Raw genomic sequence first — 70,438 nt, 5'->3', positions numbered from 1 at the left:
AGGCCCTCCCCTCAAATGATGCACACACATAATATGGATCCTTCCCAGCTCAGAACTAGAGGGAGAGATGTCGGCGGCAGTGCTTTGCCTTTATAGGACGGCTGGATAGGAGTTGTCCATCAGGTCCCTAACTTTACCATTACTGCTTTAAGTGGCTATAAAAAAAACATGAAATCATGCTGTAATTATGAAAAAATATGATATATCTTCATTTTGGAAGTGCACAATGACACACATAACATAGAAATGTCACACCAAACAAACTCTGGAAGGTGTCATCTGTTATGAAGTCAAAGCAAAACTATTGCAATTCACAAGTATTGTAATCATCAAGCTTTTCATAACTGAATACCATGCCTTATTATTCTAGTAATTTAGATTAGAAGTATGTGTGGATATATGTATGTATGTATACAACAGTTTGTCATATGCCTTTGGGACACTTGGGCTCAACGTTGAAAAAGAATATGTATGCAGACGGAGCCTCCATCCACTGTCTGTGTTTTCATCCATTCTTTTGTCTGTTCAAGTAAAGCTTATGAATACAGACAAAACTGTTTAACGTATGACACAAACAAACCCATTTACATATGAAAAGGGAGCATAAACTAGCCTTAAAGCGATATTCCACCATTTGGGGAAATACACTTATTTTCCACCTCCCCTCGAGTTAAACAATTGAGTTTTACCTTTTCCCAGTTCATCCAGCCATTCTCTGAGTCTGACAGTAGCACGTTTAGCTTCAGCTCATCGCTCTAATCTGATTCAATGAGCTGGAGCTAAAAGTGTTACTGTCAGACTCGGAGAACGGCTGGATGAACTGGGGAAAGGTAAAACTCAATTGTTTAACTCAAGGAGAGGTGGAAAATGAGTGTATTTCCCCAAATGGTGGAATATCCCTTTAAGACTCTTAACAAACTGAACCTGTGGAAAGAAAAACACTTCTGAGTTAAATTAAAGAGATCCTGGCACACAAATGCACGGACACCAACACATAAGAAGAACAACCGCAATCTCCAACCACCATCACCCAAGACTCCCCCCCTGCCCCAGTGCTGAGCCCTGGGTAGGGGAGCCAGACGGGCCACTCACCTGTCTGTAGAGGGACTCTTTGCTGGCCAGCTCGTTCTCCAGCTTATCTTTGATGTCGTGGAGGGACGTCGCCTCCCTCTGGGCACTGAGGTACCTGCAGGCCAGAGAGGAAGTGGACACAAGACACATGAATGCAAAGGACTTCAGCAGCTGAGGCCTCGGGTGGGGGTTTGACGGAGGTGACATCTGTACTGTAGCTGATAGGAAGGCTTAGAAGGACAGAACACCTGAGGCCTACCTGCGTTCTAAGGTAGTTATCCTCTCCTCCATGTCCTCTCTCTGGCAAAGGGCCTGGTGGGGGTGAGAGAGAGAGAGAAAGAGAGTAAAGGAGAGGGAAGACAAAAAAGAAAGCGTGCAGAGAGGAAAACAGAGAGAAAGAGAGGACCCTGAGGCGATTTCAAGCAGTCACTTTAACTGCATGCAAATAGTAGCTGTGTTCAAGTAATGGAATGCAACACAACTAATTCTGATAAATATGAGGCCGCCCCTGGCCCCAACTACATACGGAAACATACTGATCTTGGGTCTTGGAACATTGTCACCCTCTGAGACAGTCTGCCTTCGAGGAATGTTAATAACTCACTGAGAGGTTATCATTTACCTCAGTCAAGTGGAGTCAAGCTCTCTATGTGAGGTCAGAGAGGTGCATGGTAGAATCACACAGTCTCACCTCCGGATGAAGTGAAGAAAACAAGTCAGATTTATAATGGGGTGAGAGTAGATGTGGGTGGTTTCCTGTCTCTCTAATTTGCCAGACCGAACTATTGTAACATGGAACTGCCAGAGGCCTGATTCAATAGAGGCACAATTTCAATAAATTCCGGAGACATCTGACAAAGTTTGGCTGCTAGACAATATGCCAGAGGACAGCGTGGTTAGATTTTTCCGTTTAATTCTGGCATGTAGAGAAGAACGAGGGTACAGGTGCTGACAGAACTAATAGCAGTCTGTTCAAAAGCTCAGGTGTGGAGCGAAAGCCCACCTCTTTCACATCCCTTTGGAGCTTCTGATTGGCTTCTTCTGACTTGGTCACCTCCCGTCTGGCAGCAGCAAGTTGTTCCTCCACCTCCCCCACCTGTGAGAAGCCAGAGAGAGACGGGGCGTGAACTTGCTTCACATAAATTAAAGACACAATGTTATGGCTCACACACCAACACACACACACACACGTGCACACACACACACACACACACACACACACACACACACACACACACACACACACACACACACACACGGCCATTTAAGCCATGCACACATCTCAAGTTGTGTGTCACATGTTTCATGTCACACTAGTTCCCTCTATGCCCCTAATTTAGGAACTATAACAGCTAAAATGACAGCTATGGGGTGTTAGTCTTCTTTCCATTGGGTTTCTTTTTCCCTCTACGTGTTCACTGAACAGGCAGGTCTGACTAAGTCATGCTGCACCATTCAAGACACACACACACACACACACAAACAAACATAGACATACACAGAATTACACACACAGCAGACGAAGTGTGACACACACACGTCACACAGGTCTAAAATATAATGGTGAAGAAGCTTGTAAAATACAAGGAATGTAGCCAACTTCCCCTAGCCATTAACACTTAGGATGTGCAAGGGGTGTTTATGTTAATTACCACATATGTACGTTTCCTGTAAGTGTCCTGTAAGTTTCCGTCAGTATCCTCCACCCACTCTCTCTCCAATGAAACCACTTACATCACACTGGTTGCAGTGTTCACTCTGACCACAAGAGGGCAAACTTCACACAAATTACCTCTGCAGGAAAAAGAGCCTTTTCCATCGCTCTCATCTTAGTGTAATTCCCCAGTAACTCTCCCATCCTCTCTCCCCCCCCCCTCTCTCTCTCTCACTCACTTTGTGTGCACTCTCTTTCTGGATTGTTTCCTTCTTCCTCTCTGTTTGCCCTCATTTCATTTAACTCTTACAGCACATCCTCACTTTCTCCTCTCCTCTCCTCTCCCCTCATCTTTTTGTTTTTGTTTTGTCTCTTTGCATCTCTGTACCTGTCTGCACATGAGTGCCAGTCTCTCTTTCAGCTGGGCCAGCTCTGCCCTCTGCCGCTCAATCTCTCCCTCCCTCTGTCTGTCGATCTCACCGTCGTCCAAAATAGAGGGTCCATTGGGCAGCCGCTGGGTTGGGGAGGGAGAGAAAAGAAACGGATCAAATGATGAGTCAGCGAGAGCTCTTAATTTAAAGAACAAAACACACACACACGCACATACGCACACACACACGTACACACACAAATACACACAAGCACACATACACTAGCATGCACGCACTCTCTCTCTCTCTCTCTCCCCCACACACACACACACATACACACACACACACAAACACACACACACACTCACACAATGAGACAGACAAACAGGCAGACAGTTATATTCAATTGTACATTATATTATATGCACTAATACACTTCGCATATTCAGTTAAATAGGTGTAGTACAGTTATAACAGAAACAAACACTGTATTACACGCATGTGCTTGCTTTACATAACCAACATCCGTGAATAACTGTCCATGGCCTTTGCCAAGCCTTTCTCCTGTAGTAAACAAAACCAGTTTTTAAAATGTGAAGATGCTTTGACCTCAATATTTGCCTTGGGATAAACAGCAACAATGCCATGGTGGTACATTAAATGAGGAACATATTCAGCCTGACATTTATTCTCTACTTTCACTTTCAGGTTCTTCTAATGCTGATTATTATGTAATCGTGAAGTGGAGGCAACATCTTTTCCCAGCATGCTGCATTTGACCTGGTGGCCTGCTGAACCACACTGCACTGCCATAGAAGAGGGGACCTGTGTGTCACCACTAACATGGACCGCGTCTCTGCACAGCCAGAGAAACCCAACTGCAACTTTTTTTTGTCTAAAATTACCAAACTACCTTGCTATCAGGCTTTTTTTAAAACATCAACAAAAGCACAACTGACACTGATAAACGCTTGCTGCCAAGCTAACATTTCAGGGGCATTTGGTGATTTCATCTCTCCTTCCTGGAAGCATAAAACGATGAAAATGTCCTTTTCACCACATGTCTCTGAAATAGCAATATCGAACAGAGGTCTGTGGTGGGACAAAAGAGAACGTCTCACCTCTTTCCCATTATCCATGCCCTGCTGTCGTCTTTTAATCTGTTCTCTTAGAGAAATCACCTGAGGAAGAGACAGAAAGAGAATGCAATCAAAAAATAAATACAGACCACAGCAGATAATTTCGTGTTTTTTTTTTGTGGTAAAACATTTCGTGGTTATCGAGATGGGACTGTTGTGCTTTTTTGGTGTGCTGTGGTGTGTGGGTTGGCGTCCAGTGAGCCGCTTGTGCTCACCTCTTGCGTGGAAGACTCGAGTTCCTCCTCCAGCACCGACACCCTCTCCAGAGCCACACGTAGCCTCTCTCGCACCTGCACACGAGGGTGGGGGGAGGGGGAGGGTGGGCGAGCGAGCAAGACCACAGCACACAATCCAGGAGAGAGAGAGAGAGAGAGAGAGAGAGAGAGAGAGAGAGAGAGAGCAGATAAAAATAATTGTGGAGGGGAGATCAAGAATAGAACAAGTAATTGTCCTACAAGAAGATATCAAATATACCATTAAAATGTGATAGTCATAAACTGGGAAAGAATGACGATAATGTGAGATACAGAAATATGGCCACCATGACAAAGCCATGTGGTAAACTTTGTATCGCGATTTTAATTTCAAGAAACGCACAGACAGCCTGGACACAACTGGATGCTGTGGTCAATAACAGACCCAATACAATGTACAGTAGCATGTCTTAAGGAGGACAGCGGTAGGAAGTCTCTATGGCCGCTAGGGTGAGGTGGACACTAACAGATTGTCATTAGTTTGTGAGACAGGGTCTGCGGCGGACCGACCTTCTCATCCAGGGCTTTGTGGTGCTCGAACAGAGACTTGAGGGCCTTGAGGACCTCCACCTCGCTGGACACTCCGGCCGGGGACTGGGCCTGCCTCTTCACCACTGTCATCCTGAGAGAGCGCTCGTGACGGGACACCAGACACTCCAGATGCTCCAGCAGAAGCTGAGAGAGAAACAGTGACAGAGATAGATAGATAGATAGATAGAGATAGATAGATAGAGAGAGAGAGAGAGAGAGAGAGAGAGAGAGAGAGAGAGAGAGAGAGAGAGGACAGAGGGAGGAAAACAGAAGCAGAGAAAGAAAAACGGAAAAAAAGAAACCAAGAGCGAGGAATTAAAAATGAGTTGACAAGGAGGAAACATTCTCCGAGTGATTACTGAACCAGGCCTTGGATAACAAATTAGCGTCTACCAAACAGGAGGCTGGAAAGACATCAAATGTATATGTGAGCAGCTTGACAGTGGCAGATGGAAATACATAAGGTCTGAATACTGAGTATGGTGCTGCTGACCGGACAGCAGCACTAGTCTCTGGATTCAGAGAGCCAGGTGTGATTCTTTACCGTCACCGCAACACAACTGTCGGCCCGAGTTCCATTCCTGAACCCACCAGTCCGTGTCGCTTTGGATAAAAACGTTTGCTAAATACTTTAACTTCAACTCTTTCGCTATTACCGGTATTCCATCATTTCAATTTTAGTCAGATATGGTGTATGTTTCTGGAGCCAGAGGCTTCAAGTGGAACACTGTTCCAATTTTCAATGGGAAAATGTGATATTGTGTAGCTTCTAACCTAACTGGAAGCATTTCAAACACTGACCTAGCCTACATGAACTTGTTTAGCTACACAAAATAATGGTCAGTTGAATCTATCTTGAATGTTGATCTTAACTTCACTTCAAGGAAATCTATTATACAGTATGTGCAAGGCCAAAATTGCAGTTAATAAGAGAGACTGTTGTGTTAGAATTTGTGTAGAAATTGTGTAGCCATTCTGTTTTTTCTATCAAGATAGTAATATTTTACTAAATGTATACACTACAAAAAAGCGGCATAGACATTCTCACAAGAGAAACACATACACACATACCCACATACAGTATGCACACATCGACGCAGACACACACACACAACACACGCACACACACGCACACACGCACACACACACACACACACACACACACACACACACACACACACACACACACACACACACACACACACACACACACACAATCCACAATCCCTCACTCGAGTGTTGTTCCTCTCAGCTTTGAGCTCTGCTATCTCCTCTTCTCTTTCCAGAAGTTGCTCACGACAGCCATTCAGCTCTTTGGTCAGCACCGCAAACTCCTGTGGACAGACACCGTGTGCATGTGTTACTCACAAACAGCAAGACAGCACAACTAGTCCAAACAGAAAAAGACACAGTCCTGAAACATCCCTACACACATTACTGGATAACACAGCAGATAAATTATAAATACATGCAGGATGCTGAAATGTCACATTAACACATTTAAATGCTTACTGAAAAAAAATCATATGTAAAAAGTTAAATGACATAACCATAGACACCATTCAAAATGTATACATTTGAATTGTGAATACTGGCAACCTGTCTGATATGTGTATACTGGTAACAAGTGTTAGAGAAAAGTGTAATTTTGCTCTTCTATGCACCTGAATATGCATAAAATAGATAGACACAGAAACATAGAGAAAACACACACACACACACACACACAAATACACAATGTGCGCTAACACACATTATTATGCAGACAGAACAGAACCAACTCTAACCCCTTGTTCAACATCCCACGCATTGCCTTTGAGAACTCCTAACTCATACTGTGCACTGTCTACTCATGGAACTCAGGAAACCAACAGCAGCGTTGCCTGATAAAAGCCTGCTAACAGGCTTATTGGCAGCTTTTGGTAATATTGTTTCCAAATGGCAATGCTGTGCTCTGAAGGTTGTTCTAACATTTTTACGGACTGTTCTGCTCCGGATTGCACATGGCATCATCGGCTTGTGGAAATGGCAGGTGTGATTGTCTTTCTGTCACAAAGCCATATATACCATGAAGACAATTTCCAAGATTATATCATCATTAAAGTCGTTTCTTATAAAAAACATTCCTCAAAAGGTGAAAATTGTTGCATGTTGATCACTGACGTATAAGGCCATCATCTAGATCTTTTCTGCAGATATAAGTCCAACAGCCAGCTTAAATAGTCTGAGAGAAGTTTGAACTCTGTCAGACTGGGTCAAACCCACACCAGTGAGCCCATATACATCCAATTTTGAACAAACAGACACATGCTGAACACAAACACTAACAATACCGTGATTTTCTCAATGCAGCAAGACCAGCAGACATTTCCGAGACCAGTTCTCCCATCCTATGCTGAGTTCAGCCAAAACATTTTATCTCATCCTGAACTTTGTGATGTGTCGAGGCTCAAGGGGTGATTAAGGTTAGAGCCCAAACAGGTGTCAATGTCTTTGATGAGCATGTTATGTGACCTACACTGTTCACTTGTGCGTCTTCTTTGCCTCAAAAGTTGCAATCATTTGTGATTACTGCCAAGGGGCCAACCAGAGGTTCATTAAGGATGCTGTGACTTAGGATATCTGTGAGGTTTGGACCCACCAAATGACACTAAGGTCATTTGCCTCTGGGTGTCCAGAGCAAAAACGGGTCACCTGAGTCATCTTGACCTGAACAAGTTCTGGTGTGGAAAGGTGAAAGGCGCTAATGTTGAGGTGTCAGCCGGAATGACTATGAATATGATGATTGCAGGCAGCACCATTTACATCAAATCATAATAGTGGTGCTAATATGACAATGGAATTGGTATATGGTATTCAACCTTCTTGTTGTGTGATAGGCTATAATGACAACTAGTAGCACTAATGATTGGAATAATAGCAATTAATAGGGGAGGGGGCAAGAAGGTAAACAGTCTGAAACATCACTGACATAAAGTAGCCATCTTTAAAATCATGATAATTTGATGAAACTGAAGAAGGTAGAAAATCTGTGATGTATAGAATATGGTAAACATAAATTGATGCCTACTGCGGATTTCACTGGTACAAAACTGAAAAATAAAACTGATACTATGTTGGTGCCGGCAATAACATTTCACGTGTAGGTAATAGGATACAAGTCCCCCTGTAGCTACTGAAGCAAGGTGCCAATGATGGCAAGGTTGTGAGTTCTATACCTACACATAGCTGGGTAAATGGTGAACTGAACTGTCAGTCACTTTGGATAAAAGTGTCTGACAAATTGTCAAATGTAAATAAAAAAGTGGAGACCTACTTAACAAGGCCTGCTATACCCCAGAAATATGCCTACATATGTGTGACTACTGGGCCACTACCCGATGAGGAAGGGCTAGTCCCCTGATGGCCCCCACTTGCTCCCCAGAGTGAGGTCCTGTTGTGGGGGCCTGTACTCCACTGGGGCTGGGTTGTGTTGTGTTGTGTAAGTTAACATATGGCCTCTATGCGACTGCCTCTGAGTGCCACTCACCAACACCATTTTGGCTCCGCCGCTGTTGGGCATAAGGAGTCCACCCATGCGTGAACTTGCGTGACAGGCTTACACACACACACACACACACACACACACACACACACACACACACACACAGCCATTTAAGCCATGCACACATCTCAAGTTGTGTGTCACATGTTTCATGTCACACTAGTTCCCTCTATGCCCCTAATTTAGGAACTATAACAGCTAAAATGACAGCTATGGGGTGTTAGTCTTCTTTCCATTGGGTTTCTTTTTCCCTCTACGTGTTCACTGAACAGGCAGGTCTGACTAAGTCATGCTGCACCATTCAAGACCGCTCATTAACTTTAGCTTTTAAAAGCTTTTCTAGGGTAAAAATAGATGGTTATTCTCTCAGACACTCGATACGTCCTCGCACCATTCACAACGCAGCGGCCGAGTGTTTGGAGGTGCAGAATCAGAGAAGCATTGAGCGCAATGGCAACAGCGACTGACAGGCATTTCAAACATGAGAGCGGTAGCCATGGCAACACAAACACTTCACCAATTGCGAAAAATCACAGCTAGACAAATCCAACCCCCTTCCCACCCACCCCAGCCAATAAATCGACTCCTACCTTTGCCTGTCCTCTTTGTCTACCAATAGCATTTTCCCTCCTTTGCCAGCCCTTATATCAACCAATTGCAACGCTCTAGGGGTAAAAATGACAATGGCAGACAAATCTACCTCTTGTTAAAACTAATCAGAAGAGAAGAGAGTGGAGGGATTGGAGGTGGAGAAGCTGAGGTATCTGAGGAGAGGGTGAGGATGAGGGGGATGGGAGGAATGCAGAGATAAACAGGCAGAGGGAAAGAGCAGAAGAAAAAGGGAAAGATGGACAGATGGTGACTCAGTGAGCCCATAGGACTTTGGCATTCTGGGAATGTCTCTTGCTGAGAATGGGCTAGGATTCCTTTTTTGGCACTACTGTCCCGCAATTCAGTGTGTTTGTCCTGTTTTAAGGTCCCACCCCCCTCAAACTGGCCTGCCTGGGCTTTGCGCCCCAATCCTTTTCTAAGAGCACGCTTATAGGTACCATACTCAAGGTCCCTTAGTGGAAGAGAATTTCTCTCTGTCTCTCTCTCTCGCTCTCTCTCTCTCTCTCTCTCTCGGTTATCTCTCAGTTTCCATCAGTTCATCTCCCTCTTTCTAAGTGTCCTCTCATCACATTCTCTCTCTGCTTTCAGCTTGTCCTCCATCTTCCTCTATACCATCTCATCTCACTCTCTCTCTCCTTCACTCTCTCTCTCCCTCTCTCTCTCTCCATCAATGGATGAGATAATCCACAACACCTAAGAATAGATTCCAGAAGCCAACTAATTAACATGCAGAAATATGCAAATAGACCCGATTCGTTAGTGTCTGTTTTTACAGCAGTGATTTCACTTCTTCTCCCCCTTTTCCTGTCTCTGTCTACGCTTCCCTCTCTCTCTCCTCTGCCCTTCCTCTATCCCTCTCTCTCATCAGCTCAAGATGCACTGGATGAACTCTGATGATATTTAATGTAATACACCTCTCTTCCGTTCCACTCTCTCTCCCTCTCTCTCTTCCTGTGTGTGTGTGTGTAGGTGTGTGTGTGTGTGTGTGTGTGTGTGTGTGTGTGTGTGTGTGTGTGTGTGTGTGTGTGTGTGTGTGTGTGTGTGAATGTGTGTGTACACATTTATGGGTCATCTACCTCAGTCCGATAACATTACTCTGAAATATCACTCCACCAATGTTTTCCTCAAATCATGGCCATATTACAATCATTTCCAGCCTTGCAATAGTGAGTAGGTGGATAGGAGTACACCAAAATGAATCTTATGACTTCTTATTGAGTTGCCAATAAGACCGCCTGTGTGGGATTCAAAAGCAGGACCTTTGTTCTAAATACTCAGTGCACACATACTACTTACACATACACATATTTAAACCAGCTACCACAAGAACATTCAAACACACAGGAATAGCCCAGACAAGCTCATTGAAGATATATAGGCCTATCAAAGTGGAAACTGACATGTGTTGAAACTGGCAACATCTACCCAAGACCATGATTAGAAATACATATCCAAGTCCATATTTCCAGGTAATTATCCCAACCCAGCAATGTGGTTTCCACTTTACAAGAACTGTGTAGTGAAGAACATAAAAGTAAGGATTCAAAATGGTTCAGAATAACCCTTGCTGGTTAGGATATTAGAATACTTTTTAATATAAGTTTTGTCCTCCACCCATAGCTCTGTTCACATTCTTCCGTAACAACCATCACAGCATCCTTGAACTTTTCTTGATAACTCCCTCCCCTCCATCGAGGCCATCCAGAGCAAGCGATGCTTGCGTAAGGAGCGCAGCATCAAAGACTGTTCTCACCCCAACCACAGACTGTTCACCCCACTCCCCTCCGGGAGGCGTTACAGGTCTCTCCACACCCGAACCAGCAGGTTCAGAAGAAGCTTCTTTCCTGCGGCTGTCACCCTACTAAACTCTAGCTCTGCATCCCGGTGACATCCAACGAACATAAGCCCCCATCACCCCCCTGCCCCGCTCCGCTCCAGCCTGATGCCTCCTTGTCTGTGCCTGTTGAGGTGTCCACGACCATGGCAGCCTTGAGAGGGACAACAAGAAGGCGGAGCCCCCCCCCCCCCCCCCACAACTACACTACCCTATCCCATCCATAGTGTCCATTTATTTACATACTGTAATTACACTTATACATAGACACATTTTATTGCTCTTCATCCTGCACATACACTTATTCTTAACTCATTGAATGCCAAGCTGTTTTCGGAAGCTTTGTCCTAGAGTGCCAGCAATCTAGACCATTGTTGATGATTTTTGTACAGCCACAGCATATTCCGTGTTATAGCTATGAACACATACAATGGCTCGTTTAAAAGGTGAGACTTTAAGCTCTCAGTGCGTGCAAACCGTGTATTGCTACACGCCTCTGTTCCTGAGAAATCCCAAGCTAAACAGTGGCTAGTTTTCATCAAAATCGCTGTTTTTTTCTAGAAATGGAGATAAAACGTCTTTCATGAAATATGAAGTGTTGCCTGTAAACTTTCCGGGAAGTGATCAGCGAGACCTGGCGAGACTGCCACCTAGTGATAGACCCACGAAAATGGCCTGGTTTTGAGCTGACGTGCAAGCGTCACTGATTCGACCCAAAGCGGCAACCGAGTTATGATAAAATGTCCAGATAAAATGTCCAGATGCGTTTTCAAGAGTTTTCGATCGTCATATATTTCATTTCCATTCATCACCGAGTTCCCAAAATCACATATAAGGTGTGTTAGAGTGTCTAGTTTCGTAAAAAAAAAAAAAAGCTAAAAACGTAATATTACGTTTTTGGCACTCAACGCATGGGAAGGAAAAACGTAATATTACGTTTTTGGCACTCAATGAGTTAATGCTATTATAATGTTACTGTTTCTGCACTACAATGGTACTGTTACCACACTGCACATAGCTGTACATACTGTACATATCTGTGTATATGGTTCATTCTAAATATCCATATTTATTCAGTTTTTCTGTAATATATTCTGTTGATACACTGCATATAAATATTGTTTTTACTACTACTATATTGGTACTGCCACTACATTGCACATATCTGTACATGTTGTTCATACATTGTTCATATTACATAGTCATATTTATTTTGCTCTTATAAGGTTATTGTTAATACACTGCACATACTTATATTTAATTTATACTACTCTAAACCACCTTCTGAAAACAACTGTATACTACTGTCTACACTGCACTATATATTTTGTCCTGTCTATGCACCACCTACTTTGTATATAACATTGCACTTTTTCTGCTTTTTTGCACTTCTGGTTAGATACAAACTGCATTTCGTTGTACTCTGCACAATGACAATAAAGTTTAATCTAATCTAATCCAATCCAATCTAACTCATATACATGTACTACCACTTCACAAATCAACCATCAGCCAACCACTGGGAGTTACACAAGCTATACTTTGAAAAGTACTGTACCCCTATTTTCAAAGCTGAATATCTATATTCTCTCTCTCTCTCTGCCCGTCACTTAAAATCCTTGACATGAACCTCAGGTGGTGGTTAACAAAGGCATACGAAGTAGCTTAATACACTATGACCAGATGGTAGAAATTACAATAGCTCATAAATTCCTGTACCCTATCATTCAAGCTGGACCACACTGGAACCAGCTGGACAAGACAAAATCATGTGAAAATCCAACTGTCACCATAAATTATCCATATGCCAATCATCAAATCAAAAGAAGCAATTTGCAGTTGATACAGACTGCACAACTGAAGTAAGCATACAAGACGACATGGCAACGCACATACATAGTAGTAGTCCAACACACTATTCATGAGTGCTCAACTACACACTCTGGCATAGACATTACCAGCGTTTGCAGCTGAACTGTTTAATGGAGTGTATCTCAAACGCCATCAATAAGCATACAGCATTCACACAATCCGGTCAACATATTTAAACAGAGACAAAACACACAATCTCACCCCCCACAAACACATATGCACACACACACACACACACACACACACACACACACACACACACACACACACACACACACACACACACACACACACACACACGGATAAGTTGGCAGGAATGGGGAATCCTTACTGTACCTGTGGCAAAGCGATGGAGAGTTGGCGTTGCAGCGAGTCCTTCTCGTGGCCCAGTTCGCGCAGCCTCAGCTGGGCCGTGCCCAGGCTGTCCTGGGTCTCCCGCAGGTTCTCCAGCAGTCGCTCGCGCTCTGCCAGCATGTTGACCATCAGCGACTCCAGGTTGCCCGTGCTGCCACCCTCGTCGCTGCGCCCATCTCGGCCTCCGTAGCCGCCCCCCATGCCACCCATGCCGCCACCCATCCCACCGCCTCCACCGGCGGGCGAGGACGGACCACCCCCTCCAGCCCTCCCATCCTCCGAGATGGTGGGCATCACCTCGCACATCATCTTGAGGCCGTGGAGAGTGGGCTAGCCGTGGACGGGAAAGACTTGAGCGTGAGTGCGGGTATGTGTAGTGTGGGTGCTCTCACGTATGTGTGTGTGTGTGTGTGTGTGTGTGTGTGTGTGTGTGTGTGTGTGTGTGTGTGTGTGTGTGTGTGTGTGTGTGTGTGTGTGTGTGTGTGTGTGTGTGTGTGTGTGTGTGTGTGTGTGGTGTTTGTGCGTGTGGGGTGAGGGTAGGAAAGCGTGACTGTGCTGGGCAAAAGGCTTACCAGACTCTCTGTTTGTGTTTATGTTTGTGTGTGTGTGTGTGTCTGTGCTTGTTTAAAGTGTGTATATTTATGTGTGTGGGTTGGGCCTGTTTGCGTGGGCGAGCTTTCTCTGAAGAGCGCACTGCCTGATGACCGTTCCCAGCTTTGCCCAGTCTTTCCGTCTCTGCCTGTGACCCGTCTCTCAGACGTGCCTTTATGGTCCACGCTGGTCTCCCTTCCTGGGGTCCTGGGAGAGCGCAGATCTTGACCTCCTGTGCTGTTCCTTTACGGAGAACCTCCAAATGCAGATTGTAGGCTCGCTGGTACTACTTTCTAGTCTGTGACTGTGGCTCCTCAGATTTGTCTACCTTCTGCTTGAGCCCAAAGCAGGTCCGCCTGTGCATGTAAGTGCTTCTCTTTACTGGTTTGTCTTGGATCGTCGAGAGTGCATTTTCTGTGTGCCACAAACGTCTTATGGTCACCTGGTTCAGAATTTGCCGTGCACTAGTTGAACTTGAAAAACGAATGAAAAAAAAGAGAGGCAGAAAAGACTGAGGTTTGTGCGGCCAGGATGTTTGGGTGGTTGTAGGTGGTTGGGGGGAGAAGCTATAGGTGGCGCGGTAGGAACAGTTGGGTGGGGTTGAAGGGAGAAGGGTGTGTCAAAGGGTTCGAAAGGGGGAGGGACACAAGGGAGGGCGGGCATTAACGAGGCCCTTGGACCATCTCAGATTGAGCCTCCGAAGGTTTTATGACAGAACTGTTGAGCAGAGACAGAAAAAGGAGGAAGAGATGAAAGAGAAAGAGTTACAAACACCAGAGCATAGCAGTGATCATTGTAAGAGTATCTGTTCTGTTGGATTAAAGAGACCACTTTAGTATTTTAATTACATGTCCTGAACTCATCAACAGAAATGACAGGGAACCATTCTTGCATTTGTATCTATTGAGATTTAAAAAACTTAGTGGTCTAATTTGTCTCATCATAATCCATCACAGGTTCATATCATCAACATTACATGCAACTGAGAGCTTACATGCAACTGCAAACCTCACAAACTCTGCAGGTATTGAATGTGAACTCATCTAAGATTGATAGCTCTATACTAAGAAGTTCTGTAAGGTACTAATATAAGGTAAGGTAGGTACTAACATCGATTGGCAAAAGAATATCAGGTACTAACATCTATTGGCAAAAGAACAAGCTATTTGATGGCCAGATATTGGACAAAAGGGGATATTTCATTCAGCAAAAAATATTGCATAAACCTACCACAACACTTGACAAAACCATAGAGCAGACAAGAATGTGTTCCATCTCAATGTGTGACATACCACTATAAAAGATCCTCGGTTTGTAAAGGTTTTGTTACTAAGTGAATAACTAGTGCTATTAAATCAAGGTATGCATATTATCTTAAGCAAAAACAATCACAGACAGCACATAAACACCACAGGTTGATGTGGTATCTCTAGTGTACACCATATGATTACACATCCATGACATTTCTGTCCTGTTCCGATCAGCAACTTCATTCTCATCGGACCATTAAAATCCAGAGCAAAGCACACCTCACAGACACCTGACACTGCACAAAAGGCATGCCACGCCACAACAGAGAGGATCAGAAACCCAAACAATGGTTCCATCCCAGTGCGTCGCCATGGCCTCTTTTTCCTGCCATCCTTTATGCCTCTTCCTCTGGTGCCATTGAGATGAGAATGAACAACAGTGGCCGGCTAGCACACTTCTGCTACTGGCCAGAGAGCTGCACTTTGCTGTCACTGCTGCCTGCACTTTGTTTTTAGGTCAGTGGTGACAGACCAGTGGAGGTAAAGTGGACCCACTATATAAATGATGGTAACTAAAATTGTGAATTCAGGTGGTGTATTTTTTAACCAACTCATATTAGAATGGCTTCTGGATAAGGATCACAAGAGTCTAATGCATAAATATGGCATTATCCAAAAGGTGGGCCATCACACCTGCCAGTGATACCAAAAGGCATAGGCTACCATGACCACTTTATACAAGCGCAATAAATAGCCTACAGACGGCGGAATATGTTAATGCCTGGATAATATCCAGAAAGACTTTACGCATTTTGACTAAGACAGATGTCAAAGTTATTGACAGACCAGGTGTGGCGTTATGTCAAGGCATTAATCAGACACGAATTCTTGAATAGCCTAAACGACAAGGCAAAATAGTATGAACGCTGCAATAGAATCTTAGCCACTGTTAGGTGCGCCGCTGATCAATTACCAAAGGGAGTGTGGAGAAAGGGAGAGAGAGAGAGAGTCCACCCTTACAATGGATTTGGACAGTAAACGCTTCGTTAGAATCGATAGCACGGAGACAGAGGTAGGCAGCTGTTTTCCGAGCAGGCCAAAAATCGTCTATTATACCTACTGACTTGAATATTAAGGATACTGTGGAAAGCGCGCCCATTGTATAGCCGAATATGCCCACCAACACGATTGTATGAAGAAATGCCATTCGCACCGAGTCAACACCCCACTCCAATCTTTTTTTCCCCCTCTGTGACACATATACGCACACACCTATCTCGAATTCTGTTCCGACACAATTACCATCTAACACTGAGGGGAAATCTGCCCCTAGCAAAGGCACCACACTGACATTTCTCCCTGATGCTTCGGAATAATGCCATATTTGTCGCTAGATGGACATAACAATATGATGCGTGTACATCGAGACTATTAGTCATAATGCTAATAATGGATGCGCATGATACACGGAAATGAGAGCTATGGAGGGTTACGCTCATCCAGCCATCACATTCTGTACGCCGAGACCTCATCGAGTAGCAGACACACTGGGCAGACCAACGCCGACTAGAACCTAACCATGTATGTAGAAAAAACCACCAGCAGCTATAACCTGCAGCCTAGACATTTAAAAGAGGAGAGCATCGGATGCAGCTGTCGACGTGTTTAATCATCTTAGGGGGGGTGGAAATCGAGGATAGCCTACCATTGAGAAAGATGCGTCTGCATATTGAATGCAAAAGGGAAAATCGGTCCGAAAACAGTAAATAATGAAAGGATGCGATAGATTGGGCTAAGTAAAAAGGGTCCTTTTGTTAATCGCATAAATAGGAAATTAAATGCCTGTATGTTGACGTAGGCTATCCCTTCCCGTTTGCTATCACCCCCACCCCTTCACCCCCACCCCCATGATATACGTCCCGGTGTTTCTGCAAATATACATGCACAGACATACAGTCGAAAATTACCGTTCGTTATCCAAGTAGGCGGACCTAACAATTAATGCACGACACAAAAAAACAGGTTTACTCTAAATTTTCTTTCATCCTTCCACCTCGCCCCCTCCCTCTGCCCCATCCATCCATCCATCCCCCTCTTCACATACACAGCTGGGCTATCATATACACACTTACACACCCAGTGATTTCACAATAATTCGTGCAATTGATAAACGTCTATAACGGGCTATTGTCTTCTCACCATTGTCATCGTCGAATGAAGCAACACGACATCATATCCCTGCTGACCCCATCGGCGGAGTACCTGATTTTCGGTGCTGGAACAGCCGCTGAATCCGGGTTGTCAGCCTCCCCCTTCCCCTCTCCCTCACACATGTAAACGACGGCACTGAGCGAGAGCAACGTTACACATCACCATAGACAACCCCCGTCTCTCTCTCCTCTCTCTTTCTCTCTCCCTCCCTCTCTCTTTCTCTGCCTCCCTCTTTCGGATGAAAAGGTGTTGGGTCTTAAAGAAACATTCTCAGCTCTCGCGCGCACGCGGCCGCGCACACATGCTTGCACTCTTGCATTGACTAGGCTAAATTATGCCTGCACACACACATACCCACAATCTTCAGTATAAAGACACAGTGATAGCTGCGAATACGGGGTTGCCAAATGCATATCACTACTGCATATCTTAAAATTGCTAAATTCAATCCGCAAGATCATTGCGCAGACATTACCCCGTCTCTAAGAACGCATGGTGGTTTAGATAGTGTGTCTCATTTTAACGAACAGGCCTATCAGACTACACACTGTATAGGACCATAAACTGCTGTATCCTGGATTGTCACTGTCTATGCAACTGTTATGTAGGCTTCAAGTGAATACAAACGTCCATCTGATCAGTTCACACACATCCCCCAAAATTACGAGGTCATATTTGATAAACAGCATTGTGGTAATACATAAGTAATGTCAATCAATGTCAGGAAATGGACAGGTGTAATCTAGTGTGCTTCTCTAAAATAGCGGCCTAAATCATGTCACACTGTGCTGTTAAAATATCTTTGTTTCGTTTTACATAATGAACTTTGCATCTCAGAGACAGACAGAGAGAAAGAGAGAGAGAGATAAATAGAGAGAGTTTCAATGACGTATTTGATGTGCCTGCAGAAACCAAATTACCCGCTACCCCTCTTCACTTGGACATCCTCGTTCAAAGGTGGGACACATACAAACATATAGCTATTAAGCCAATAACAAAACAGACGTTGGTGTCATTCCTACCAATCCAAAGCCAGCGAGGGCGGGTTGCCACACCGATGAACGCCAATAGAAATCATGTGGTGATATAGAGAAAAATCGGGTGGGGCTGTGCGAAGTGTCCCGAAAGGGATGACGTAATGTGTTTTTAGAAGGTGATGTCATCTATATGTACAAGAAGAGTCGTATAAAGAAACAGTGATAGGCTGCTCATGTAAGTCTCATCAAATAGCACACTACACATCACAAGGTCAGATTGAGTCAGGTGCTTCAGTATTCCAAGAAAGATGTAGTTGTCCTTTTACTGCATACTCTCCTCAGCCCTTGGTGCTTATGTGGAGCTGTGATTGCAGGGGAAACAGCTATGGAGAATTCCTCTGACTGCAGATATTATGGAAATGAGAATATCTGTTTCTTTGAGGGAATCCTTTTCAGCCTCTGATCAGTGTTTTATAGGACTTACCTTGTGTAAATATCATATTTTAAACACCCACTCACTGGAGTCAGTGGCTGAATGAGTTAACTGGAAATCCACATGCAAATACTGACCAAGACGAAAAAACACCTGTGTGTGCCTCTAGCTTCTATTTTTAGAATGGTGCACCCCCTCCTCTCAGTCAAGGCATTTCACTGGATTATTCTGTTCAAGAAAATTCCCCTTATGGTTTCAAAATCAGTTAATCCACAGATACCACTGGAGAGCAGTGGTTTGGAGTACCAGGGTACTCAGAGATCCTTATCCTTATCAATGACATTAAAAAAAGTAAAAAAGAACTATATCTTGATTTGGACAACTGGACCAAACAATTGTATTATATGGTACAACAGGAACATAGCATTTTGAGCGGTCTCTCTCAGATATAGTTTCCACAGCAGGTAGCCCAAGCAGTTAGCTAATGTCACCTAAATTCAGGCATCCCCAACCGGCCACATGCAGTATCTCTTCACCATAGCAACAATGGCAAACAGACCAGACTCACCCAGCCATTCCAGCTGGAGAGTGGGAGAGGGACACGTTTTTAGTCGGGCATTCTGGGGACAAGCGTGTGGCCCGTAGACAGCCACCATGGAGGGGTTTTGCCTGGTACAGTATGGCTTCATATGGATGCATCACCGACTGGTCTGCCTTTGTTCTTTTGTTCTTAGTGCACTTGAACCACACTCCCATTGTACTTTATTGAGCTCTCTGTGGCAAAGAATCAAGTGAGAATCTTGAAAAATGAGCTAAAAAAACAACAACAAAAAACGTATTTCTCTGCTCAAATGAGGGGTCAGGGAGAGGTCATTGGCAGAGGTCATAAAGGGAGCATATCCTCAGTGAGTTGAATTAACAACATTGTCCCTTTACCTTCACATCCTTGTTTTTAAAGATCATGTCTCTTTAAAATCCACTGACTGTGTAAGCAAAATATACTACTGTCAGAGTATATGATTAACAAGAATGGACGGCATGCAAAACGCACTCTGCATGACGCATGCAAATTTGATACATCACTTTCTGTTGCAATTCACCTGAATGTAGGCCTATACTACACATGAATACAGCTCATGTTAAAGCTGCAGTTGGCAAGTCTGACAGATTGAGGGGACTTAGCCAAAATTTTGAATGTTTACAACTCTCATGCCCCTCCCCCACTACCACCAAGAAGCATCGAGTTTCAGTGCGTACCAGACATGCACCTGACTGTGATTGACAGTCAGATTTTACACAGCCCTGCTCTGATTGGACCAGTAGAACTGGGAGCTGTGGATTTTTGCAAAACAAATAACAGGCTCTAGGTGGAGGTAGAAGTGCAGGGTTTTTTCTAAAAACGGCTGATTTATGTTGTTCTGTCGGAGCATAGTGTCGGTTTCAGTGAATATGATCAAAAAAATCTTGCCAACTGCAGTGTATATGTCAGGTTAAAAAACATTTTTGACAAATGAAGGGACATGAAGCAAGATAGTAGTGAGTAGTGATTTTTCTTGAAAAATCAACTTTAAATACAATAGAACAATATTTGCAGTTATTTTTATAACTGAATTTATGAATATTCCAGGAAACATTCAAGACACAATGATGACCTCATAAGAGGGAGTCCAGCAAAGTTGGTCAATTAAAGGTGCGATTTGTAGGATTGTTACCGAACGTTCTGCAGGCCAAAATCAAAACACTGGTGAACGTTCTCAAGACCAGACGTGAGCCTTAGCTAACGTTAGTTGACCTGCAGCTGCTTTAACGTTTCTCCAACCATGACCCAGCTACACATTACGGAAACAGTGAAAACAAAAAATACCTCTCTAACCAACATAACATATTTAGCTGAAGTTAGCGATGCAGATGAAGTTTAGCCTAGGCTACCTGTTGTGGAGAAATATGGCCAGCTCTGCGTCAGACTTGATATTCTTCGTTTGACGAAGACGTCACCATCTCAGGAAGCTCCTCCGATGTCCACTTAATTTGTTTCTTGTTTTAATTTTGGAAATTTGCCTGCCTCTCGTAGGCGTTCATGACTACAACTGACAGCTGTTGACAGTTGGCCTTTGCTAATTTGGCAACCCAAATAGGAGGACGCGCTAGCCCATTATTAATATGCTATACTAGAATTAATCGTTCAAAACATAAACGAAAGTTCCAAGAGATTCCGCCCCGTAACTCATTTTTTTTCATAGGTTTTACGGGTTAGAGTAATGTTGTCAAATAATTCATTACTTCAATTCATCGTGTTTCCTTACTCTCTGACAACATATGGTGATCATTTTTGGAATGGTTACAGTTTATTTTCCATTATTTCCTACATACTGGACCTTTAAAACACATGGGATAAGGGATCATACAGTAGGTTTTTTACACTGATGAGGCCAAAAACATTACTTCATTCCATTATGTCATGCTACTACCTGCCTGACATAAAAACATCCTGATACATTTTTTCTTTACTGGCAACCATTATTGATCTTAAAATGTGATGAAGAGGATATGGGTAAGTAGCAAAGCTTGAAAATGCCAGTTGTGTCACTTGCCATCACATATAGGCCATTATAGTCTACACTAAGTAGAATCAGTGAGCAACTCATTAGTCTATGTTATATGCTTCTTGCTTTAGAGACCTGTCTATAAAACCATTGTATATGGGCTACCACACATTTGCTCTTTATATATCCATCTGCTTATCAACTAATGTTAGCTATAGACAGACTATTAATGTGCTTACTGATTCTACTGAAAGCCTATGTGATGGAAAATGACACAAGTGCCATTTTGATACATATAGTGATCCGATCCTACTCACACCCCAAATCAATTTCTCACTGATGGCCATGTTTTACCTAAATTTTGTATAGTCGTCTTTACTTTGTCCCTGCCAGTCAGGCTCATGCTTATGAACCACTGGTATGTCATAGAGGTAATTTTTGGCCTTATCAGTGTAAAAGAAAATGCAGTTAAAACCCATTCTCCCCTATGCTCAACTTTGCTGGACTCCCTCTTATGAGGTCATCACTGTGTCTGGAATGTTCTTACATTCAGTTATAAAAATAACTAAATATTGTTCTATTGTATTTAAAGTTGATTTTTCAAGAAAAATCACTACTCACTACTATGTCCCTTCATTTGTCAAAAATGTTTTTTAACCTGACATATACACTTTAAAGCTACTTAAACGTCTCTGTTTTTTTCAGTTTCACTTGCCCTGTCCATGATGTCTGTTTATATTACAATTTAAGGGGGTGGGACATGGAAAAGCAGTTTAAGAAAGATCTTGAGGGGATCGAGTTTTGCCATGTTAACCTATGGAGACTAATGAGCTGTGGGTCGTTAAGGGCACTTATTTGGATGTGCAGTGACCTAACCCATGTATAAACATAGTGAAATAACATTTTGCACGGTAGAAACATTATATAAATGGGATCACCCCCTCAGAGGTGTTATCCTAATGACGTGCATACAAAACCCGCCATAAAAAAGGCATGTGTACCCACCCAAAGTCATTTAGCCTACAGATGAAAGGTAGGAATGAAAAACAAGAAAGCATACATTTTCATAAACTTATATCAGGCTCAAATAATAGAACTTAATTATCTCAACCTACAAACCCTAGACCCCCAAAAACCCTGTGCTAATTATAATCAGCTGGTTTAGAGAACAACTTTACCTTGATTGGGGCATGGCTTCAGCGCAATCAGTGAACCTGCCCACAGCAAAATGACATGTGTGAGATTTGTGACACAAAATTCAACTACACACACACACACACATACACACACACACACACACACACACAATGAATGAATGAGAATAACATTATTTAGGCTATTACTGAGATTTGAGGGATGACAGAAGGACACATGACTCTCAGCAGCAGTAGATCTGCAAAGTCCTCTTAAATCACTGTGAGGTGACATCAATTCAGAACCCCAAACAGCGCTTGCAAATGTATGTTTTATTTATGCCTTTATTAGCATGGGAAGTATGAGGTGTATTAAAACTTTGTGCTGCAAAAGCGTGTTTTGGGTTGTTACATCCAAGTATAGCCAAGTAGGGTGGGTGACAGTTTGTTGTGTAAGTTGCACGAGATGAAGCACTCAAGACACCTCTGCACACAGCAGTGGAATCGTGATGGCACGCTGATATTTTGCTGACGCCAGATTTTGCTGCCAATGGCGCACTCTGGTGTCTCAAACATATATTGCAGCATGCCCTAATTTCAGCCCCTTTCAGTCTTTTAATTGGGATAGTGATGATGTTGCACAATGCACTCTGAGCATGCGTTTGGGAAACCAAGTGGCAGTGATGAACATATTCTTGAGAATACAAAGAATGAATACAGCATACACTGTGCAGAAGAGTACAGTGTCATCCGATGACAAAAGGGCAGAGTTAAATCCTTACTGAAATGCCACTATGAATTGTGTTCATCCAGTTTGAAGCCAAATGCTGCTGCGTTGGCAGAAGGTTATATAGTTTATGCATAGGATGATATTCTCACAGAATACAGTGGAGCTGTCCCTCACACATGAGCACATTGTGACACACACACACACACACACTTAAACCTGATTAGATTTCTTGATCTATGGACAGCATTTTAACCCTGAATATGTGCTGAACACCTCCAGAGAAGGAACCAACATGACACACTAAAGACAAAGACAACAGAAACCCATCAAACAGCCAGACAGAGTCAGAGCAAACAGACGGATGCAGGTATGTAGGATAAGCGCAGTTGCGAGGGTCAGCTACAATTCAAGAGCAGACACACTCTCTCTCTCTAACACACACACACACACACACACACACACACACACTACAAAGAGCGGATGATTCATCACCGAGCCCACACAGCCACGTGAAGGATTTAGACAGTCATCCTTTTCACACACTCCACTGCATCCTCTTCACCAAACCAAGGCCTTTCCACAGTGAATTATCTCCACTTTAGTATATATTCCATCCATCTGCAACGACACAGGTTTTTGTTTCATTCTGTATATGTGCCTTTCTTTCTAATGTTTCCTGCAAAATATCGCATTGATATTGCATTTTCTCGCACACATAGTTTTGATTGGTGCATCTTCATGGTGGAGGTGGTTCAAAATTGAAAATTCAGCAGCAAACTGATCATAAGAAACCTGTATACACACACACACACACACACACACACACACACAAACACAGTGTCAGCATCACTAGAGAGGCTGACAGGTGACAGCTGGGCTGACACCCGGAGAGGTGGAGTCATGGGGGTTTCGAGGGTCAGAGAGAATGTGTCAGTCAAATGCACTGGAATGTGCCGGAGGAATGTGCATCATGAGAACAAGTACTACGGCACAGATGGCCATTACCACAAAAAGGAGAAGAGACAACTCAAAAGAAGGTGGCAACACCTAGGATGCAAGGCGTGGACAGAAAAGTCAATTATTTAAAAATGCACACATGGGAATTAAGCCCAGAACATTCCAAATATTTACCCTTTGAGCAGACGGGTCAAGGGTCATCCTGCAGTTGTGAGGAGAGGTATGTGCACAGTGCACTGGAAAACGTGTACATTCACACGTGCATAGGCAAGTCAAGGCAGGCAGTGCGGTACTCCAACACAAGCAAGCTGCTCACACTTTCACCTAGAAGTGAATAAGCACCAGACCACGCCACATTGTATCCCATTAGAGATCTTTATTATACTTTACAAATAAACCACAGGACAAGAACTCTCCATTGAGGTGGATTTAAAAAGCACTGCTACCACTTGTTAGATATCTGGATTTGTCTCACAACCTCAATGCCATTGACATTTCACTGTTTACCTTATGCTTGGATCCATGACAATAAAAAAAACTCTGGCATATAAACAGTACAGGGGAAAAAACCTAATGAAATCATCAGGACAAATGGGTGATAGGCTGAACAATACCAGGCTCAAATCCTGTTGGTTGGGCTTCAAATGGATAATGTATATTTCCCATGAGGAAACACTATGCTTGGATCTAGCACTGCAAGCTCCAATACATTCAAAGAATTTCAAATCCCACCAGAAGCCTTCTGGGTAATACAAAAACTAGCAGAACAAATAACTGTTTACTGTTGACAGCAGACCATATGGGCCAAATAAACCCAAGACTGACAATGCATTTATTTTGTTTTATTGCTGAAAGTAATTTTTATTTTGTTATTTCACCTGGTTGGCTATTTGAAACCTATCGCCACATCTCCTGATTGTTTCAAAAGTTTCCGTAAGTTAGTTCACTCCTTTGCAGACAGGCACAGTTCACTACAAATCAAAACAGGCACACAACTAAAAGAAGCATGTGAACAAAATCACATGCTTAAGTCACTTAACTAAAAGTATTTTGTATATATCCTCTTGTAAATCTTAAACCTCCACACACACACACACAGTTTATGATTAAAAAAAATGCCTTTACAGTACATTTAACACATAGCAAAGGAAATCAAGGACATTGTGATTAAACTGCTAAACAGCACAAGCCACTCTACTCACAGCAGTCAGTAAAGAGACAGTTTGCCCACAAATGCCTTTTGGGGAATGTGCAGGTAGTGCTACATCATGCAGACCATAAGGCCAAAGTAGCCTATGCTAACCGACAGCAAGAGGAACAGAAGATGGTATGGGGGAAGGGGGGCGGGGAATCAAACCACACACACACACACACACAAACACACACATACACACTGTAAGCTGTTATGTCATGCATAAGACACTGTGTTGAGGTATTACGTCAATTGAATATCTCACCCAAAACAAATGCAGGTAAGACCCCACCCAAAATAAGTGCAGGGAGCTTTATGTTTTATGCTACAGACACATTATGGGTCAAGCATGAGCAGCTACAACCTGTTGGACATCATGTGACATGTGGGAAAAGCAGCAGCCAGTATATTAGGCATGGTGTGGGGAGAGGGAGACTGAAGAGGTGGGGCTTTAGGACCGTGTGCTGGGCCCTCTTGTTGAGATACCGGATGTGCAGTAAGGAGCGGATTCTAATTCTGATTCTGATGGGCCCGGCGTTAAGACGTGTGCCGCGGCAGGTTCTGTGGCGGCTCGGCTTGGAGATTGTTATGGACCTCTGGCTCGTTCTCAACAGGCACTTTCCCAACTGGAAAAACAGACAAATAACAACATGTTATGCCTTCAGTGTAACGTAGGAAGGCTTTTTGCACCCCTCTTTTGTCGGGCAGGTGCGTAGGAGTCCCGCACACTGACCATTCCACAAGCAATTCATTTTTATCTAAAATTACACAACGTTTCAGTCTTAGACCTTCATCTGGTAAATTCCCTTCATTGCCTTCAGCGTAGAGTGTTAGTAAAGCATGGTTTAGTGAAATACCTGTTCCATACGGTCTCACGTGCAAACAGATTCCCTCAAATGCTAATATTTAAAGTATCCTCAGCATATGAACATGAAGATGAAGGATAAACTAGGCCAATTATCTTGTTTTCACCCCTGCTTCTTTCTTCTTGTTCCTGAGGAACTGTATCTAATCATCATGGACATTTAGTGTACAAGGTATCAATGTTGTACCATAGACATTGGTACGTTGTACACTAAATGTCCATACACTGAGCTACTTCCACATAGATTGTCATGTTCCTAGTTAAAAATGACCAAAAAACACAACCTTACCTTGTTTTATCCTGAACATCTTCACAACCATTATATGTGGATAACTCAAATATTGGCACATCTTCAATAAAATATTGTATTTAAGAAAGCACATAATGATTGAATGTGTACAAAATGAGCTTATAATACCCTTAATGTCTCTTTTTGTACTTTTTCCAAATCTAAGCCCTTGCAGAAAATCCATGAGCATGCCATACAATGGTTCAGTCACACCGAGAACATGTTTGTCTTCCAACCTACAAAGTTTGAACTGGCTATGAGTAATACTTTTCAAGATAGCAATGCTCAAACATTGCTTCCTAGATAAAATGTTTTTCAGACTATCAAACTGAAACAATATCAAGGATTGATAAAAATATGAAGACATTTGAACAGAAATATTTCACAGGACTTGGTCTTGGGACCCATTCATGATATAGATCATATTTGAACAAAATCTGGACGGTGCAGCAACACACCTCATTAGATTTGACACAGATCAACACTATTGGCCATTTACAACTGATTCTATCAATCTCAACTCATTCATTTTGGAGTCCCCTTTGCCCAATATGACTCAAAGAGCTGCCAAAATACACATTTTATCAGCATGTCTGCTTCCTGGGCATGATCCTACTGTTGTTAGGGCATCTGTCTACAACAGCATGATTGGTGGATAGAATCCATTAGAACCCTGCTCTGCCAACTGAGGTCCAGGAGCACCCTCTCCACCCACTCTAATCTATACTGGTTCCCCATCAGTCATCACCTGGCCCATCCTGCTGGAGGTTCTTTAGTCCCTGCTGAAACTGTAGCTCCCCGTTAGGACCCGACGGGGGTTGCTCCTTCGTCTCCTGTTGCTGTTTCTGTCTCTGAGCCATGTCCTTAACGGCCTGTAAACAAAAATGAAAAAACAAACAAACATGAATCCTATTTTAAGACTGCAGGCCAGTTCTTAACAGATTCTGCTTGATATGTGCTTAGACTTTAACATGGTGGCATTCACACACAGTTGCCATTATTAGAATTTCTATAATGAGGACAGGAGAGGCAACTGTATCCTTACGTGTCTCCATGGCAACAGCAAAAGAAACCATGCTTTATGAGATCTCATCTGCTGTGTTGTTATGATCAAATTATGCTATAGAAGAAATCTATTAGCAAAACTGAGTAAAACATCATTAACAGGCGTCTTGGAGAGTAGTAGATCAATCACAAAACACAAGATGCAAAAATGCAGCCTCTGCATACAGCCATACAAATTCTGTTCTTGTAGAGTTCAGGAGACCGTTTATCCCCACTCTTAATATGGCTTCAAATTACACTATCCACATTGGTCAGGGGAAACTGGACTGGACTGGTGTGTATATGGATTCTAGGGAGGCCTTGAGCCAGGTCCAGCGCTACCTGCTGGTATTCCCTCTTCTGGGCCTCCAGTGCTTTGCCCCGCTCCTTCAGCAGTTCCTGCTCCTGCCTCAGACTCTCAGCCTTCCTGCCCAGCTCGGCCTCCTTGTCCCGGAGCTCAGCCTCGAAGCGCTGGAGCTCCTCCTCAGTGTACACGGGCTTGGTGTCGTCCAGCGTCTGATAGGCACAAACACAAGCAGGAGCGGTCAGGGAAGAAGGAAGGGAAGAAGCTATTTCTGTTTTGTTCCATACGTTTTGTTACCAGTGGTCGGCAGCTTTTTGGTGTGTTTTACTCTTTGTTTAAATGCAGAATATTTTAAAAGTAATCAACCACACAACAGCAAAGATGAAGAAGCCATCCTGACCGCTTCCTCACCTCCCACTCCTTAGGGTTGCTAAATTCCTTCTTCTCTGTCGACTTCAGAAACTCCTCCAGACTGACCACACGGTCATGATTGAGGTCCACCTGTAGTATTATGGAAGACAGCATGAAACGATGGAGCAGACTGATTCAGGACCGGCAAAATGTGTGTGTCTGGTTGTGTGTGTAGATGAAAGAGAGAGATGGGGATTTTGTGTGTGTGTGTGTGTGTGTGTGTGTGTGTGTGTGTGTGTGTGTGTGTGTGTGTGTGTGTGTGTGTGTGTGTCAGAGCCATTTTTTTTACATTTTTCATCACATGCTCTCTCATTCGTAGCCTCTCCTCCTCCATCTCCATCATGTCATCTTCCTCATTCTTTGAGTCATACACCTTCTCCAGCTGAAAAGACACACAATGCGTAAGCATGAACAGTATATTAATAAAAGTCAAATAAGTGCGGATACTCAACTCATACTACATGTAATAATGACTACACCAAGTTCAGAGAATTGAAGAGAACCTGAAAAACAATTGAACTGGAGACTAGATCCTCGCTTACCTCTTTGGTGAAGAGAGCCTCAAGCTCTTGCTCATCCAACAGGCCATCTCCATTGGTGTCTGATCAGGGAGGAACAGAAACAGATACTCAGCCAACCTCAAGGTAAAAAGGAAGTTTAGGAAATATGACTGACGAGGTCTTTATGAGTGTGGAACAGCAGAGAAACGCACCGTGCAGTTTGAAGAAGGTCTTGGGATTAAACTCTTGTGGATCCAGACCGTCCGTTTCCTCCCATACTTCCCGCAATTGAGCAACACTACCCTGAAAGAGGGGGATTAAAGTCATCAAACATGAGGTAGAATACAAATGAACAGAACAAAGAAGGAGGGGCAAACAAAAAAAATAGAAACTAAACTTGACTAAACAAAGCAATGTTTACACAAGTAAGGAGGTCATAGTTATCATAGTCTTCTCTATAAGCATTGATGTAAATTGTTTGTCCCTCGTACCGGGGCATTGACTTTGGGGTGCTGTCTGTGTTTCTCCTTCATCTCCTCCAACCTCTTCTCCTCCTTCTCCCTCTTCTCCTGGTCCAAGCCCTTCAGGTACTCCCTCCTCTCATGCTCCTTCAGCATCTCGTAGCGCTTGAACTCCTCGTGACGCTCCACGTCGTAGTTCTCCAGGTCCTTGGTGGCCTGCCACAAAGACAAATATTTAAGACATATGTTTGCTAAAGACCTAGAATTTAGTTTCAACTAAATTATATACTAAAACATGTTTAGATGGCCACCACTCATTTGCAGTACTTCAAGAAGTTAGGGAATGGAATGCTAGGGATGATCCTCATCTACATGTTCAGTAGTGCAAATGAATAATCCCACTAGCACTGGGGTGTCACTCATATTAGCTAGTGGGCCAGATTTGTTGAAATGAGACCTCGTGAGGGCCGTCATTGTCAAGGTCATTATCATTTTTCTGCATGGGTATGAGTTGTTTGATATACTCCTTTTCCATATCCACTTATAAGCAAACAAGTACAAATCATGTGCTACTAACGCTATTTCTCTCTTGAAATAACCTACTTCTATGTCTCTTCCTTCCTGAGGATGGTTTGTAGTGCTAGGTTTAATCAAGGTATCATAGAGATATTGCTTATTACACATTGTTGAAGACCATCTTTTTTTTTCAAATTTCCCCTTCCTACCCAGAACATCTAGAGGGCCGTATAAAACCTGCTGGCGGGCCTGATCTGGCCCCCAGGCCTTATGTTTGACACCCCTGCACTAGCACTATGATCCGGAACCATATCTTCCCAAACAACTTGCTCTTCAAAGAAAAATGTTCTTTACATACCGTAGCGATGAGAAGCTCCAGGTCCTTGGCCTCAAATGTATTCTGGTTGTGAGGGTCCAAGTGTTCAAACTGTTTTAGAAGTGAGGCATGATCCATTTGCACACCTGATTAGAAACAGAAAACTCAATTAATCCCTTTATGGGAATTTTCTTTCTACACACCCACACACACCCACCCACCCACAGGTAGACAGACAGACAGACAGATTGCAGACACATACTCTGTGTGTTGGTGCTGTCCATTTTGGCTTTAAGCAGCATTCTTAGGCGGGAAACTTCCTGCCTCTTCAGTTCATCCAGCCTGGTCCTCACATGGTGGCCCACCAGGTCCAGTTCTTTACTCAGACGCCCACTCTGGCATTATCAAAAAGACCAAAGAGTGAGCAAAGGGTAACACACACAGGCTGAATAAAACCTGAACAAAACGACAAGCATTTCTAGTGTGACAAAGAAACAAAGCAAGGAAAAGTTTATAAAATGAGGCAGAAGAAGGAGAAAATGGGACAGAGTCAAGATGGGGGTGAGGGAGGCTGGAGAGCCCATACTTTAATGTCTTCAGTGTTGGCTGTCTGCAGTTTCTCTCTGAAGTGAGGATCTGTCTCCAACACCTCAATGACCTCCCTCAGATACCGGTCATAATACAGCCCTGTGTCCTGTACAAATGAAGAGATCAGTCATTCATAACATGTGTGACACCACAAACACATCAGTATGCTGAGGTACACAGTGTGGTATGAGGTCGAGAGCCACCTACCGCATTTTCCTCTGGTATCTCTTCCTTAGGGGGATGGACCTCCTGCTGGTTAGGGTTGCGGTCAATAGGCACCGACATCACCCCCAGCGAGAGGGACAGCAGCAGCAGCCAGTGAGGAGTCATCATCCTCCTTAAGTACAAACAAGTGGCTTAAGTACAAACAAGTACTTTTCTTTCAAGGGTCAAAACCTACAGGACCTCCATCACATTCGAATACTCCTAAAACATAAATGGGCTATTCTTTCTTCAGTCAGTACGGTCATCTTTATAGGCCTACTCGGTTTTTAATTTTTAAATAGCAATTCACTTGACAAGCCTTGGAAGCATCTTTGCTTGCCTTAAATCTGCATTGTAGCCTAATGGTAGCCTATTTTATGACGGGAGCATCCTGTTAGGGGCTAAGACTAAGTCTAAGCAAACACGACCAAGGTTATGTTTCAGTCAACAACTTAGCAGCCAACCCCAAATATCAAACTGATGCTACAACCAGAGACTGCCTCTTGCCTCGGAAAGCGATTGATAACAAACCACAAAGTAGTGAGTCAAGTATTCGCAGAGGACTCGCAGAGGACACACACACACACACACACACACACACACACACACACACACACACACACACACACACACACACCCACACCCACACCCACCCACACACACACACACACACACACACACACTCGTTCCTAGTTTGACAACTGAGGCAGCAGATGACAAGTGGCAGGCTCTGAGCAATTCAGCCGTGACTATCAAAATGACATTTGAGGGGGTGGCAATTTGAATTGAACATGCGTCATACCATCATGCTTACTTACTGTGTGATTATCCTGTTGTGTAGTCCGTGATATTTATAAAAATATGCTACTGATTTCAACGTTAAAATTAGACCTGTTCGTAAAACTAAGGATGTGCGTATGTCTCACACGATACCTTCCATCCACTGAGGTTCCAACAACACAACTTGCTTGCGCCTCCTTTTGACGTATTCAGTGCGCGACGGACCTAAATATCTTTTTCATAATAAAAGCCAATGAATAAAAGCTTTGGCGATGAGGTGTGATGATGATAGAATTGTTTTTCTAAATCCAAAACTAAAAGAACAACCTTCCGAAAACCTAGATCCCAGACTAGGCTAGGCGATGTCCCTTATTAGACATTTCTCTGGCGATGTGCTTATGAAGTCACGTGGTGTGCATAACGTCGTTCAAAGAACACTTATTTTCACTATTGTAGATAGCCTATCTGTGTTAATATACCTTTGTACTTCACTTTGTTTCAATAAAACTGAGTTGGGAAAAAAAGAGAACACTTTTCGATTATAAACACTTTATTCTGGAAAAATAGATTACTTTACATCAAACACACAATTTGTTATCCTGAATGAATAAAATAAATATATTTGCGCATTTTAAAATAACAAAGAATAAATACATGTTTAAATAATAAATAAGGAATGATAAACAATTAAATATCACAATGTAAACACAAATAAATCAAAACAGGTAGGCAGTGCAAGAAAAACAATAAATATGGCACCAAGAAAACACTCAAACGAATAAAATTGAATAAATTATAACCACATAAATAACAATTATAACAGGACAAGTCAACATTGAGGCTAGCAGTCCAAATGTGACGTTCATTTAAATTTACATCAGTTTCACTGATCATTAAAGATGTGGACGTGGAGATTGATACGCATATTTTTCTGCTGCTTGATCTTCCCGGATTAAAAATCGATCTCTCGCAGGTCTGTCGGGGTGCCTGCTCTTTCGTCCTCGACCTCTTCGTCCTCTTCACCTTTTGTCTCTCCCCGACGGCCACGGTTTCGCAGGCGCTCTTGGAGAGCGCCCTCTATCACATCACTGTAGTACTGCAATACTGCCTGTATCGTAAAAGAGAGGAAAGTTGTAAGGCAAATGCTTGTTCAACCATCTTCGTTGCTTGTTTGTCTGTATGCATGGTTAATTTGATATCTCCGTTTCATGCAACACATCTATCGCATAGATGAATGATATGCAGTATGTGACAGCTATGATACAAATAAAGTTATGATTTATTTGGCTACCTTTAGTGTCTGATCTATGACAAATTGATTAGGCTACTGGAAGCTACTTACCAAGTCAGTCTGACAAAGTGCAGCTAGTGTTGCGGCCATGTAACCAAGCTGGTCTGGACTCTCTGTGGTCAGACCTCTGAGGGCAGAGTTCACAGCAGCCGCGGCCACCAGTGAGGGAGGGCTTCCCAAGAAACGGGAGTCACACACACACATGGCAACCAGTGTGTCGCTGTGGCGCCGCAGTGTGGTCAGAAAATCCCCTGAATCCGGGGCCCCATCTCTCTGCTCACCAAGTGAGGAGAGGAAGTGTGGCATGAAGTCCTGAGGGGTTACCGCAGCGATGTCCCACCTGAGTGTTGCCAGGACAATACGTTCCATCTCCTGTGGTATACAGAAGTTTACATGACCACCAGTATTCCCAACAAATACTTCTGTATGTGTGTGTGTGTGTGTGTGTGTTTGTGTATGAGTGAGAGAGAGAGAGAGAGCTGCATTAGTAAGCAGCCACTCACCCGCAAGTGCGAGGGCATGAACTCGTACTCCGCAGAGGCACAGAGTGCGTCGGCCGTGACCGTGTCACTTTCGGTCAGTTTGGAGGCCAGCAGAACGCAGGTGGCCGTCAGACAGAAGGGTGAGACAGGCAGGGCCAGAGAAGCGGACAGGAAGAGGTCCAGTAGAGAGACAGAGAGAGGGAACACGGCCTCATCACAGCCACACTCACAGCAAACCTGCCAGAGAGAGGGATGAGGAGAATGGAGGGTTATAAATCTGTACAGTATATTCCACTATACTGTAAACTTGCTGGGGTTAATCCAAATCCTGCACAACTGGGGTTAATCCAAAACAAATCCAAAACAAAACCATTTAAGCAGCAAATCCATTTAAGCAGCAAATCAGTGCATGTCACTGAAGTATTCTATGAGTGACTCGAAGAGTTAACAAATCAAAATCAGAGAGAGAAAAACTGAACAACACTGAACAACACTGAAAATCTTCTGGGAGTCATGAGAATATATATATACATATATATGTGTAATAATATATAATTACATAACATAATAATAAACAGAGCTGCTTTTACCTCCATGGCCCATTTGGTGAGCTCCTCTCTGCGCTCAGGCTCTCTCTGGATGAGTGCGGTGTAGAGGGCCGAGGGCAGGTACCTGGTCTCCGCCTGCAGCAGCCTCTGGATCACCCTCTGGCCCGAGGCGTGGGGGTCCCACGGGGCCCGCAGGACTGCTGGAGTCTGGCCCGCTGGAGTCTGCTCTTCCTCCAGGCACCACAGTGACACTGACATGCTGCCGCCTCCGCCGCCGCTTTGTGAGTCAGAAAAAGTTAAGTCCCAGTTCAAAGAGAATGTCAGTGTGGGTGAGTTGGTAAGGTCCTTGCTGGTGTTGGTTAGGTAAAAATAAAAATGCCTGACCGGAGACTTGCGTTGCAGGATTGAATTAGTTGCTGTTCGAGATGTTGTTTTCCAAAGAGAGTATGGTGTTAAGTTTTTGAGTAAGTGAATAAGTATGTGCCTGTGCGTGTGTATGTGTGCATGTGTGGGTGTGCGCCGCTCTCTCCTCTTCTCTTGTGAATCCTGCGCTCTTCCTCTAGCCTGCAACTATTTATACTACTGCTCAGTTGAACAAAAGTGAAGTAGTGACGAAAGAGAGAGGGATGGATGGATGGATGGATAGATGACGGAGAGGGGTGTGTAAAGTGAGCAGAGTAAAATAATAAAAGCTCAACAATGCTGCCCGCTAAACAATGGGCTCAACAGGTGGAGAGAGGAGAGAGAGAGGCAGAGAGTGAAGGAGGGGAGGAGAGAGAGGGATGCAGACAAGAGAGGGAGTAGCCCGGAGGGACGAGGCAACAGCTTGTCTCCGACAGTGAAAGAGAAAAGAAAGAGAGGAGGAGAGTGAGAGAAAGGGGCGAGGAGAGAAAAAGGTCATCTTCAAACTCTGACAATGAGAATGAATAGCAATTGGGCCGTAAAGGGCTGTTGACAATGGGAATCCTTCTGAAATGAATACATATGCCATCAATTTGTCACTTTTTGGTTAGTTGCCCAAACATGTTATTTTTGGACTCCTCCAGGTTTCCATCTGATCTCTCATTAGGCAGATGTGTTGTTTTATGTTTTGGTAATGTGTTTTAAATCAAATTAAATCTGTGTTCAATTCTAATAATATTTGGTTAAACAAATCCTGAATTATTTTTGTCCACAACCCACAGTCTTAAATAAGAGATTTTTGTAGATAATTTTACAAAATACACAGTGTAGTAGAATGCCAACTGTTGCACACTTTTAAAAACAGACCCACTAAGAAACCTCGTGGGGCAAATCACCAAAAACAACTGGTCAGACTCAATCCCCCACCCCCCTCCCATGCATGTCCTCCAGGCAGGAGTGTGTAACTTTTGTTTTGGCTCCCGAAAAAAATCACACTAGCTCACGCGGCTCCCTCGCGCAAGGAGAACGTCCCCTCCCTCCCCTGTGCAGAATCTCATTGTCAATGCAACCTGATCGGCCTGCCGTCGGGGGGGGGGGGTTGAGTGTGTGTGTGTGTGGGGAGGGGGGGGGGCGTCCCCCGGGGCCTCCTGGCCGAGCCTGTGGCAATCTGCTGCTCCTGTTTAAAGGGCCGTGCCACCAGAGGGGAGGGCCAGCCGAGGTATGTGCAGCAGACAGTGGAGACGGCCAGGTCAATGAGCCGTATTGTCTCCCTTTTACAAATCAGTGTCAGACACCAGAGGCGCTGCCTTCTGCTCAGTAGTTGGGGGTGGGGTGAGGTGAGAGTTAGGGGTGAGGCGGCAGGCACATGTAGAGGGCACGTAAACACAACAAACACATTTAAAAAGAAAATGCATGAATAGCCTAACACACACAGACTCTGCATAAATGCACAAACACATACACTGAGAGGATGTTTTCATAAAGCACAATTTCAGATGCATAGACACAATATGTGTACACGTACACTTGCACAGCCACAAGACTATACCCTGGATGGTATAAGTAATGATGGAGTTTTCAAAAATGATTTTTGAAGGAAAAATGTAGGGCTCTGTTTTAGTTTATTATTTGATATGATAGGTAGACTTGTTTTACAAGTTTGAAAAGTTTAGGTTTAAGCATTACATTTTCTTCTCTTGTTATAATTTTATATGCACCTGTGGCTGCCGTGACCCACTGGTTAGCACTCTGGACTTGTAACCGGAGGGTGGCCGGTTTGAGCCCCAACCAGTGGGCCGCGGCTGAAGTGCCCTTGAGCAAGGCACCTAACCCCTCACTGCTCCCCGAGCGCCGCCGTTGTAGCAGGAAGCTCACTGCACTGGGATTAGTGTGTGCTTCACCTCACTGTGTGTTCACTGTGTGTTGTTTGTGTTTCACTAATTCACCGATTGGGTTAAATGCAGAGACCAAATTTCCCTCATGGGATCAAAAAAGTATATATCCTTATCCTTAATCAGTGACCAGTCGTCATGCTGTCATGGTCTAGATCACAACAATGACATCAACTGTGCAATAACATCTGTCAACAGCCACTGTTTTTTGAATAACCTTGTTGACCTTTATAAGCTGATTAGTCAGTTCTATATACTAGAACAGATTTAGGAGAGTAGATTTAGGAGTTGACAAGTTACCTAATTGCCTGTAGAGTGTAGCAAAGATCGAGGATGAACCATGACAAAAAGGTCATTTTCTATTTTGTCAACATGCAATTCGATATGCAATCATATTTTGTTAAACATTTTGCACCACGTTGCCATTCTACAGTGAGGCTGTCTGGAATGTACTCTGAAAAACTGTACATGCTTTGGTATTTGAGAGACATGAACTAACTGCACTCTGACACCCAAAAGCTTATCAGGCTGCGTTTGGTCATGAAAACCTCCTTTGAGGCACACTGAAAACAGATTGGGCTCGAATGAAAAATTCATTACGTTTTTTTTCTCACTTGGTTTCGTGGAGACAGCTGAGGTCAGGTCAGCAGAACGTATGTGGGGAATGATGCGGGACACACACGCACACACTTATAGGAGGACAAGTGACAGGCTGTCAGGCAGGTTGTTTAAGTGCCGTGCTAAATTCATATGTCCCAGCTGTATTCAAACAAACACGGTGTGAAAGGCGAGGGAGGGGTAGGGAGAGAGTGAGAGAGAGAGGGAGAGAAAAGGGATGGAGAGAGAGACAACAGAAAGAGCAGCACCAGAGTCATGAGAGAGGGGCGTGGATCCCCACCCCTCATTTTCCACCTCATTTGCCGGGACAGTGAAGAACAGTGACCCCATTCACCATGCCTTTCACCCCACTCAGACACCTGCTGAGAGAGAGAAAGAGAGAGAGAGAGAGAGAGAGGGATGGACAGGACTAGAGGAGAGAGAGGGAGGGTGTTTATAGTGGGTGACGGACAGGGGACCGGGGTGCGTAAGTTTACTCACTTAACACCCAGACTAAGTGGCTGCGCTCTCTTGAGTTCAGAGAGGTAGTTGTGGCTGACAACCTTCATGCAAAGAAAGAGAAAGCACCTCTTCAGTCTGTCAGTGCTGAAAGACTTGTATGTCTGAAGAGTGTTGAATATGTGGAATGTTGATACAGCCACTGAACCTCAAACCTCAAATACACATGTAATGAGTAAACGTTGAGCGAGTCTGTACTTTCATGAAAATAAGGGACAGCAGTGGTTCCAAAAATACACTTCATGCATCATATCAAACTTTCTCATTCTGGTGGCCCATAAAAAAGTAAAACAGTACAGTGTACAGAATTAAACATGTAGTGGATCTAAAAACAATGTAATATTTCTTTACAGAAAACCACTGTGGATATTTCACATTTCTGAAGGATTAACATAAAGACTGCAGTCAGTAATGCGGACATGCAATGAAACAATGACATTAAATAGATTATTCATGAGAATATTTTTATTGATTAATTTGACCATTCATGGTGTAATACACATACAGCAAACAGGTCCCCATTCTTTATAAAAAAAATCATTTTTTTTGTTCTTATTGGACAGTTTTGCTTGCCCCTTTAAGAATTTCAAATTGCTTGAGAATAACAAAAAAAAAGTAGAACCAAATCTGAGTTAACTGGCAGTTATTTATTGTTTAAATAAATGGTAAATATGTCATGATATTATGGTATATAAAAGGAAAAAAAAAAATGGTAACGCATGCAGCATTTGCACTGGGCTGTGATAGCATGACGCAGGTCACAACATCAGGCTGTCAGTGAGCAAATAGCCTCATTCATCTAATTTCCCAATCTAGGCGACACAGACACTTAAACATCCTGCACATTAAAAAAGGCATGAAAACATTTTTACAGAGTTGTATGCAAACAATATATAGACTAATGAAGACATGAAAAAGCACATATTAGCAATCTTCTTAAACAGATGATATACAAAGCGTACTAAGACGGCGAAACAAACATAGATTTTTCTTCTCCGACTACAACTGCACTCCTCCTCTCCAACTTCACAATGCCACCACAATGCCCGTCCAAAGAGGACACAGCGAATACAAACTGGAACACAGACAAAGTTTTGCATTTTGCCACTCACAAACCAAGGTCAAAAAGGGAGAGAACAAATAGGCATGACAGGTGAGAAACACTATTGCAATATATGCTGATACATATCTTAAGGTTACTATGGATTTGTAGCACAGCATAGTATTACAGACACCTTCCACAAAGAGAACATATACACAGAGAGGACAAGCATCCTTCTGTGCTACACCGACTTCACATAAGTGGCCTTCTCTGTTCATCCATTTGCAGCGGATCTTCCAAAACAACCATCGCACTACACTTAATCTCACAGTGTATTAATAACCAGGAAGTGAAAATTATTGACATTTAAATGGTGGTCATATCTTGATGCTACAGTAATATATTCAGTTATAAGTTCAGTAATAAATCCCTTCTGGTGCCTGCCCGTGCATTTGGTTAAGCAGAGGCTGGTTTATTGCACACATCCCTCTTATTCTAGAGTTCCTTTTCATATAACAACAGTTAGTGTAAAAATTCCTTCATCAGGAATAGACAGCGCCAATCCACATCCATATAAATATGAAAAATGATTCAACTATTGAGTCATTAATACACCATTAGGATAAAGTGTAGCCAAGTATTTATAGTTTTTTAAGCTCTTATACACAAACAGTATAGTCTTTCATGCGTCATCCAAAACACTTCAATTCTTTATAAAACACTCTCTACTACTGTCCAACAGTCCTCAGATTTAGGGGTATGTAGGGGGAGGGGGAGGTGATACTGTGCAGCTGCCTGGTTGGCTGCCTGCCGCAGTAGCTCCACCCTCTGATTGGTTGAGAAGGTAGTCTGTCTCATGGCTTTGCGACACGGAGTCACAACTGGTGCTGTCGACTTGCCTGGGGGGAACGTACAGGTCCAACACCTCCAGCACTTTAATTGGGAGCTCCTGAGAGAGAGAGAAAGAGAGAGAGGGAGAGGGAGAGGGAGAGAGAAGGAGAGTGAGAGAGAAAGAAAGAAAGAAAGAAAGAAAGAAAGAAAGAAAGAAAGAAAGGAAGGAAGGAGATAGACAGACAAAAGGGCCAAGAGAAGAAAATAAGACACCAGGCAGGACACATACAGACAAAAGGGTTAAAATCCTTCAGATGTGACTCATGTCGGGCAGTGACGCGTGTTCAGTTCATGTCTCACCTTACAGCCGGCCAGCTGCAGGTAAATGGCCTCAGCACCACAAAGCACCGAGTGGAGATCCAGTTTCATGGACAGCTCATTGATGTGCTGTAATCACATACGCAGACACACACACAAACACACGCCCAGACATACACAAAGACACACACACACCAATTAAATTAACATCAGTTTACTGCTAATAAAACATGCTCACACCAGCAGGTCCACACATACCTTGAGGATAGTGTTGAAGTCGTGATTGGAGCCAATCAACTCCCCCTTCTGCGACTCCAGAATGGAACAGGCCATCAGCAGGTGGAAGTTGGAGCATGGCAGACGGGTCCACATCACCTAGAGGACAGGGTAACATATTTATAAAAAGATTCCAGCAAGTTCAAGTCACTATATGTCAAGTCTTCATGTCAGCATGGTTTCACGTCTAGACAGTGTCTCACCTCCCACAGAGACAGAATGTCCTCGAAGGAGAACTCTCTCTTGAACCAGATGAGCAGCCATCGGAAACAGAAACAGAGCGAGCCGCTGTCTTGGGAATCTGTGTGTTTGTGCGAGGAGGTGACGGAGAGAGAGAGGACCAGAGGAGAAAAGTGAGCATGAAACACCTCTCAGCGCTCCGAAGAGACTAGACATAGAGATGTCACAGTTCCAACGTCTACTGGTGTAGCAGTAGCCTTTGGTCACAGAAAGAGTGGGCTGGTCAGCTGATTGGCTGACTGGATGAGTGGACTGATTGATTACCTAGATAGTCACAGAGCTCTGGGTCCAGTGATCTGAGGAGCAAACTGAGCTGCAGGAGCTGATGCTTCATCGCCTCCTGAGATTCCTCAAAGTTATGGTGCTAAAGGAAAGGGAGAGACAAATAGAGAAGAGGAGAGAGAGAGAGAGAGAGAGTGAGAGAGAGAAGAAAGAGGAGAGTGACTTGTTTTTGTATTTCTATGATTCTTTAATGTTCACACACACACATACACAGACACACAGACAGACAGACAGACAGACAGACACACAGACACACACACATACAGCTCTGGAAAAAATGAAGAGACCAATGCACATTTTTCTGATGTCATCCTACGGTTGCTGAGTGACATTCGAATGAGTTGACGGTCATATTCAAAATTAAGAGACCACTGCAAATTTGAATATGACCATCAACTCATTCAAATGTCAATCAGCAATCACAGGACGACATTATAAAAATGTGCAGTGTACACAAACACACACACACATACATAAAGTACATATATACAAAACATTATATATAATACATTAGATTATAATATATTATACATTATATTATAATTATTATATATAATACATTATATATAATACATTAGTTTTTTTCTATGGCAACAATGCAGGTGAATAGAGCTAATGTCTGCAGGAGTACTGACCACCATGTCCATGAAACCCGTTAGACACCAGAAAGACTCCACCTCATTCTGAGTCACAAAGAGGAGAGGAGACAGGAGGTCACTCATGCCCTGGACATAACCTGCAGACAGGACGGGCCAGACACAAAGAGGAGGAGAGTAAGCAGACGTCATGAGGAAGTGCTACGCACTCTCCAAAAAGCATTTAACTTAAAAAAATATATACATAAGAAAAAACCCTAATTGAGATGTGTTGTACTACCCTTTTTGTATGTTTGATAAGTAACATTATTATCCACCTATACTGCTAACGTGTACAAACAGCTTGTGATACATAATACATATGTAACATAACCTAGGTTATCTCAATCGTATGTTATGTTTGTAATGTTACCTCAATGTTATCTGAGCTCAATCTTGTGTGTATCTGCTTCAACCAGTTCATGGTGGTGGATGGTTAAACTCTAGAACACCGTCATCTGGTGGTGGATGTTATAAAATCTAAAAGACTGTCATCTAGTGGTGACATGAATGTACTGCAGAAGGCATACCCAGATCAAAGTTGTACATGCAGTAGGTCATGAGGACATCATGAAGCAATACCAGGCCTGGGTTGTCATTCCCAGAGAAGAACGTATTGTGCCTGTCTGTCCTATTCACATCCCGCTCTGAATGAATAACAAACACAAGAAAATCAGACATTTGACTACAATTCCCAGCATAAACCAACAAATAGAAAATAAAGGGATGCATAACAGATAGCAGAACGGACCTATGAGGCTGCGATAACCTCTGAGCAGGGAGTTCCTCATTTCCTGTTCTTCGCTGACTGACTTCCACTGAACCTTCATCCTGAAATATTCATCTCTGAAAATGGTGGCGGTGACAGTTAGAGAGACAAACCAAACCACAATAGCAAACACATTTTGTGAACAAAAAAAAAGAGGAAGAGGAACAAGACAACTGATAATAGGATGCAAAATACAAAGAGACTCACGTCTTTACTCTAACAATATCTTCCCTTTCTTTGGCAGTGCTTTTCCAAGGATAGAATCCCAGCAGAAACTTCCATACTTCCTTCCGCAGGGATGGAGTGATACCCTGTGTAAGAGAATCATCCAATGATCATGTGTGGTGGTAGCTCAAATCATGAACTACAACAACAGTTGCACATTACATAGGGCAGGATATATCCATGAGGGAAAAATCACGTTTCAACAAACATCCATTACAGATCTACTCTCTCGTGCTTCAAACTGTATTTTGAACTGTATTCTGTACAATAAATCCCTTAAAGGTGGATAATTAGGCTACTTTGTGTAGTACTCATGATGAATAAAGACAATGATTAGGCTGTTTAAAACATTCAATTGTCCCATTCTGAACCTACCCCTCTGAAAACCAGCTGTTTAACTCGGTCAGGATCTATGACACGCCCTTCTGGGTCAAGAAACTCCTCCCAGTTGTCCAGAGGTGGTCCCCTCATGACGTCTGGTCTGGGCCCAAGCTCAGCACCCTTTAAAAGAGAGTGAAAGCATGCATAACAGAGAGAGACAATGAATGAGTCACTGAAACAGACATACAGACACAGAGACGAGGGAGAAAGTTCAAGTCCTGCAGCTATCACGTCATCACAGTTATGACCCGAGTCATGGGAAACAGCCACGACTAGATCATGAGACTTGCTTTTCCTCTTTCCTAGAAACCCCCCCACCACTACCAAACAGCTCATAGGAAGTCCTTCCCTTTACTTCCCTTTCACACCTCCCCCACTATCCCTCACTTACGGGGGTGATGAGTTCAAATCCCGGCTCGTCGTCAGCGGCATGAAGGGAGTGAGAACCATGAGCGGACCTCATGGCCGAGTCCGGGGGTCGCAGGGCCCCCCTGAAGAAGTTGGTGACCTTGGAGAAACCCCCCAGGGTGGTCGCATAGGGGTCCTGCATGAACCTCTGCAGAGAAATGCACACACAAGTGAGTGAGTGAGTACGTAAGCAAGCAAGTAATGCCGGCCTTACACCATAGGATTTTCGAGCGATTTCACAATCGGCAACTACATTTCCAAAGTCGGAATGAAATCATGAGAGTTTTACTGGAGTCGTGGCGCGCTCCCGTCTATTAGATAATTTAGTGTATGGTGCCAATCATAGCGGTTTTAAGTCAGTCCGAGTCAGTCTTTTTCTAGTCTTGGCGTTACGACAATATCAAACATGTTTGATATTAGAACATAACATGTTTGATATTATTGCAAGTCTTTTAGTCGTGGCTCATGCCAATAGTGACGTGAACATCAACATATCAAAACCATTAGTGAGCTCTCTCTAACACCAAACAGGAAGGGGCAAAGTAGACGACAGCCTACTTATAAATGATTAGTCGGCTATTCCACATGACATATCAACTCTATATCTGTCTAGTAGTATAGTCTGTGACTCTATGACTTGTTTTTAGATGTGAGAGGGTCTGAGACTGTAGTTTTTCAAAAATCTTTTCCAAATTTTTCCAAGTCTTCTAGTGTAAAGATGGCATAAGGTTTGTTAAATAAATTAACAAACAAATAGATAAACAAACATCAAACACACAGTCAGAGTTATACAACAAAAACAAGCAAGCACACACACAAATCATGTCCACACACCCAACCCACTACACACTAACATACCGACACAATATCAGGACTGTTTTCATCCAACAGTTGTTCATCACCTGCCTGTGAGGCAGCATTGGAGTCTTTGGGGTAGGCCAGATAGAGCCGTCCATCCACGGGAGACCTGCATAGCACATGGGCAAGAAACAGAGAGACAGCTATAAACTAAACAGAGTGAGAGCCAAAGAGTCAGGGGCAGAAACTGGAGTGTGTGTGTGTGTGTGTGTGTGTGTGTGTGTGTGTGTGTGTGTTTATGTGTTTGGCTGCGTGCAAAGGCCCGGAGGCTTGGCCAGGAACTCACGGGATTAGGCTGATGTGGTGGCGCAGGGCTCGCAGCAGCTCCTGGGTGCCCCCTCTGTGAAAGTGCAGCGCAGGCAGTGGGTGGCCCCCCCTGCTGGTCACCACCATGAAGTTACGGCCTAGCGCAAAGCGAGCCCGCCGCAGCGAGTACAGCTCGGACAGAGGGAGAGAGAAAGCGCCCCAGTGACCTATGAAGAGAGAGTAGTCTTTTACTAACAACCACTGGGACTTGCATCAGTGCTCATAAAACAGGGCAGTGCTATTTATGGCCATCAAAACTCTTAGAACACACTGGGAATGAACGTGTGAGAGCATTCAGTTGATTATTGTTTGCCTGCTTGACATAACACCTTTGTGTTAAATGCTTTGAATGAGTGCTTTGAATTTGACAATAACATTATTGACTATCTTATAGATAATAACTAATTTAAATTCCTGAGAATGATTATTACACATCTGTTGGCGAAGTAACAAAGACCACTTATTCTATGATAGTTTCCGTTCCCTCAGTTCAGATCACTGCAACAATGATGGTTTTGTCCTTTATACAATACCTGTCTCTCGTACTGGAGCACGTTCATGGTCATGCTCTCGCTTCACTGTACTGATAACAGCCCAGTCAGGTTCATATCCAGGATCAAAGTTTGTCTCTTCTTCACCTCCATTTTCCTCCTGACAAAAAAGCAAAGAGAAAAAAGATTAGTAAAAAAAAACACACAAAGTGTGAACATCATAGGCATATGTGTCGACGTGCGTCAGACGCTGCCAGTGGGCGCTGGCCTTATGACTTGCAATAGGGGATGCATGCTAACTCACACCCTCCTGACCTTTTTAGTGTACATAACTGCCGGGGTGCTTTTCCCTTGGTCCTCCAGTGGGCTCCATTCCAGAGTAGTCTCTCCATCCTACAACAACCCAGTTAAAGAGACAAAAGCTTGAAATGGTTAATGAGTCTGGGTTGAATTATGTCACATGGTAAGATTGTAGGTAAAACAGAACTTAAGTGTAAAAATAGACATTTATGCTTTGGTTTTCAGAGTGAATCCTACCCGTTCCACAATGCGTATGAATCCAGGAATAGTAGTGTCCTGGTTGTTCCTTTTGGTGTTGGTGTGAAGATACACCCCTTCTTTTTCAAATATTAGCTGGAAAGCATATATTGACAATTAATATATTGACAACCCGTCAACCCAAACAACAAATGTATTTGTATTCGAAGATTTCCGCATTGTAGACATAAGCATGTCAGCAAGACCAGACCCCCCCCCCAAAAGCAGCAGTCGTCATCACTAAATGAATGCCCGATCCATAATCCTATCGATGACAAGAGGCATCAACAACTGTAACTAAATTGAATATGCTGTATGTGAGACTTGTGAAACAAACGTCAACCTCGAAAGACGTTCATCTTGAATTTATCTGGACTTGCATCTTTGAAAAGGGGACCAAACCCATAGTCCGTGTTAGAAAGAGGTCGATCCAGTAACTTAGCGTTTGCTAATTATCGTCACTCCAGTGTCTTCAGCCAACATGCACTAAAACAGGTGTTTAAACTTACTGACGTGTCAACATCACGGGATAACGGGACTTTTGCACCGGGACTCGTGACATTACGTCAACCGAAATAATTACAATTAACACGATAAGGTTGAGATGTCAAGAGTAGCGTTAGCGGACAATAACAACGCTTCGCCTGAGCCAAGATAACTCGCTAGCTTATCAGCTAACGTTAACTAGCCAGCAACAAATATACCTTGTCGCTATTAAATTTGCTATCTATGTGTTTGTGTCTTTATAAAATACTATGAGTGATGATATGACAGTTCATTATTCAAATTATAATAGATTTGATGACTTCAGGAATCATAAGAGAGTTTACCTTGTGACTGCCTGGCTTTGACTCCATTCTTCCGTCGATGGAACACTTCAAAACAACGCAACGTCAAGAACGTCAAACGATACTTCCGACTTTCAGTTTGGCCCCGCCTTATGTGACGCATTTATTCCTCAAACCAATCTGCGCATTCCTTGCCAAAACCTCAATTCACGTGCGAAAAAGAGTAGACCCTTTTTTGTTTCATGAATGTTGCCGTATAATGAATCTAAATTATATATTTTAATTATTGCCACAATTTACGTGACTTGGTTCAAAACATATTTTGATTGTTCTATGGCGCCTGCGAAAGAGTGATCACAGGAACGCGCCAGGCTACCTCATTATTGATTATGCAATCTCTAGGCCTACTCTGCACATAAAGTGGATTTGTCTAATAACAGCGGAAATTGCCTTTAACCAAAGGCCCCTGCGTGTGCATTCAAGCTCAAATCATGATGGAACACTGGCCTTGTAATCTCCCGTCCAACATCAAATTCTGACAGGTATATGAAGTACTACTGGTCACAGTAAATGACATTTCAAAACTTCAGAAAAACCTGTTGAAAAACCTGTTAGCAGTAGCCTACACTGAAATGTTTGGTGCATTTCAGCTTTTAGTAGACGTGAACGAGCCCGTTAAGTCACGCGGTCTACGTGCGTGGGGGCAGACTGTAAACAGCGCCATGCACGCAGCGACGTCGGAGTCTAGGGGAGAGCTGCATGAAGAGAGGGAGAGATAGACAAAGAGGGATAAAGAAATTAAGTTGGAGATCGTAGGAAGTGTGTGACAGTCATAGGAGGAACCTGAATGTGTAAGTAAAGATATATTCTGTGCATTATCTTATATCTATGTTACCGTGTTGTTGGGCGACGTGAAATAACTGGTGTAAAATGAGCTGGTAGGGTAGGTTGGGGGTTGGGGGGGGGGGGGGGGGCATCACTCTTAACAGCTAAGCTAAGGTTAGCTTGTCTAACAAGCTGGCGTTCTTACGGCACACTCACATGTAAACGACCAAAGCATGCATGTAATGTAAGCAAACAACCGTGTACCCTTATGAACAGGACCCAATTGGCATTCACAATAGCAATGCTGACATTGTGAAAACAGCACAAACAGACAAAACAGTGTCACGTAGTCGGCGTTGGCAGCTCAAGTTGTGTACAAAAAACGCCAGCTAGGAGGAGTGGAGGGTGTAGGTTGAAAGGCCTGGTGGTAATAGAGTAACAGCGTTCGCAAGAGAAGGTGACGTAAGGCATATGTGTCGTCCCAGTATCCATAAATACTCTGTTTATAGAATGCAAGTTTGGCCGCGCCAGATTGCTGGTACGCAGTAAGCCAAATCACATCATTAGATTCTAGCGCACAGATTGTCAATATCACGTCATGGTAATATATCTGTTGCTTCCTTGCAATGATAAACAGACGACTAAAGACATAATCTCATCATCAAACGCTGTTCAGATGTGCGTAACGTTAATCATCTTCCTAAGCTGTGACGTTAGCTATTGGCATGATGGACTGGCACTATTTTTGTCTGGTTGCTTGAAGACGAGTTCCCTTTTCGCTCTGAATTTTGTGATTTTCCTTTCGTTCCCAGGTAACATCCGCAAGTGACATCCTCCCGTCTCTCCCCTAGTACTCTCGTGCACGTAGACACACTTAGCTCAACATATCCACCACCAGCCACTCCGTGCCTACTGTAGTTGTGGTGTCCTTAAAGGTTGTCACTCCCATAACCAAAGAAAAACCTACGTTTAAGTAAGCTGACCACTTGGCATTCAAGGCAAAGCAGTATTATCTTAGCTCTAAGCTCTCACCACAAGTTAGTATTCTCCTACATAAGGCAATTCAAACAGTCAGTCAGTCATTTAACCTAGCAGTTCATTTTACAGTAGCTTACCAACATCGCAAGACATTGTCAGTGGCACCTACAGATAGACATTCTTTGGAAGTTCCCAGACATTATAATTCTGTTGCATAGGACATCATACACTGTGAGTCACCAGCCGACCAATTAAACATTGCCACACATTCCTTTAAAGCCCTCACCACTGACAGAACTAGTGAACACCTCAGAGCCATTGGCTGCCTCTCACGTCCACCATGGCCTCTATGACCCAATGCTCCAACCCCGAGATCCCCGACAATCACAAGGAGAGCTGGCTGGCGCTCCTGGCTGCAGCAGAGGCCTACAGCCAGAAGTCGGGCTGCGACCTAGCCATCCTGACCGCCTACAAGAAGTTCCACCCGAGTGTGGTGGAGGGGGACGGCACCAGGAAGCTGGGCACCGGAGGCCTGGCCCCGGCCAGCAGGAGGTGGGACTTCTCCTACCACGTGTGGGGTCAGGGTGCACTGGCCGAGGCCTCGCGGCGGTACGTGGACGACATTGCCGTGCTGCACTCCACCTCGCTGCTGACGGCGCAGCGGCACACGCATCTGTCCGCCGGAGACAGCAGGGCAAAACTGGGAGTGGACATCTCTGATACAGGATCAAGAACGGTGAGTCAACCATGCCAGACATGGCGTGTAAGAACTAGGATCCTTTCACTGGGATTCAGATGTCATTTTTAGATGAGTAATGCACCAATTGTGCAGTGATTGCTTTGAAATGTTCACATTCATCTGAATTGCAGCTTAATGTCTTCCAGCTCATATTTCACAATAGCCTGGCCTGTCAGACTTGCTTGTCAGCACTGCTGAAAGAAACACACTGAGGGCTGTATTTTGGGTCACCAGTGCATGGCGTAATACTCGTTATTCACCCGCGGAAAGTTGAATTCGGTATTTTGCACGTTTATTTTTTAAGCATTGCGCCCAGGGGTGTGGCAATTAACAACCTAGGGAGGGGACTCGCGCATTGTCTAAAAATCGCTATCATACACCACCTAAACCTGGTCAGAAGTCAATGGCGAGTTGTTCATATGCTATTTTAAGAGCGCATGTCAACAGTCATATTGGCAGGTGCACGCACCATCCTTCTATCATTCATGAACGCACACCAGCGCACGTCCGTGCAAAGCATTAAATTGCACGATTACAATGGGAAACATAATTAGAATAAAGATATTACGAAATACTGTACATCTCATGATGAGTAGTTATTCACCATCATTTGCAAATTGGTAATGACGGTTAAAAGTGATTAGGGGAGAGGCGAGAGACACGTATGGAGCACAGCTGAAGACGCACTGTCACGAGATATAAGCAACTCCTCTGCAGGATAAATGTTGTTTTATTCAGTCATTTGAGCAACATTAGGGTAAGTGTTGCTTTTTCCAGCCTATGTTTTCGATGGTAACCCATTGTCAGTCAATAGTGAAAGTAACTGCATATAACTGTCTTGTCGTTGACTGACTCCTTGGTGAAGTTAGTTTCACTTTGCCAATGAGTTCAAATAATAGACTAGTGCAAATGCGTGAAGGCTATGCTAGGTTTTAGTAAAGCATGGTTTAAGAATTATTCCATACGGTCTCGCAAGCAGCCTCCTTCAAATGCGCCGTTGAATGCCAAAATACAGATGCATTTATTTGACATATCGCGCGTTGCGCCGTTAAAGGGAATTACAGATGTCATTCTCATTGGTTTAAAATGATGTTACGCCCCAAACACACCCATATGACTGATTAAAAGACCTAGGAACACCTTGTTACGCCATGCGCTCCACTTTTGAGAACGAAACCCCTCCCAATGTGAACTGGACATCCTACTAAATTTGAATAGACTTTTGACGAGTGACGATGCACTTTAGAATGTCATGATAGGGCCCTGAGAAGTTACCAAAGATATTCATTTGTGGATAGAGAGTGTACAGGTGTAGAGTAAATGGCAGTCTTCTTTCCAGACTGGGGACAGCGGCGTGGGAACAGTCAGCCCCAACACACGGCTCTATTCGCAGAGCTACCCGTCAATCTACAGCTCGGGAGCCGTCGTTGGTCAGACTGGGCCTCAGCATGGAAATGGAGAGAGGGAGAGAGAGAGGGTGGGACTGGAGGAGGCAGAAAGAGAAAGAGAGATAGCCGGAATTGTGGACCTGGAGGAAGAGGGGGAGGAGGATGAGGAAGAAGATGACATGGAAGGAAGGGGACGGAATTTGAACGAATCTGCAGGTCAGTCCCGGTGACCGTCTTAGCAGTCTTACAGTCGGATGATTTCCCATCCTCCCTCCTCCTCATTCTACCTTTTTTTATTCTTTATTGTTTGTGCTCACTGTTTTTGTCCCTTAGGAGTGTTCTCCATGGATGAGGATTCTCTGTCCAGGGATTGTGAGCCATTCTTTGAGTCAGATGGTGAGGAGGAAAGCACTGATGGTGAGTATCTCTCTGCATTTCTCAAGACTGAGTTTGTATTCCCCTATTCAGCATATCGTTTTATTGCAAAGTAGGGCTGTACATGTTTGTATTCAGTTAATCTGTCAATTTTTTAAAATTGATTGAATCTGGATTAGTGTTTCGCAGAGCCCAGGATTGTGTCCTCAAAATGCCTTGTCCACACTGCAAATATATTTAGTTCACTGTCATAGAAGAGTAAGTAAGCTGAACATATTCAAGTTTGAGGTATTTCCCTTGAAAAAATGACTCCAACCAATGACCAAAATAGTTGGCAACTAATTGATTAATCGATTAATTGTTGCAGCCCTACAGCAAACCTAGCTCTGTACTCTAATGGTATTAAGGGAACTGTAAAGGAGTGTGTGTGTGTGTGTGTGTGTGTGTGTGTGTTCCTATTCTTGTGGTATTCTCTAACTATTCCTATTCTTGTGGTATTCTCTAACTATGTGTCCACTATTGTGGTCCAGGGTCTCTAAGTGAAGAGGCGCCCCCTCCCTCCCGGTGCATGCCTGTGGGCCACGGCCTGATGGCGTCTCGGCCCCCTCCCCACCCCATGGCTCTGGCCCGCTCGCTCCCAGTCTCGGTGCCTGTGTGGGGCTGCAGGGGCAGCAGGGCAGCCCCAGGGGAGAACCACAGCGGTGAACGAGTGAGTCCCCTCAACACGCATGTACTGAAACACATAAGTGTCATTTAATGGTTAAGGTTAAACATAAACAATGAGTTGGCGGTCATATTCAAATTTGCAGTGGTCTTTTAATTTTGAATATGACCATCAACTCATTCCATTGTCACTCAGCAACCGTAGGATGACATCAGAAAAATGTGCAGTGGTCTCTTCATTTTTTCCAGTGCTGTATGTCAGTGGTTCTCAACCTTTTTTCAGTGATGTACCCCCTGTGAAATATATTTTCAGCCAAGTACCCCCTAACCAGTGCAAAGCATTTTTAGTTGAGAAAGAAATACTTAAAACAGAGCACTGTGCCATCATTGTCTAATTTATTAAACTTTATTAAACACATACAAAATTCAAACATTTGGAAAAAAAACTATTTGGAACATTTTAAATGTTAATAATCCATGACTAAATGTATTGCAAATGATTTAAACTAATGTAGTGAAAACAGTGACCATATAACCATTAAAACTATAAAATGAACCATTTAAAACTCCATAAATATACAAAACACTCATTTGTAGTGTTCTCTCTTGAACTATAAATAATATGTAATATTTATTAAATTATTATTTTTAAAGTATTTTTGCATGGATTCTACTTTTTAAATATATGTATATTTTAAAATCTCACGTACCCCCTGGAGTGCCTTCACGTACCCCCACGTGTACCCCCATTTGAAAACCACTGCTGTATGTTGTATTTCTATTGTACCAAGTGCATTGTTTGTATATCACTGAAATACATACAGATATTCAGACAAGACGTTGCTCAGATTCTCAGAATTAAGAGGTGTTCAGATTCTTCATACAATGAAGAAACCTACAGGCTTTTACATTAGCATGCATAACTAGACAAAGTCTAAAAATGATGACCAGCATCAGAATATAAACTCTAAATATACTCTCTCTTTCTTTCCAGGCTGGTTGTGCTGACCTGGACCATATTGCTGCCAGTATGAAGGCACTACTGGCTCCAGGGGCAACCGACGGCACAGAGATGTTTGGAGCACTGCCCCGTCCTCGCCTCAACACTGGCGACTTCTCTCTCAAACACTGAGAAACCCAGTGGTTGTGTGGTTGTGTGTGTGTGTGTGTGTGTGTGTGTGTGTGTCTGTGTGTGTGTGAGATGATGATGGATAGATGAGAGAGAGAAAGAGCGAGAAAGCAAGTGTGACTGGACAAGAGCAATGCACGCAGGTTTGTGTTTATGGGAGTGGAGAAGAATGAGCGAGTGTTTTTAAAGAGCGATGTCAGGAGTTTAAAGAGGAGAAAAAAGAGATAAGACAGGCTGAAAATATGAAATTAGTGCTTACTGGTGGAAGATGCCACCTGGATGGAGAGGTGGGAAGCTGTGACATACTTAAACCACATAAACACTAACCAAGAGAACATACACCAGTATACCACTAACTAAACACTGCAGGCCCCTGCATGCAGGCTATGACACTAATATGACCGCTCACACACTACACACTGTGACAAAAAAAAGAAGGAAAAAAAAAAACACAAACCGACGCTGCATTAATGCAACACTAACCACCATGATACACGGCCTAGGCCTAGAGGCAGCAACGTAATGCAAAGCGCGGGGCTTTATGTATGGTGCTGCACGAAACACATTTGAATTCTCACACCAGCACGCACAAGAACACACATCCACACACACACACACACACACACCCACACATATGCGCACAGACACACACACAAGATTTGTGTTTTGACGTGACGCAGACAATACAGATTGTGGATCAGTGCTTTTTTTTCAGTGGCTGAGCTCCATTTCGGAAACCGAGAGAGAAGGGCTTTGCTGACCCACATAGTTCAAGGGTAAATCAAAATGTGATTGTAGGCTGCTCCCCCTCAAAGGAGCTTTTTGATATTTAAAAAGCTGAGGCCTGGCCCAGGGATACAAAGCAGCTTTGTTAACATAATTTTTAACCGAGTGATTGACCAGCACAGTTAGTTAACAGACAGAATTGTATGATTCTGTGACATAAAAAAGCAATGATAATTTGTAATTATAATAAAACCATGACTATAAAAGATTTCGGTGGACATTGGTGATTATCAACAACACTACGAATTTCAAATTGAAGTGCAGTCCATCTGCATTATTCCAAACTGTTCGGTGTGTTATACCCATGTGTTTTGAATAAACCAGTCATTCTTGAACTTCCATGTGTTATGTTTTGGTTTGAATACGCTCATTTGGTCCCGTCCTGCCGACAGTTTTGTTTCTCCAAAACAGGCAAAATGCAACAACATGGTTACAAAAGAAGTAAGGGCTTGTGTGGAGCCCCTCTTTGTTATTCGATGGCAAAAAGTAACATTGTTCTTTTTCTAATATACTTAGCCTACTTTTTAGAAATTCTGTTGTCAGGTGTAAATGGATGTAAAGAGCCCTCTGCTGGTAGTTCTGTGTCTTGCATGTTAGATACTGTAAAATTTGAAGACCAGTATAGGCCAGTCAATATAGCCAAGAATGAAACAATACATTTTTAATCTGGCTTCATCAAAATTTCAGATTGTGTGTTTTGTAATATATGCAAATTATGGTACATTTTATGAATAAATGCCTAATTTGCATATATAAACATAAAATCTCAAAAACTTGTAATGGGTCATTCCACGTCAATTCAACCAGGGCCCACGCACTTAGGTCTCAAAAAATTCTGAAAAAATTACCAGGTGTACCTATGTTACCCAGGAGACACACTGTAAAATTACTTTTATGTAAGATCAATACTTTTCAAGATACAGCCAGTTTTACAGGGGGAGGGGGGTGTCGATTTTGTTCGGCCTCTTTTTTTTGACAAAGTTCACAAGCCCAAAGCACAAGAACTAAACCATGTAGGAGGCTCAAATTTTGCATGCTGGTACATAAATAGGAATAGTATGTAGCAAAATTGTCACGTTTGGTCTGGATGATCCTGCATGGTCATAGCTGTCCCTAAAAGTTGATCAAAGTTTTATTGGAGTTTTTGGCTGGGCTCTGTTTAGGCCTTCAGAAGACATATTTGTACTCAACATAGGCTCTTGATTTATTTCCCTTACTGAGATAAGTAGAAACACTCTCACAAAAAGCAATGAATAGAAAAGAAATCCCTTCAGGGTCTGAACAGCAGACTCACAAGTCTGAAAAATAATGTTGGTTCTCATTTTCAGAGCACCCAAACACCTTGTGGGAATATACAAAGATTTTTAATAATATTTTAATATTTTTTCTTTATTCTCCATGATCCATTCTTTTTACAAACACCATGTTCAGGGTGGAAAATAAGAAAGATTTGCATAAGACAAGTCAAATTTGTGTCTTTAAAAAAAGGGATCATGGAGAGAGTGAAGGAAACAATATAAAAAAAAATCTTTGTATATTCCCACAAGGTGTTAAGGCACTCTGAAAATGAGAACCATATAATTAACATATAATTAATAATATAATTATGTTAACATAAGGTAATGTTGGATAAAGTTTTAGCATTGTCTGCATGGAACAAGCTCATTTAACAGTAGTCTCTTGATGTATCCTGTTTTAGTATTCTGTTGCCCTCTATTCAGGCTTTTTTGTTGGCATACATTTCATGAATTGATTTCAGTAGCTTGAATGTACAGTTAAGCTTTCCTGGGTGGAGTCCAATCAACTCGCCACAAAGGTGGAGGCACAATATTTCATTATCTTGGTGTAATGTGTGTGTGTGTGTGTGTGTGTGTCCCATATTGGGTCTAATGGTGAACATGGTAACAATTACCTACCATTTGGTCCCTTGCAAACAGATATGCGTGCATGTGAGCATAGGAGTGGCCATAGGCTACTGGTTGTATATGTAATGTTCTTAAACCAGAAGAATTCATGACATTGAGCAAAAGGACCCCAAGCAATTTAGCATTGCAATTCATGTGGGACAAGTTTCAGTTTGGTTGAGCTTGGTGTATGACTGCATTCTTTTATATCTTCCTCCAGGGCAATAGCCACTTCCTGCAGATGTTATGGCACGGCAATCCAGTAACCCTCTCTTGCCCTGTATCAAGCTCAGACCAAGCCTCTCTAGTTTTATCCACTACTCCAGCTCCAACTACCGAAGCACCTTCTACAGCTGCTGAGCTTCCTTCACAGAATCAACCATGGTTGCATCCCCTCTTTGGAGGCTACTACCACCCGTTAAATGGATATATTAAAGTGTATTTGAAATTTAAGTTGTCTGAGTTCATTTGTTCAAGCTACTTGTCATGAGGGCTTTTACTGAAGATTTAGTGATTCATGTCTCATGATTTAGCCAAAACTGTAAGTTTAAAATTCTACTGCCATATTGCTTATGTATGTCTGTATGAACTTGCACAATAATGGCAATTAAGGTTTTAACATAATCCAAGTTGAAGTCTGTTTTGTTTCTACGGAAAATATGCCACAGGTGGGGATGAGTTAAAATAGTGAGGTGTGACTTAGGGAAAACGGGTGCAGTATCACTATTTAATATTAGTCTCTGAAAGTATGTGAAACAAGGGAATATAACTAAATGTACACTACCAGTTTGTGGGCACTTAGAAATTCCCATTACACTCTATTATGAACAGAATACCAACCGAGATCAGTTTTGTTTTGTTTTTGTTATCAGGGTAGCCGTTTTCAGATTACATTATGTGCTTACAATTGCAAAAAGGTTCTCGACTGTAGTAGAAAGAAATGGCTGATCTTTAAAGCAATACCTACATTGCCATTCATCCAATGTTCCAAAGGCACATTCTGTTTACTAATCAGATATGATTTTAAAAGGCTAACTGAGAAAACATTGGAGAACCCTTTTTGCAATTATGTAAGCACATAATGTAATCTGAAAACTGCTGCCCGAATGCAACTGATATCAGCTGGTATTCTGTCTATAATGGAATGGAAATGTCTAAATGACCCTTTTTGGGGGAAGGGGGGGGGAGAGGGGGCGGGGCTCTAAACCTGTATGACTGCACGGTTCTTGCCCTGCAACATAATAAAACAAATAACATTACATAGTTGAAATTAAAATGTCTAAAGAACTATAGAGCACTTTTTGAGTGGGGTTAAGGGACCTGTGTTATTATAGGTTGGATGTCAGTGGTGATATCCATTAAAATATATCTACACTGTAAAACATCAGATGTGTAATTAGCCATACCAGAATGTGTACTGTAGGTTTTCCTGTGTTCTCTGAAATACTAACCTGACTCTCGCCAGATGGATGAATTTCCGAAATTCATCTGGCGAGAGCTCATGGTTACTGAAATACATGAAGACATGGATAGTGCTGCACAAAGCAAAAAAATGCTATTTGTTTTCTACAGGATCAATTAGATACAACCAGACCAGGGTCAGACCTGTTTTTGTGTCATGCCCCTTTGCAAAAGCTAAGTCGATATTGAACATTCTGTTGCAAAAAAGGTGTCTAATAACAGTAGGCCTACTAAAAGTAGAAGTACAGAGATTAAGCTAGAATCGTATTTTCCAAACTGAAGCCATTGATAGACCTGCCTACTGGAATGTAACGAAGTACAAATACTTTGTTACTGTAGGCCAGTGGTTCTCAAACTTTTTCTTTCATTCCCCACTTTGATCAAGGGGGCATTCTCGAGCCCCACCTGTCCCTCATCGCTCTAAGAAAGTGGTAGGTCAAGCTTAAAATTGTCAAATTTATTGAAATAATGACAAGTTTTAAATATATCCTCTTCAACAGAGCTAAAATCAGCTGGTTCTGCAGATATAATGATAAATACATACATAACACACATATTTCTGTTTTCCAGCAACATATTAGGAAGCATAGGCCATTTTACAGCATTGTACAATATATTCAGACATCCCAAGTCTCCCGGAAGTTCCGGGAGACTCCCGCATATTGATAGCGTCTCCCTGACGCCCGCAAATTAGATAAAATCTCCCGGAATCTATAGCGAGCGATCAAGAGCGCGCACGTGAGAGGGAGACCTAAAATCGCGTGTGCGTCTGAGTGTAGCGCGCACACGACAGGGGAGAGAGAGGGGTGGCGCGTGTGTCTGAGCGCATCCAAGACATAGAGCATCCTGATTGGCCTGTTTCGCTAAATCAACCAATCAGTTTTCAGTGTAGGCGGGCTTTTAATCTTTAGCTTTAAATCAGTTCAGTGTCATCTAGGAACAGGAGAGTCACCCCCAAAAAAGGAAAATGTAAGACCCATTTCAAAGTGTACCCTTGTTTATAAGAGTAAAAAATAATGATAGGCCTAGTCTTGCACGATGCACTGTTTGTAACAGTGTTAGCATTGCCCATGGTGGGTTAAATGATTGCAAAAAACATGTTGAGGTGAGTTTAACTAGTGTCAATTCATGTGCATATTATTCAGGCCTATACTAGATGGCTAGTTGCCAAGGCTACAAGACCAAACTGCAAGATCTACATATTTTATTTTCACAATTACTATCTATAGGCCTTCCCTATTTGGTGTACTGACTAGACATTATTGAACAAACATATTCATCTGTATTTCAGTATCTAAGTAGGTTAAAGTTTTTAGTATTGTTATTTTTTTATTTATTATTATTATTTTTTTTTAATTTTTTTTTTTGGGGGGGGGGGGGGGGGGGGGTTGTGATACCTCCCTGAAATGGCTTTTTGCAGGTTGGGATGTCTGTATATTCAATGAAATACCAACATGCTGCATTAAATGGATCCATAATCCAGTCATACTGAGCACTGCTGGTTGGGAAATATTTTTGAAATAAACTTTGCAGGGATGTGATGTAGGCCTACTGTTTAATACATGGGATCACAAGAGTGCCTCCCAATCAGACGTTTCAGCGATTTCGCTCAGAAATCTCAAAGGCATACTGTCGCGATCGAGGCGCCTGTCCCATACTCAAGTTTTTTTGGTGAATGCAGTAGGGGAGACCGGGGTTGGTTGTCACAATTTTTACTCATGCATGAATTGCTCATCTTCAAAAACTCTTTCAGCAGTAATTCCTACATGAAATGAAAGCTTGGGGTCTTGGCTTTAAATGTGTATAATTTTTACTTTTAGAATGTATTGTAACAGGGAGCAATTAACCATCAAAGACACTCTGACACAATGTGACAATCAACCCCATCACGGGGTTGGTTGTCACAGGGTATGGGGTTGGTTGTCCCTATAGTTTCAATGGGATTTCAGTGATAAAATGGGATCTTAAAAAATGAAGCTAGAAACTGCTAATAAGTTTTAATATGAATACCACCCCTATGGTAGTTGTCATCAATGCCCCCTTATGTTTAAACAATGGGATTAAAGGAGGTGATCAGTTACTTGAATTGTCTACTGTGTTGAGAAATAAAATGAAATCATTTTCAGTGCTAAAACTGAATTTATTATCATATAAGTTGCAAACAAAGTTGCAAACAAAGTGACAACTGTGTCACACTGACAACAAACACATGACAACCAACCCCACGAGCTATGTGACAACCATCCCCAACTGACAACTTGACAATGTTAACCTAGCTGCCACATGGCTTTAACTTGGTAGCTAAAATATGACTCAAAATAAAGCTACTATACCTTTGGCTTTTTAATTAGTGTTTTGTTTTTGAATTAGGCTACTAATATCCTACAAGCTCTCAATACAAAAACAAAACATGAACATGAAAATTTACTCTGACCCATGAAATTTAAAAATTGTCTCCTCACCTCAATGTTGTGTGTCTGCTCAGCAAAATTTTCAGCAAATGAGTAGGCCTAAGCTATCAAAGGGTAACAGTTTGATATCAAAATGTTACCACAGCGCCACCTAGTGTGCCTGGAATAAGCAATGTGACAACCAACCCGTGAGACAACCAGCCCCGGTCTCCCCTAATCTTATTTGCTAGGTGAGGTAGGTGCTTGTCTTTGTCTTGTAACTGGACATTTAACTAAAATGTATCGCTAAGATATATCAAATATATCGCTAAGATAGGCCAGCTTCGTCAAGAAATGTTCATTAGTGAACGTGCTTGCAGATTCAAGCATTCGCTCTTCCTCCAAGAAGAGGCGACTCGGAGCTCAAACACGCGCGACAGCACTTTACCTCGGGAAAGCCACCTTGCCTCGCTGTGAAACAGTAGCCTTTTGGTCAGCTACCATCTCTTCGCAAATTGCGGAGAATAGACGCGCTTTTAAGGGCCGGGTTTTGATGAAATTCACCACTCTCACAACAACGTTCAAAATCTCATGTAGGTCGGGACTAATAAGCTGCCTTGACACGAGCGCTTCCCTGTGAATAACACAGTGCGTCCATTGCGCATCGGGTTCTACCTGGGCCCAGGCTACAGATAAAAAAATAAATATAACGTTTTTCACGTCAGTTCGCGCCCCACCTGGCATGTGTCCGCGACCCAGTAGTGGGTCGCGACCCACAGTTTGAGAAACGCTTGGTGCCCTAAAGCATTCTGTGATTACCTCCAAATGATTAGGCCTACCTTTAAATCAGGTGAATTGATCACAGCTCTTATTTGTATCACATACAGTGGTTCTCAAAGTGTAGGGCGGGCCCCACTGGGGAATAGAGACATCATGACAGGTGGGGTGCGAGGAACAGAAGGGAATTTGTTTTTTGTGCCTATCTGTAATAATGCCTTTATTCATAAATTCAAAACAAAACAGTCACACGCAAACATAAATGTCATAAACAGACCGACATATGAATTAAAATAACACCTTGATCCAGCGGACCAAGATAGGAAATGTAACGTGGAACCAAAATGCGAAATCAGGTGGGGTTTGAAAATTCCCCACCTCCAAAGTGGGGGAATGACAGAAAAAGTTTGAGAACCACTGACATAGGGACAGCAGGACAAAAACCCTTTGTTTGTGTGTGTGTGTGTTAATTTGTCAATTAATCATTCAAATGAATCATTTAACACAATGTATTTATTCAGTAAGATTTCACTGATATAACAACATATTCAGACATGGGATATAAAAGAAATATAGGCCCCAGTCTCAAAATCATCCATAACTTAAAATGAAAAGTCTTACTATAGATACAATTACGACTTATTACTACCTAGCAATGTATTGCTACTTATCAAGTAACATTGACAATAACTTGTCACTAGAAATTCTACACATAATAATTCTATCATAAATGCGATTTTAAGTTATTTTACTGACATTCACTCCCTACATTTAAAAAAATATATATGGATAGCAAGTGCAGCAAAGTGACTGATAGATTTTCTGGACATGAATAACTGAAACATGAATGAGATAAGTAAGAAATCCTCTCTAACCATACCCTTATAATTCTTCCCTTTAAAAGATCCTGCTCCCTTTTCCTTCTTGGACTAACTATGTCCCCCAATACCATGCTAATGTTTAAAGGGGCAATAGGTAGCAATGTGCATTGTGCATCAAGAACAAGAAGAAAAAATCGAGGACTTTGAATTTCTGTCTGGCATGTTTCAGCATCTGGTATTTGTAGAACTGGTTGAACTACACAGGTCATTTATGGAAACCATTTCTTCACAAAAAATGTTACCTAGTTCATTGTGGCTTTTAACTTCAATGCCAGTAGGAGGAAAGGCTGCCTATTGTATCTTTAAACAAAAAAACATGCTCTCCTCATGTTGCTCCATTCCCATATCCTCAAACTCTAGCTTGCTCTACTTTTCCTCCCTTTCCCTCCTCCCTATCCTCCTCCTAGTCTTTCTTGGAGATCCAGCAGTAGGACTGCCTCCCCACCCAGAAGCCTGGGAACACCTTCTCACTGAAGGTGGACTTGAACTTGTGCAGCAGTTGAACCTCCTTGTGGCCCTCCGCTTCCGCACTGGGCTCCACCAGGAAGAACATGATTATGCCCGCCGGCTGGTCCACGTAGATGCCCATTGTGTTGCTGAAGTTGCCCTGGATCACCACGTTGTCGCCGTTGTGCCACACGTGGTAGCAGGAGCCGGCCCAGCCCGCGCCCCACGACGCCTCGTTCTCGCCCAGGCCGCAGGGGCCGTCCTTGGCTTTGCGGCCACTGCTCTCAAGCGCCGCACCCACCACCACCCAGCCGTCGTACTCCACCTCCCAGTAGCCACGCCAGCCCTGGATGCCCTCTTTGCACAGCACCTGTGGGCAGGGGAAGAGGGGAGGTAGACAAGAGTGAGGGAGTGGAAGGTTGTACAGGGAGAAAAAACCTGTCTTGTAAGTATGACATAACCTTGTCATAAGTGTATGTTGTTGTAATGTTTCTTGGTGAGCCAAAGACAAATTCCCACCCCCTGACAATAAAGATATCCTATTCTATATTTTTCTCTATTATAGAATAGGATATATCCTGCCATTAGCTATCACAACTATTAATATACAATAAAGTATCATGCTACCTTTATTGGTAGTTGTTGAGTAGACTTTTAGAGTCTGTCTGTATCAGCCTATGGGTATAAAGTATCTTTGCCTGAAACATTTTAACTGTCTAATGTTCACATGACACAACTGTATCACTAGTATACTAACTATCATGACAACTTTTAGATTGTAATGTCTGTCTCATGACAGAAGTTTCTTCTGTGTCAAATGTTAGAGCAGCCCACCTGGGGGGAGTGCTCGTATCTCTCTGGTCTGTCCAGGTAAGGGCACATCTCGTCGGCCATGCGGGACACCTTTTGGCCTCCCTCGGAAATCCACAGCATTTTTTGAGCCGTTCTTTCATCCAGCGACACTGGCACCCAGTCTGTTTAAGAGCATGAAGAACAGGAGCAGGAAGTTGGAGCGAGTGACAAAGAGAGACAGACAGAGGGAAAGAGGGATTGATTAAGAGAGTAGAGGCCAGGTCAGTGCTCTTTGATGAACAACCTGGTATTGGCATTGCAATATGAGCTCACGTTGTTGCTCGTTCTATGGTCTAGTGTCCAGAGCAAAGTCATGCACATATGGGACCTCAGCAAAAGGGATTTAGCATCAAACACAGGGCCCCTCAAGTGTTAAAGAGCGACATAGTGTTCCGTACATTTCAGCAAGTCAGCTCTCGTCTTGGGTTCAGGGATGTTGGGCTCATACGCTGGCGGCTTCTCTGTGATGGAGAGACAGAGAGGACGGAGAGAGAGAGAGGAAGCAGAAACAGAAAGAGGGTGAATAAGAGAGGTCATTCAAGTCTCTGCACAGTGGTCAGTGGAGCCAGTTTGGGGGGTAGGTGTGCTGCTTCATGTGACTATATTGTGGTTTTAATCCCTCCTGCCAACACCAGCAGGAACTGGGTGAGAGAGGGAATGGAGGTTGGGTGGGGGGCACCTTTTAGGTGTTTAGCTCTACACATGGGTGGTGCTTATGTACTGCCCCAGAGCTAACCTTCAGGGGCCAATCACTGTAGTGATTATCATGTCATTATCACAACTCTCGACATATTATCAGACCGAGCTACACATTTGCGATCTCATGCCAGCACTTGCCTTCACCAAGTGGGTGGCCAGTTGTTTCTGCTGGTCTGTTTGAAAGTAAAATGTAAGCCCCCAAATATTTACGACTCATAAAATGGTATTTAGTCATGTTATTAGCATGTGGTTAAGTTTCAGTGCAGATATGGACCTGGAGAATAAATAGCCAAGGCCACTTGCATGCTAATGTTTATAGGTGAAGGAGTGGCATTACCATTAAAGCAGTAACTAGGCTACTCTTGCTACTACTTTACAGCTAGTAATCAGGTTTTGTGGAAGTCAGATCAGCATAGTGACACTTAATGCCATTTCATTTATAAATCTTTGTGAAGAGGGGCTGATCATGATTTGTCAGCATTGCTCTAAGTGTATATTTTCATACATTTATTTATTTATTTGTTTACTTACTTTTTTATTTGTGTGCTTGCTCATTTGTTGGCCATTTATATTTTAATTACAGTTCTTGCAATCTTTGTAGATTGAAGCTTGAATAATGTCGAGGCTGCAGTTCGAAAGGCATTTCAAGACAAAAAATAGGCACAATATTTAATGTTGTAACAAATGGTTCTGTGGTTGTCACTGGCTGGGTATGAAACTGGGCTTGGTGATGTGTTTCTTTCACAACCTTATTAAAAGCCACCCATTCGCAAGGTTCTTTACCCATGTCTGTTATGACTTTTCCATTAGTTCTGATATAAAAACAAATAGACATTACCTACTGGTACAGCTCCCTTTGATCCTCTTATTCCTGCAGCGAGAGGAGAAACAGTAGAAAGAGTTAATTTATCCACAGTTGCATTGCTCCAGTAAAGACATGACTTCATACAGTGGTCCCTTTCCTACAAGGAAGACATTATTTTAGAATTGCTTTTCAGATTCAGATTGCTTTATTTACAATGTATGCATGATGAAACACATTCATAGGATAGTTTTACACGTCTGTTCACAACGGATTAGATTATAGTGTAGTGATTTTCCCCGTTCTGTTTTGGTCTTAACTTTATTCTTGGAAATATTCTGCGTAAGTTTGGCATTTCTGTTTTCTTCTGCTCCTCTTTCAGTGACTCTTTATCTCTGTCGAGGTCTCAGTCCTTCAGCTGCCATCTCTCCCTCTCAGTAGCAGACTGTGTGTCAGTTCAGAATGGCTGCCATGCTTCAGACTCGTTGTTAGCTCTGATTCATGTAGTTTACCCATGCCACAGGCAGTTAAGGTTACCAGGGAAAGACATACCAGTCCTAAACTTACATTCACCAGTCCTAAACTTACATTCACCACTCACACACATCACAAGCACTGACATCGGATTCTAAGAATACACGTGGTGTCTGCCACTGTTATTCACCGTGGCATGTTTGCATTTGTCAGCCCTCAAGCTTTAGATTCTATCCCTGTTCTTTGTGTGTGTGTGTGTGTGTGAGAGTGTGTGTCTGTGTGTCTTTGTGTGTAACTGTTGCACCTCATACAACTTCTTGGAAAACGCTAGTCGTCTGTCACCACCTGCAGTTACGGTCTTCCATGTGTGAGGTTCTGTCAAACCTGAACGTCAGCTCCTGCGGTGTTTGTCCCCACTGAGCCCTTTTCTTTTTCCCTTTTCAATCTCTCTCGATTGTCCTTGTGTCACCTGTTCTTGTTTGGATTTGCACTCCACCTGCTCACAAACCTGAACCATGAAGACCCTCACCACCCTTAAATTGTTGTTGTTTTTGTAAACGAATGTGAATAATTCTGTGAGTTCCCCAGAGTTTCACTGTTACCCCCTGATGCCTTTAACCTGGCTTCAGGCCCACCTGCTTATATCCTAATTTAGGAGTTGTGTGCTTTGCCTTACATAGGTCCTCAGCGCCTGAACCTCTAGCCTGCAAACATCAAAGAATCATTTCTGGCCACCTAAGAAGATGTCTCGTAGTGAAATAGTCAGACACACAGACTTGCACCATGTTGGGAATGAATGATTTTTAGGGTCCTGACCTGTGGCCCCCACTTTCAATGTGGAGTTAGTGAGTAAGTGATGTACTGCGTGAGGAAACAGAAAGAGAGAGAGAGAGAGAGAGAGAGAGAGAACGCACTCCCCCAATATTTCATCTTTAGGTTCTTTCACGTCGGATCAGATGGCCATGGTGCGTGCTCCTGCAGGCTGTCACTTGATCGGGCCTCACTGTGGCGACTTTCGAGGGTCATCACACACTCACTCTTCTCCTGCTTCATGACAGTCCCTACTTCACTGGGAGTTGCGGTATCAGTGACATATGTAAGGGGCCCCTTTGGAGTTGGTATGGTGGATGAGAGAGGGCTGTGTGTGTGTGTGTGTGTGTGTGTGTGTGTGTGTGTGTGTGTGTGTGTGGACTGGATTGTCTGTCCATCATTGATCACCGCTTTGCCGTCAATGTCACTGCAGAGACATGGCGGTCAGCTCTTTCAGTGTTGCGGCTGTGGCGAGGGAACACTGAGTCCTTGCAGCTGTCCCAGAGGGGGCTGGCAGGGGGGTGGGGACGTACTGATGGGCTACTGGGAATGGGGGTGGAGGGGGGGTGTAATCAGACCCCTGTGTCCTGCAACAGTGATGAGAGAAAAGTGCTGCCATGACAACACCAAAAACTGTGTGTGTGTGTGTGTCTGTCTGTCTGTGTGTGTGTGTGTGTGTGTAAGAGAGAGAGAGATGGGGGGGCAGATGGGATGGATAATCAGCTGATCATCAGGGATCAGTATTTCGGGTTCAGGGCCCACACTCCCCCGCCCCCATGGCATGCAAACTTGACTCACTGTCTCACTCGCCGTCCCTCTGCCAAAATCAGACAGACAATCCCCAGGCAGCGTACCACAGCCACTGCTCAGCGTTTAGCACACAATCGCTATTTACTCATCTATCTCATCTTATCAAGAAGATAATGATCAGGGCTCAGTCACGCACATTACACCGCTGCTAAATTACAGTGCTGCAGTTCATTACACCACTGAGCCATCACAAAGCATTCACTAATACTAAGTAAATTAGATAATGCACAGAGAATGTGGCACAATTACCAGACTTGGCTCAGGCTTGGAGTCAGGTTACGCAAGAGATTTTAGACTCCGAGTCTGGACTCCTACCATCTGCACCTGGAATAGTGACATAAGGTCATGGAGAACAGGAGAGAATGGAGAGAGGGAGAGATAGGAGGGAGAGTTGAGGGTGTCAGTCTAAGTACAGTAAATGGAAGAGTTGGCTATAGGATTATTGCTGACAGGTCAGGTCATCAGTCATTCCTTCTTTTAATCTACCCTTCACAGTTCTTCCATATAAGGACATAAAAGGGAATGATGGTGAGAGAGGGAGAGCCAGAGTGGAGGAAAGGTAACAATCACAAATATTGAAAATGAGAATGAAAATCTAGATGAAAATCAGTAAGACTGGTTTGGTGGATACGGAGAGAGAAGCTCTCTGTCAATATGCAAAACGGCATGATATTGAACTGTTGGTTTGATTTGATAGTATTCAACATGTTGGCATGTCCTCTGTTAAGAGAGTGGCATTAAAGATCCTTTTATCATTACCATTGTCATTAAACCCATGCTATTGTCCAGATATATCAGATTGGGAGGAGGTTGGCAATGTGAATTGTTTTGTGACATGATCCTCCAAGTCAAAACAACAGAATCAGTTAGTCTAATCATCTATTAGCCCATTCACAGCCTCCTTGGAGTCACCTTGGTATCAATGCGAGGCTACGTCTTTATGTGCTGTGTGAGTGAGACATGGTCCTGAATATAGGGTATGAGAGGAGAGTGGAGGGTGTGAGTATGTATGTGTGTCTCTGCACACACATTATCCCAGGATAAGCTCCCTCTCCCTCTAAAATCCCCTTTGCTTACAGCTGGATCAGATACAAAGCCTCACACATACACCCGCCTCACACAGATATACAGATACTTGTTGAGATTAATGGGGTATTGGAGAAATAGAGACATAAAGAAAAACACCAATGGTGGGGGCTGGTGTGGGACTGGCGATGCGCTTCAGACAATGCTGGACAGTGTGAGAAAACTAAGGGGGAATATGCTACAAGGGCAAAGCTATACAGTCAGTGAAAGGGAGTCATTTATCACAACATAACATTTGCATCGAGCATTTAAAAAGGGGAGAGCTCAGTGAAGAGTGGTCCAGTTGGGCCAGTTTCAGCTGCACTGCAGCCAAGCATAGAATGTCTAATTATACCCTCCAGGGGTCCTCTCCATGTCCCCAAATTATGGGACAGGATGTCTCAATGTCGCACAATCTGATCATCAGTCTCCCTTTTATATCTCGATCACAGCTGTGCTGTTTACACCAGGGACTCTCTGGCACTTGCCCTGGGTCGCACAGCTCAACCTGACTTCATGGAAAAAGAAGCGGTTTGTTTTGGGTAAGGATGAGAGGTATACCTAAGCTCTCCTCATCCCCCCACCCTGTCCTTCTCTGCAGACGTCCTGCAGAGTCGCGAGTCAGGCTGGATCGGGTTCGTAGGCTTGGTACCAGACTGATACCGGTGATACAGAGATATATGTGGCTGGAGAGAGATCAAGCATCATCTGCCTGGTCTGTGAAATGAAGTGTCGGAAAAGCTCACGCTGTGAGAGTCTACATGACACAGAGACGGCTGGAGACACGTCTCACCACGGGACGACAGTTGAATAAACAGAATGACCCCCCCTCCCCCAAGTTGGTTTGCGGAGGTCAGCCTAGAGAAACCTCTTGAAATATGGACGATAACTGACCTACAAAAGAAATGGGCAACGAGGACAAAATGACTGCCAATGATAACTTTATGGTTGACGAACTTTGCAGATTAACTGTGTGGGCATGTATTCATCTGTGGTAGCCCAATGCAATTGCCACCTCTATCATTTTCGCCATCACCTTATTAGCAGTTGAGAGAGGGTCAGTGGGTGATCCAGAACTGTCATTTAAGAATTCACTATCAAAATGGATGAATCAAAAGGCCATAAATAATACAGTACAGCCAGGGAGTAAAATTACTCGGGAACTTTTTGCACCTCATTATGGCCACTGCCAAAAGAACAACAACGAAACAACAGACTGACCCAGCACTCAGACCCACATTCACGTCCACTGCCCCGGGACATAGTGACACCAGCTAATATGATGACACTCAAGACAGGAGGAGACAGTAAAGTCGAATGGAGGAGATGATCGTGATGGCAATCGTTTTTGTCAGAGATAGAAAAGCAAACCGACATGTAGTGAGAGAACGAGAAGAGAAACAGAAAATCAGAAGAGAGAGAGAGAGGTCAGACATGGGCAGATCATTCCCAGGGAGGTGGGGGCAGGTTGTGGCTGGAGGGGTTGGTTTAATGTTCAGTGGATCGTTGAGATGATTAATGAGCAGCAGAGTACTGGCACAGGGTGACATGTAGAGAGATGTTTGGCACGGCGTATGACAGCCACAGGAACATGATGAGCACTAGGCAACTTTATACCAACCGCCTCTGAAGCGCCCATTAAACACATCATAAATATTCCTCCTTTCACTACAGCATGTATGACTATCAAACCATATCTATCTATCTGTTACTGTAAGTATGTATCATTTCATTATGCTATCATTCTTCATTCGATCCACTTATTTTTCCCTATTTTTCCCTATTTGTATATCCACCTATCAGTCTATCTGCCATCTGCCTTTAAGTCTTTATATCAAACCTATTTACGAAATTACAGTCTCATAATGTAAATGTTGTGTAGGTCAGCTGGCTACTAGTTAAAGAGAATTGCTGTCTGTGAGGAAAGCATGCGGCCAGTTTTCCATACTGACTTGCTGAATGTGATTCCCAGCTAAATCACACGCTGTCACGCAAGTTCTCACTGAAATGTTAATCGCACTGAGAACTTAAGCGTATGCGTATGGACAAGTTGGTACTTTAATAGACATATTGACCCAGATAAGAACTACGCCTTATGTTTTAGGAGATATGGGAAATGAAGAGGACCATGGACTGAAAAAATGAAGGCACCCAGAGATCAGCTTACTAGGCATGGTGTGGAACTAGTTCCTTTTCTTCAATTTTACAATCAAAGTATGCAACTTTCATTTAATCAAATTCATTTATGCAACTTTCAAGTCAATATTTTTGCGAGCCAACACTAACATCTCTCATCCTCACTCTCACTCTTCTGAAAGTAAATAAATTTATAAAATAGCTTACTTAATTTCATAAGCAAATAGATATCAATTTCAAGTAATTTCATTTAACATTTGAAATGATAAACATAGTTTTATGCTATAATATATATTATATTATATATAAAAATGATATAATATACTGTATATGTAGAAGTTCTTGGAGTATAATAACAAAAAAATGGAAAAAACACACTCAACACCTATATTATACACCAATTATACACTGGGTGCTGGATCCTTACATGTAAAGAAGTGAATATAAAGAAAAATAACCGCACTCAGTTCCTTTAAAAAAAAAAACTTTAGGTGCCCTACTGACGTTTTGAGCAGAAAGCTACAGTATATTCAGTATAATAACAAAGCAATCAATACATTCGTGTCTCAATAGTCATTCTCTTGATGTATCGGTCTGTATAATAGCAAGCATCACATTTCACACAAATCAAATGTAACCTGTAGTGAAGAGGCCTTAGAGCAGAGCACACATGCAGTAGGGCTGTGCTGCTGCCCAGGTGAGTTCTTACCTAGTCTCTTGGGCTCGGCCATGAGGCCGTTCATGTTGCCGTTGTTGCTGGGCATGGTCATGAGAGATGTGTCTCTGAAGACAGTCTGCTGTGCCCTCTCTGCAGCCTCCCTCTTATGCCCTAGGACAAAGGTGGGGGGAGAAAGATGGGGGCCAAGGATTTTGGGGCAAGAATGTGTGTGTCGAGGGTGGGTGGATGGGGGCGGTTTGGGGGGGGGGGGTGTTGAACTTGAGGGTTGGGGGTGATGGTGGTTATGGTGACCATGGGGTTGATCCTGTCACCTGAGACTCTGGTAACTTAAGTGTTCCTTCAAAAGGAAATGGATGGACAAGCCTGGAGGCAAGTGTTTAAGTTATGTTACGACACACACACACATGCATGAGAAGCAGAAGACTAATGGCACAACATTTGGTCCACCATGAAAACAAAATGTTTCAGTGGTAGAGGTTATGAAATGGTGAAATTATTGACCATTGGAATTGATATTGACAATGAAATATCTGTCTATCTATTTTACATTACATACATTTCAAATATAAATGTAAAATATGCATATATTGCACAACATTGACTATCAATTTATCTTTACAGTTACTACATAACTATAGTACATAAAACAATGTAGATAAAATATAAAATATAGAGATAGAAACTATATATACATACAATATCGCATATATAGATAGAGATATGTAATAATGATAAATATTTGTTATAATATATTAGGTTATTATAATATAATTTTTAGACTTTGATCATTGTTTAATATCTTTTCTAAAAAGCCTTTTGACACAACTTTGGTTGGTGTAATTGTACTGTTGGTTTAATTAAACCAGTGTAGGGACTTAATAACTGTATACTGATGCGAGACATGGAAATGGTGATATCAAATCTTTCGTCACATAAATCATGTCATCATTTGAATGTAGGTCATTGTGTTTGAGTGTGGCCTATATCGCTAATGTTGCCAATAAGACAAATCAGGGCAGGTTATAGAGGGGGAAAAACACGAAGTGCATCTGATGCAGGGGGTTCAGCACATTTCAGTAATGCCATCACGCTGCTCTCACACCCTGACACAGTCACAGGGAACAGCCCTGGAGGATGCCGTCCCTTTTTGTGCCTTTACTTAGCCGTATGTCCTTCAGCGTCCGTTTGATGTGCTTCATGTTTTGCCCTACATTTGTGTTTTGCCCTGGTTGTAAAGTATTTTTAGTTTCATTGTTAGGATAAATAGCCTACTTGGGGCTGTTATTTGGTTGCTATCTATGCCTAGTTTACATTTTGTCTGTGTCTTTCTAGTGGCTAGTATAACTGCAAAATGTTTAAGTGTTAAAAAAATGGTTGCAAATTTAAAAATGTCATATTGTGGGAAAGTTTCATAATAGAAAGTTTCCTGTTATGTAATATCAGGGAAGGCTAATGTCTAGTACAGAGAGAGGGCCAGGTAGAAGGGTAATGTGAAACGGCTACTGAGTTATACTAACTGGAGGACCTGCAGTCTGTAAAGTGACACACAATACCATAAAAAGCAATGCAATGAGTGGGTATTACCATTTGCTCAAACAGGGTGTCTCAAGATAGTAATGCCACTGTATACAGACCCACACAAACTAGTAAGATCAGACAGACAGACAGACAGACAGACAGACAGACAGACACAACTGATGGACGGACAAGGGGAATGAC

At 43.0% G+C, this 70,438-nt stretch overlaps 6 protein-coding genes across 7 annotated transcripts in view; 1 reads left to right on the top strand and 5 right to left on the bottom strand.

Annotated features, from left to right (window-relative positions):
* The window catches only part of ppfia3 (PTPRF interacting protein alpha 3), a 36,751-nt gene extending 23,206 nt beyond the window's left edge, over positions 1–13,545 (bottom strand). Inside the window, exons 1-10 of the mRNA XM_076266679.1 lie at positions 13,487–13,545; positions 13,219–13,402; positions 6,253–6,354; positions 5,000–5,164; positions 4,451–4,525; positions 4,218–4,277; positions 3,114–3,239; positions 2,075–2,167; positions 1,331–1,383; positions 1,093–1,186 (exon numbers count right to left, since the gene is read on the bottom strand). Of these exons, the coding sequence (XP_076122794.1) occupies positions 1,093–1,186; positions 1,331–1,383; positions 2,075–2,167; positions 3,114–3,239; positions 4,218–4,277; positions 4,451–4,525; positions 5,000–5,164; positions 6,253–6,354; positions 13,219–13,402; positions 13,487–13,545 (1,011 nt within the window). The remainder of the gene's footprint in view (positions 1–1,092; positions 1,187–1,330; positions 1,384–2,074; positions 2,168–3,113; positions 3,240–4,217; positions 4,278–4,450; positions 4,526–4,999; positions 5,165–6,252; positions 6,355–13,218; positions 13,403–13,486) is intronic.
* Positions 13,546–24,417: 10,872 nt separating this feature from the next.
* Positions 24,418–31,743, bottom strand: nucb1 (nucleobindin 1). Its single transcript, XM_076265719.1, has 13 exons — positions 31,570–31,743; positions 30,755–30,884; positions 30,546–30,653; positions 30,222–30,354; positions 30,002–30,105; positions 29,158–29,343; positions 28,879–28,969; positions 28,709–28,767; positions 28,456–28,548; positions 28,167–28,256; positions 27,794–27,967; positions 27,156–27,279; positions 24,418–25,879 (listed from the first exon to the last, which is right to left on the bottom strand). The coding sequence occupies exons 2-13, from the start codon at positions 30,878–30,880 to the stop codon at positions 25,791–25,793; spliced, it is 1,377 nt and encodes a 458-aa protein (XP_076121834.1). The 5' UTR covers positions 30,881–30,884; positions 31,570–31,743; the 3' UTR covers positions 24,418–25,790.
* A 561-nt stretch (positions 31,744–32,304) lies between these two features.
* Positions 32,305–34,110, bottom strand: ccndx (cyclin Dx). The gene is made up of 4 exons (XM_076264767.1): positions 33,895–34,110; positions 33,326–33,541; positions 32,874–33,194; positions 32,305–32,639 (listed from the first exon to the last, which is right to left on the bottom strand). The coding sequence occupies exons 1-4, from the start codon at positions 34,108–34,110 to the stop codon at positions 32,484–32,486; spliced, it is 909 nt and encodes a 302-aa protein (XP_076120882.1). The 3' UTR covers positions 32,305–32,483.
* Positions 34,111–37,705: 3,595 nt separating this feature from the next.
* Positions 37,706–45,840, bottom strand: tbc1d17 (TBC1 domain family, member 17). 2 transcript variants are annotated; one of them, XM_076265716.1, is made up of 17 exons: positions 45,692–45,840; positions 44,862–44,957; positions 44,640–44,717; positions 44,367–44,484; positions 43,814–44,000; positions 43,528–43,636; positions 42,653–42,817; positions 42,256–42,381; positions 41,863–41,966; positions 41,638–41,732; positions 41,417–41,533; positions 40,887–40,987; positions 40,234–40,333; positions 39,933–40,030; positions 39,712–39,828; positions 39,496–39,582; positions 37,706–39,253 (listed from the first exon to the last, which is right to left on the bottom strand). In XM_076265716.1, exons 1-17 carry the CDS (start codon positions 45,716–45,718, stop codon positions 39,056–39,058), a joined length of 1,923 nt encoding a protein of 640 aa, XP_076121831.1. In that variant the 5' UTR covers positions 45,719–45,840; the 3' UTR covers positions 37,706–39,055. The 2 variants fall into 2 exon arrangements, with proteins under 2 accessions (XP_076121831.1, XP_076121832.1); XM_076265717.1 differs by having other exon boundaries at positions 43,576–43,636.
* Positions 45,841–46,364: 524 nt separating this feature from the next.
* akt1s1 (AKT1 substrate 1 (proline-rich)) lies at positions 46,365–52,867 on the top strand. Its single transcript, XM_076265718.1, has 6 exons — positions 46,365–46,500; positions 47,287–48,188; positions 49,531–49,795; positions 49,913–49,996; positions 50,485–50,663; positions 51,612–52,867. The coding sequence occupies exons 2-6, from the start codon at positions 47,793–47,795 to the stop codon at positions 51,747–51,749; spliced, it is 1,062 nt and encodes a 353-aa protein (XP_076121833.1). The 5' UTR covers positions 46,365–46,500; positions 47,287–47,792; the 3' UTR covers positions 51,750–52,867.
* A 6,692-nt stretch (positions 52,868–59,559) lies between these two features.
* On the bottom strand, positions 59,560–68,826 carry LOC143103129 (tripartite motif-containing protein 16). The gene is made up of 5 exons (XM_076266927.1): positions 68,750–68,826; positions 62,782–62,814; positions 61,643–61,705; positions 61,227–61,366; positions 59,560–60,762 (listed from the first exon to the last, which is right to left on the bottom strand). Exons 1-5 carry the CDS (start codon positions 68,808–68,810, stop codon positions 60,349–60,351), a joined length of 711 nt encoding a protein of 236 aa, XP_076123042.1. The 5' UTR covers positions 68,811–68,826; the 3' UTR covers positions 59,560–60,348.
* Positions 68,827–70,438: the final 1,612 nt, after the last annotated feature.

Source organism: Alosa pseudoharengus, unplaced genomic scaffold (genome assembly GCF_046254945.1).
Source record: "Alosa pseudoharengus isolate Yale_2024_CS ecotype anadromous, Long Island Sound unplaced genomic scaffold, YU_APseudo_1.1 YU_APseudo_1.1_scf_4, whole genome shotgun sequence".
Classification (NCBI taxonomy): Eukaryota; Metazoa; Chordata; class Actinopteri; order Clupeiformes; family Clupeidae; genus Alosa; species Alosa pseudoharengus.
Note: the sequence above shows the minus strand (reverse complement) of the source record. Positions and strands in the feature narration are given on the sequence as shown.

Excerpts from the sequence above, each read along its gene's own strand:
- nucb1 (XM_076265719.1), bottom strand. The coding sequence starts at position 30,880 with ATGATGACTCCTCACTGGCTGCTGCTGCTGTCCCTCTCGCTGGGGGTG. Across the intron at positions 30,355-30,545 it reads CCAACACTGAAGACATTAAA|AGTGGGCGTCTGAGTAAAGA; the intron begins GTATGGGCTCTC and ends TGATAATGCCAG. Across the intron at positions 28,768-28,878 it reads GACCTTCTTCAAACTGCACG|ACACCAATGGAGATGGCCTG; the intron begins GTGCGTTTCTCT and ends CTCCCTGATCAG.
- ccndx (XM_076264767.1), bottom strand. The coding sequence starts at position 34,110 with ATGTCAGTGTCACTGTGGTGCCTGGAGGAAGAGCAGACTCCAGCGGGC. Across the intron at positions 33,195-33,325 it reads TCATGCCCTCGCACTTGCGG|GAGATGGAACGTATTGTCCT; the intron begins GTGAGTGGCTGC and ends TGTATACCACAG. Across the intron at positions 32,640-32,873 it reads CACTTTGTCAGACTGACTTG|GCAGTATTGCAGTACTACAG; the intron begins GTAAGTAGCTTC and ends TTTACGATACAG.
- tbc1d17 (XM_076265716.1), bottom strand. The coding sequence starts at position 45,718 with ATGGAGTCAAAGCCAGGCAGTCACAAG. Across the intron at positions 41,733-41,862 it reads GATATTGTTAGAGTAAAGAC|AGATGAATATTTCAGGATGA; the intron begins GTGAGTCTCTTT and ends CACCATTTTCAG. Across the intron at positions 40,334-40,886 it reads CGGGTTTCATGGACATGGTG|CACCATAACTTTGAGGAATC; the intron begins GTCAGTACTCCT and ends CCTTTCCTTTAG.
- akt1s1 (XM_076265718.1), top strand. The coding sequence starts at position 47,793 with ATGGCCTCTATGACCCAATGCTCCAACCCCGAGATCCCCGACAATCAC. Across the intron at positions 48,189-49,530 it reads CTGATACAGGATCAAGAACG|ACTGGGGACAGCGGCGTGGG; the intron begins GTGAGTCAACCA and ends TCTTCTTTCCAG. Across the intron at positions 49,796-49,912 it reads GAATTTGAACGAATCTGCAG|GAGTGTTCTCCATGGATGAG; the intron begins GTCAGTCCCGGT and ends TTTGTCCCTTAG.
- LOC143103129 (XM_076266927.1), bottom strand. The coding sequence starts at position 68,810 with ATGACCATGCCCAGCAACAACGGCAACATGAACGGCCTCATGGCCGAG. Across the intron at positions 61,706-62,781 it reads AAAGGGAGCTGTACCAGTAG|AGAAGCCGCCAGCGTATGAG; the intron begins GTAATGTCTATT and ends TCTCCATCACAG. Across the intron at positions 60,763-61,226 it reads GATACGAGCACTCCCCCCAG|GTGCTGTGCAAAGAGGGCAT; the intron begins GTGGGCTGCTCT and ends CCCTGCCCACAG.